General features: G+C 39.2%; 1 protein-coding gene across 2 annotated transcripts; it reads left to right on the top strand.

The window, feature by feature from the left end:
* Nucleotides 1-36,220: 36,220 nt before the first annotated feature.
* LOC309794607 (uncharacterized protein) lies at nucleotides 36,221-67,841 on the top strand. 2 transcript variants are annotated; one of them, XM_082606307.1, is made up of 6 exons: nucleotides 36,221-36,322; nucleotides 41,611-41,681; nucleotides 45,106-45,202; nucleotides 47,036-47,137; nucleotides 54,101-54,259; nucleotides 67,576-67,841. In XM_082606307.1, exons 1-6 carry the CDS (start codon nucleotides 36,245-36,247, stop codon nucleotides 67,699-67,701), a joined length of 633 nt encoding a protein of 210 aa, XP_082462433.1. In that variant the 5' UTR covers nucleotides 36,221-36,244; the 3' UTR covers nucleotides 67,702-67,841. The 2 variants fall into 2 exon arrangements, with proteins under 2 accessions (XP_082462433.1, XP_082462434.1); XM_082606308.1 differs by lacking the exon at nucleotides 36,221-36,322 and adding an exon at nucleotides 37,913-37,956.
* The last annotated feature ends 4,248 nt before the right edge of the window (nucleotides 67,842-72,089 follow it).

Here is a 72,089-nt window from a genome sequence, read left to right as displayed (position 1 = left end):
AAACTACAATGAGGTATCACCTCACACCAGTTAGAATGGGCATCATCAGAAAATTTACAAACAACAAATGCTGGAGAGCGTGTGGAGAAAAGGGAAACTTCTTGCACTGTTGGTTGGAATGTAAATTGATACAGCCACTATGGAGACCAGTATGGCAGTTCCTTAAAAAACTAAAAATAGAACTACCATATGACCCAGCAATCCCACTCCTGGGCCTATACCCAGAGAAAACCATAATTCAAAAAGACACATGCACCCCAATGTTCATTGAAGCACTATTTACAATAGCCAGGTCATGGAAGCAACCTAAATGCCCATCGACAGATGAATGGATAAAGAAGATGTACATATATACAATGGAATATTACTCAGCCATAAAAAGGAACGAAATTAGGTCATTTGTGGAGACGTGGATGGATCTAGAGACTGTCATACAGAGTGAAGTAAGTCAGAAAGAGAAAAACAAATATCGTATATTAACGCATATATGCAGAACCTAGAAAAATGGTACAGATGAACTGGTTTGCAGGGCAGAAATTGAGACACAGATGTAGAGAACAGACGTATGGACACCAAGGGGGATAAGCCGTGGAGGGGTGCGGATGGTGGTGTGATGAATTGGGCGATTGGGATTGACATGTATACACTGATGTGTATAAAATTGATGACTAATAAGAACCTGCTGTATAAAAAAATAAATTAAAAAAATTAAAAATTAAAAAATAAAGAAAACCACCCAATATTAGAAAAATGCAATCTCATAACCCGCTGGCAACTGCATACAATCATTTTAGAAATCAATTTAGGAATTCATATCAAAGGCCTTAAAATCTACCATTGTTTTAATTCAGCAGTCATACTTCTGGGAATTGTGTTCAAAATTTTACCTTAAGATCTCATTCACTATATCACTAATGACAGCAATAATTTGGAAACAACCTAAATTTAGGTTTGAGTCAATAAATTATGATACAACCGTACAGTGGAGTAGTACATAGCTATTTAAAAGTACATAGTAATGAGAGAGAGGGAGGGAGGGAGAAATTAGGAGTATGGGATTAACAGATAAAAACTACTATACATAAAATAGGTAAGCAGCAAGGATTTACTGCATAGCACAGGGAATTATATTCAATATCTTGTAATAACCTATAATAGAATATAATCTGAAAAAAATAACTGAATCACTGCCATACACTTGAAACTAACACAATACTGTAAATCAGCTATACTTTAATTTAAAAAATAAATAAATAAAAACAAAAGAACATGGTAGAAGAGTACTTAATGACATGCAATATGTTCATAATATATTAAAGCTATTTTAAAGCAATTGACCAACAGTATGATCCCACTGTTCGCAAAGAAAATATGTATACATAAACGTATAACCCTAGATAAAAGACTAGAAGGATATACAAAAATTAATAATCAACAGTAATAGTAATTACTTCCCTGATGGTTCTCAAGGAATACCCCGCAGCGAAGGTCTGTTCGAGAACAGCAAGCTTTGGCAGAGCGAGAAGTGCTCGGCGGTGGTTCGGCGGGCCCACAGCACCTCCAAGTCAGCCCGGAGCCTCACCGCCCGGCGCAGCGCGGCGCCCAGCTGACAGCAACGCCCCGCCACCCGCTCGTCGTGAACGGAAGAACCCGCTGTGAGAGGAGATGAGAATGACCACGGAGCAGGCCCCGGGAGGGGCCCCGTCACCTGCCAGGCAGGGCTTCTGTCACAGAAGGTCTGAGGCTCGGGCCGCTGGCCCTGCAGCAATGATTACCCGGTGTGCCCTGCCCGTCTCTCGCTCGTTGGTACTCTCTGCCCCTAACACCGTGGGTCACCCGGTGCAGACCAGCTGCTGCCTTCTACTTCACTTTCTGCCAAGTGATGCAGAGTCTCTTCCTTCTGCCCCTATTCGGTTCAGATGATCCCAGACCCAGATCAGGACCAGTGCTCTATGCTGCCCTGGAGGAATAAGGAAAACGATAGGAGTGGCTCAGACAGTACAGCGGTCCTGACAAAGTCAAGGCCAGAGCTGTTCTGTATGTTACTCCTGCATTCGCTTCTGGTTGGCATCATGGCCCCAGGCCTTCCACTTTGTCTGACCAGACTGGTCCTCGTGTCTGCTTGTTGCCCCTGTGAAGGGTTCAGTGAATGCTATTTCCCTCTCCCTTGACTTTACAAGCAGATAATTTGTACTCCTCTCACCTTCCTTAGACATGGGAAAGGATCGCTTTAGTCAGAAAGAAACCGATGTAAACAGTCATCGTATAACTTGTATTTATAACTTACTCCAGGGCAAGGGCAGATATCTGTGGGTCCCATCAGGCCCTGTCATGGAGTGAACTGAATCCTTAAGGATGGCTTGGGCTGACACAGCCTCTTCCCAGTGGACCAGTAGGTCAGACCCACCTCAACCCCTTGGAGTTCAGGTAGAATTGGACCCATCCTGGGATGGCAATGAAGTAAAAGAGCATTTGGTTCACTAACTCTTCCACCATGAGCCTTGGCCATCAGGCCTAGGAAATCAGATCTTGATCGATTGGATCCCTGCACAGTTCATCACAGAGGCCTCCAGTTATCCTGTGACCCAAACATGCCCCACCCCCACCCCCAGCCCCTTATCCTCACACTGAATGCCTCCTCAACAGCAAATTGTGCTGGAAATTAGAGCCGTGTGCCTCTATTTATTCTCTGAATTGTACTGTAGAAACAAATGCTTATGAGGAATAAACAAATCACCAGAACTGCCCCCCAAAAAATAAATAAATAAATAGATATAGGTAGAAGTGTATAAATAAAAACTAGCTGTATAAATTCCATTAAATAGATAAACCACAATTTACTGTACCATTCCCCCCCCTTTTACTTTATTTTATTTATTTATTTTTGGCTGCACTGGGTCTTCGTTGCTGTGTGCGGGCTTTCTCTAGTTGCGGCTAGCGGGGGCTACTCTTCGTTGTGGTGCACGGGCTTCTCATTGCGGTGGCTTCTCCTGTTGTGGAGCACAGGCTCTAGGCACGCAGGCTTCAGTAGTTGTGGTGCATGAGCTCAGTAGTTGTGGCTCACGGGTTCTAGAGCACAGGCTCAGTAGTTGTGGTGCACGGGCTTAGTAGCTCCGTGGCATGTGGGATCTTCCAGGACCAGGGCTTGAACCCGTGTCCTCTTCATTGGCAGGCGGATTCTTAACCACTGCACCACCAGGGAAGCACCCCCCTCACCCTTTTAAGTTGGAATTTCTTTCCAGTTGTTGCCATTATAAATTACATAATGATAACACTTTCCAAGTTTTGTAATTTTTTAACAGAGTCACAGAATCAGGATCCAAGGACTTGTTATCTAATCTTCCCAGCTTCCACAGTTCTGTGGAAGAGTTCCTCTCCTCCTTCTGGCAGAGTGGCCAACAGGATCAGGAAACCACCTTTGTGCCTCAGTCTTAATGCCTGGTCATTGACTTCCCTTACTCTCCAAGCTAAAATTTTCATACTCAGTAGAGGGGAGAGAGAAGGGGGGAGTCCCTTCCCAGGGGGGCCTGTGCTCTTATTTAGTCATTCAACAAACTTTTAAGAGAAACTACTGAATATTGTGCTCTGACAGTGTCTCTTTGACCACAGAATATTAGCACTCTTCTAGAAAGTATATAGTATTTCATGGCACACCTTTTGTGTGTTAACATCAGTCCTCATCCCATCTTTCTGTCCTACCCTTTTTTATGTTTTATGTTGCATCATTTTTTACCTTTTTCAAATTTCTTTAATCACACTATATCGTGGGTGCCTTAAATTCTTCCTGGGACAAAGAAGAGAAAAGGTGAATTAAGAATACTTCTGTATACTTATGACTGCAGTTAACAGAACGCCCAACTTAGAGTGATTTGAACTCTAAAGACACGCATAATCCTCTCAAGTAATAAGTCTGAAGACATACAGTTCAAGAATTGGTCCAGCAGTTCAGTGACCATCCAGGTCACAGGCTCTTTCCATCCTTTTGCTCTGATAGTCTCAATACATTGGATTTTCATCCTCTGGTTGGCTGTCTCACAGTATTAAGATGGCTAAAACAACTCCAAATATCATGTCCTCACACCACAGTGCACAACACCAGAAGAGGAAAAAAATGACCTCATACAAATCTCTCTAACAGGGAGAAATCTTTCCCAACCGCATCCCATCAGACTTCTCTTACATCTCATTGACCAGAACTGGGTCATACCTATACCATTAGCTGCAAACACATTAAGAAAATGAGAATCTGGCATTTTTAGCTTCATTCAGGAAAGGTGGGCTTTTCTAGATGGGAAGAGGTGGTAGAAAATATGAGTAGACAACCAAGTGACAGCTATAGATACAGGATGTATGGATGGGGCTGGTGGTGGGTAGGGGGGTGCATACATGTTTACATATCTGCATAAAGATAAAGCCTTTTTTAAAAAACTTTGAGGCCCTAAGTTTTGCCTTCAAGGCCCACGTGTCACAACATATGGCTCACGACACTCTCACACATTCTGTCTCCCTTGCCAGGCTCACTCTCCTGTCTCCTCACATGCAAGAAGCCTCTAACCAACCTCCTGCAACATACTTTCTAATATTTTCATTTCAGCACTGTCAGTGATGCAATACCTATTCGTTTCTTGTTTGGAATGGTTGGCATTACCCAGACATATGTACATTTCCTCTCTAGGTGATAGACTCTTCTGCTTAATAACAACCAAATTTGTGTGGAAGTCCAAGGAGTCACTATGAATAAGTTACTATATGTAATTCAGCAAAAAAAACTCCAATAAGAACCTTGTATTCAAATAGAATTATAAAATACCTATGTATTCATATATAATACTCCACCATCTATTAAACACTCTCATATTCATTATCTTATTAATCCTTACTGTGACCCGGTAAGATTAATATCATTATTCGCATTTTACAGATGAAAAAACAACTGCTCATTAGAATTAAGTGATCTTGGCCAGTCACAGACACTAAGTGACAGACTAGGACTTTAAGTCACTTCAGGAAACATTATACCAATTACTATTAGGTTCTACAAAGCAGGAAAGAATACAGTGATTTCTCATATTTTACTATTTTACTATATAACTATATTTTTTAAGGATTATGAGACTTTAGGCATGTCACTTAAACTCTCTGTGTCCTTAGTATTTTGGTCTATAAAGTTAGGGCCTTAAATAGATTCAAATTCCCAGGCACCACTGTAACAACAAGAAAAGATGATCTAGTAAATCTCTGAGCCTTACCTAAGTAATATCTGAACAATTATCACAGCCACAATCCCTTTTCTTCCAAGCCTTATCCCCAGCACGATTTTACTCATTCATACATTCATGCAGGAAACATTTATGAAGCAACTGCCATGAGCCAGAAAATTTCAGGAGAAAAGACAAAGCAGCAGAAACAGCATTCTTCCCTAATGCCTGGGTTTTCACTGTCAATAACTTTATACCCCTGCCTAGGATCATCAAAATTTTATGGAAAGATTAAAAGCGGTCAACTTCTGAGGTTTCTTTGTGTTCTGAGAGGCTGTGAATCTATGACTTCAGACATGAGAAATCAAATTAAGAGAGTGATTATAAGAAAAAAGAATCTCTAGGGAGAGAAATAATCAGTGAAAGGAAAAGATGAGACATAACAGCTCGGTCTTTTCCCATTAACATTTCCTCAAATAAAACATAGCATTTGGGTGGGGTCCAGATAGAACCAGCACTTCCAGAGACCCAAACATGGCCCCCCCATGTCAGCGACGTCTCCCCACGGGCCCGTTGTTTCTTGCTCACGAGATTAATTCCAGAGCCTGATGATCAGATCACAGTTTGTATTGCAGTACCTACCTGGGACGCTGGGCGTAGCCCTTCCCTGTGCTTTTGAAATCCCAGATTTCCTAGTGGCAAACATGGGTGGTGATGGATGTTTCTGACTCCAGAGGGCCACTGGAAGATTAATGACTTATGTTTTGCAAAGTGTTTTTAAATCCCTAGATGAGAAGTGTTCATACAGCTGGCTGCTGCATGATTAGCATTTGCTTGCTTTAAATTGGTTACTGCCTCCATATTTCAAGACCCCAAAAAAAGACCCAGATTAAAGACAATGCCCAGGAGTCCACTGATGGCTTTTAGATTGCACTTCCCCAGAGGCTGATGAGCTGACAGAGATAGAACGCTCCCGTTCAGCACCACCTTTAGAGAGACACGTTGCATCTTTACTTTCAGATGTGGGATCAAGAGCATAAAAGTCACATTTGAACCAACATCTGATGTCTCCCTTGAGGCCATGCTGCAGACTGCCACCATACTGTTCTGTTTTGGGAATATTTCCAGGCTAATAGCAAAATGATTTCTTATGGGACTATCAGAGGTGGGGAAGACTGAGTGCAGATTTATCTTGCTATTTAGAAAAAAATTAGTAAATAAGTTTGAGTGATAATCACAGAAAGTCCAAACTGGTTTAATATGTGTGGCTCCTAATGATGTGCAAACTGATTAGAAACTATATTTACAATCTGATTATCCTTAGAAAAACTAGACCAAAGGCCAGTTTGGGAATTGTTTCATTTCAGGACTGAGTTTTTGGGGGGTCAGCAATTTGAGCAACTTAGGTTTTAAAAGATAAAAATAAATTGCATTGATCCGATAAAGAGAAAATAAAATTCCTATATTGGTTTTCCCATGTGAAGCATTTTCCCTGGCCTTTCAAGGTTTTTTGAAGAATATTAAAAGCATCAAAATGAGCAAAAGGTATAATTTGTAATTACATGACCCATACAAGACTCTAAAAGGTTTCCATAATACCACTGGAAAACATTTGGAAGCCAACGTTGAAGTAGTTACAAGTGCAGTTAAAATCTGTATTTGAAAAGTTCTAATGGCTTGTAGAGTCAGTTTTCACAAAAATAGACAGAGTAAACCCTTGTCCTACAGATAAATTACATTTTAGATGAATAGCTAGTAATAATGCATGAAGCAGTCACATGAATATTACCAGACATTATTGACTGTATGTATCAAATGCAGAGGGACATTGGGAAAAACGGGGACTTCATCATGGTTTATTTTGAATTTTCAACTTTCTAATTTGGTTACAGAGGAGAAAATCAAATTTCAAAAAATTAAGTCATTTGCCCAAGTTCATGTAAGTTAGTGCAGGGCAGAAAAAGTATAGTTCAAACACAGTTACTCTGACATCCAAGTCCATGTACCAGATTTCCTCACAAACCCAGTTAACCTGAATTACAGAGCTACAAACACATCTTTATGCATCCTATGTATTTAAATACTCTGTGTTATGTGCACAACCTTCAGAAACAAACACAGAAATCATATAAAATGGTATCCATATATTACACAGTACATATTGAGAGCTCTCATCTGAGAAATTATTTTTGTGTCACTTTCCAGGTGTGATAATCTATCTGCATGAGACAACAGAGATCAAGAATAATATGACTAAACCAATCATGGGCAAAGGATGCTGGATCATCATGACTGGCTTAGATCAGTGATTCTCAAAGCATCAGTATCACCTCAAAACTTGTTAAGAATGCCCCACCCCAGACCTACTGAATCAGATACTGGGGGGTGTAGCTCAGCGATCAGTGTTCTAATAAGCCCCCCAGGTGAAGGTGATCATGCTAAAGTTGGAGAACACTGGCTTAGGCTTTGACAAGTTCTGATTTGACCTTTGAAGCTAGAGCATGATTATACCCCTGAGGTCGCAGGAGGGAAAGTAAACACCTGAACAAATTTGGGGCTCTGACAGCAAGAAAGATGTCTGCCAAAGCCTCTGTGTAAAATGCTTCAGGGGATCAGAGGAGGGTTAGAGGCCTCAAGGGAAGTGACATGTGACTCGGTCGGCAGGATGGGAGGGTTTCATAGGGCCAAAAAGGGCATTTTAAAAAGTGGAAACAAAATGAGCAAAGGAAGTTGCTATAGTTCCCTTAGCCCAGAGCCACTTAACTGATTGGGATTCAGTTGTTGAAGATGAAGTAAAAATTCATTTCCCCAAATGCCAATCTAATACATATGAAAATCCCCAACTCCTTCTTTTTCAATTATAAATATGCCTAAAGGGGAATTGTAATTTTAAAGGACCTCAGTGTGAACAAAGAAACTAATTCCCTTGAGGTTACTTTTCATATTTAGATGAACTTCGTGAGACCTTGTGTTACCCACATCATAGTTCCTCTGTACGCCTGAATTATTATCACTGCTTTTTTCAAATGGCCAGTACAAATTTTAGCAACAATATCTTGGGTCATATTTTTTAAATACTGCTTTGGGGTTTTCTACTATGAACAAGAAATGTGGCAAATAAATAAGTTAAAGACAAGTAATAGACTAGGGGGATATTTCTAACACATAGAATAGGAAAGAAGTTAATATTCATAATACAGTAAAAAAAACTCCTACCAATAAAATAGAAAACACAGTAGAAAAATGAGCAAAGAAAGCAAATATGTCATTCATTCATCCATTCATTCATTCAATAACTATTCACTTTTATTTTTAGTTTCAGTATCTTTCGCATCCTGGCTCCACCCTTTCTAGTTGTGTGACCTTGAGCAGTTTATTTAATTTTTCTATGATTCAGTTTTCCCACCAACCATGGGCAGATGATAATAGTATCTACTTCACAGGGTCTTTGTAAGTATTAAAATATATATGTAAAGTACAAGAAAGCTCAGAAAATGCTGTATGTTGCTAGTATTATGTTATTTATTATAAGACAAGCACTCTACTAGGCACTTGTAATTCTCAAAAGAAGAAAACCAAATGGCAAAAAATTAATAAAAGATGCTTACTATCAACGATATTCACAGGTTTGTGGAGAACTGGCATTCTCATACTTTGTCAGTGTAAACTGCAGACAAATATTGTGAAGCAGGTGGATAGTATCAACTTTAAATGCAATACCCTTTGATGTCAGAATTCCACCACTAGGAATTTACCTGAGGGTACCCACAAAAATATGAAAATGTTCACCACAACATTCTTGTAATGGAATAAAAAGTGGAAGTATTCTGAATATCTGTATATGGAGACTGATTTAAAGAAATAGGATACATTCAAATAATGAAAAATCCATTAAAAAGAAATAAGATAGAGGGCTTCCCTGGTGGCACAGTGGTTAATAATCCACCTGCCAATGCAGGGGACACGGGTTTGATCCCTGGTCCGGGAAGATACCATATGCCGTGGGGCAACTAAGCCCCAGAGCTACAACTACTGAAGCCCCGTGCCTAGAGTCCATGCATGCTCTGCAACAAGAGAAGCCACTGAAATGAGAAGCCTCTGCACTGCAACGAAGAGTAGCCCCTGCTCGCTGCAACTAGAGGAAGCCTGTGCAGCAACAAAGACCCAACGCGGCCATAAATAAATAAATAAATAAATTTATAAAAAAAGAAAAGGATAAGATAGATGTGTATGTACTGATAGAAAGGCATCTTCAAGATATACTAAGTTTTTCAAGAGTGTAATACGATTTTTTAATGAACATCTTAAAAGGATTTTAAGATGAAAATTGCATAAGCATGAAAATTTTGTGGAAGAGTAACTTGGTCACCTTGGGATGAAGAACTAAAGATCAGGGTGACTGATGCTAACCAAACTTATTGTGGCAATCATTTCACAATAGATACATATATCAAATCGTTTTGTTGCATACCTTGAATATGTCAATTATATCTAAATAAAACTGGGGGGAAGGTAGAGATCAGGGAAGGGAGAAAGAGTTTTCATTTTTTCTTTCTACACTGTTGGAATAGATATTATCCTTTTTCATGAGATTGTGGATTGTCTTTTTTTTCTTCATTTTTCAGTACTTTTTTAAAACCTAACTTTTTTTTTTTAAAGAGCAAGTATTTATTATCTCAGTTTCTGAGGGTTAGAAATGCAAGAATAGCTTATTGAGGTGGTTCTAGCTCAGGGTCTCTCATGAGATTGCAGTCAAGATGTGGGCTTGGGCTAAAAGATCTGATCGCAAGGTCACTGACATGTCTCTTGGCCAGAGGCCTTAATTCTTCCCTCTATGGACCTCTTCATTGTTCTGCTCACAGTATGGCAGCTGGCTTCCCCAAAGCAGGTGATTTAAGAGAGAGAACAAGAGAACAAGCAGGAGGTTGCAGTCCCCTTTTTTTTTAATCAGTTTCTTTTTTTAAAAATATTTATTTATTTATTTGGTTGCGCCGGGTTTTAGTTGTGGCACACAGGATCTTTGTTGCCGCGTGTGGGATCTTTATTTTATTTTATTTTTTTAAATGTGTCAAACCAACACACTGTATACCTTAAACTTATACAATGTTATATTAATATGTCAATTATATTTCAATTTGAAATTTTTTTTTAATTTTTTACCTTGGCTGTGTTGGGTCTTTGTTGTTGCGCACTGGCTTCCTCTATTTGGGGCGAGCAGGGGCTACTCTTCGCTGCAGTGCATGGGTTTCTCATTTCAGTGGCTTCTCTGGTTGTGGAACACGGGCTCTAGGTGAGCGGGCTTCCGTAGTTGCAGCATGCAGGCTCAGTAGTTGTGGCTCATGGGCTTAGTTGCTCCGCGGCATGTGGGATCTTCCCGAAGTAGGGATGGAACCCATGTCCCCTGCATTGGCAGGCGGATTCTTAACCACTGCACCACCAGGGAAGTCTGAGTGTGGGATCTTTAGCTGCAGCATGTGGGATACAGTCCCTTTTATGGCATGGCCTCTGAAATCACACACTATCACTCTGCTTTATTCTAATTCATTAGAAGTAAACCAATCCAAATTCATGGGGAGGGAGCTGAAGCTCCCCTTCTTAAAAAGAGGAGTACTCATGAATTTGTAGACATTTCAAAGTCACAACAGAATGGGGAATAATTCAGAGGCAAATTTAGGTGGAGAGTGAAACAGGAATCAGCATATTGAAGTAGATATATGGAAAGAACACTGGCCTTGAACCAGGAGAACTGGGGTTTATTTCTGACATACAGCCAGCACATAATAAATGTTTTTTAAATGAATGCATGAATAACAACTTTTCTGAGATTGTTTTCAAGTCTTTGCTCACGGGCATAAGAGCAATCGCCACATTGCAGGTCTCTCCTGAGGGTTGAGTGGGAAAATGGGTATCAGAGCTCTTTGTAAAAGGGACACTTGTAGGGCTTCCCTGGTGGCGCAGTGGTTGGGAGTCCGCCTGCCGATGAAGGGGACATGGGTTCGTGCCCCGGCCCGGGAGGATCCCACGTGCCGCGGAGCAGCTGGGCCTGTGAGCCATGCCCGCTGAGCCTGCGCGTCCAGAGCCTGTGCTCCGTAACGGGAGAGGCCACAACAGTGAGAGGCCCGCGTACCGCAAAAAAAAAAGAGGAACACTTGTAGCCAATCATGCCTGGAGAGGACCATGGCTTGGGACAAGGGGAGGGGCCTCCAGCATACCAGAGTCCTTGCCCATGCCAGGTACCTCTTCTACCTGTCTGGGTCCTGGGGCAATACTCTGATTCCAGCTCTCCATCTCAGCTCTCTATCTCAGCCCCAGTCCAGACTCCTTGCAACATCTTACCTCCAGTCTGTGTTAACAACCTGACACATTTTATTTTATGAAACACCACCAAGCTCCTCCATATTCCATACCTCAATAAATAGCAACTCCATTCCTCCCATTGTTCAGACCAAAAACTTAGAGCCATTCTCAACATCTCTGTCTCTCTCACTCCTCACATCCAATTCATAAGCAAATCCTTCTAACTATATCCAGAATCCAGCTGCTTCTCACCGCTTCTATCACTACTACCCCCCACCAAACACGTCTCCTAATACACCAACACGATTTCTTTATATGATTGCAAAAACTTTTCCCAGCAAGCCATTTGCCTGGATCTAACATCCAACTCTGGATACAATTTCTTGCCCTGCCCCCAGCATCATTTTGCAACATTTTCCACGGGTTATATAATACAATATTATACAATGACTAGGCATGATGCATGCCTAGTGGCACTATATTGCAGTCAAGTCATGATGGCCAGTCTGTGAGCATCATTTGTCTCCTGCAACACAAGGCACATGCCTGACCAAGGTTTACCATGACATGTGACATCTAGAACTACTAAGCTATTCATGACAGGGAGGGGAGACACTGCCAAACACTGAGAAAAATAAAGCATACATGGTCCTCTATGATATTGCTGTAACATTGAATTAACCAGTCCTTGAAATGCCAGGCTTGTCATGTTAGATAGTAAAGCCCTTAGTGCTTAAACTACCCTAAAATGATTTTAGAAACCCAGTAGAGGAATAGGATAGAGGATGCTACCAAAAATCTGAGATCAGGTAGACATTAGCATTAAATTTAAAGTTCCTAACTACAAAAAAAAAAAAAAGAAAAAGAAAAAGCACACTATTTTTAAAAAATTTTTATTGGAGTACAGTTGATTTACAATGCTATGTTAGTTTCTGCTGTACAGCAAAGTGAATCAGTTATACGTATACATATATGCACTCTTTTTTAGATTCTTTTGCCATATAGGTCATTACAGAGTATTGAGAAGAGTTCCCTGTGCTATACAATAGGTCTTTATTTGTTAACTATTTTATATATAGTGTGTATATGTCAATCCCAATCTCCCAATTTATCCCTCTGCTCTGTTTCCCCTGGTAACCGCAAGTTTGTTTTTTACATCTGTGACTCTATTTCTGTTTTGTAAATAAGTTCATTTGTACCATTTTTTTAGATTCCACTTATAAGTGATATCATATGATATTTGTCTTTCTCTGTCTGACTTACTTCACTTAGTATGATCATCTCCAGGTCCATCCATGTTGCTGCAAATGGCATTATTTTGTTCTTTTTTATGGCTGAATAATATTCTATTGTATATATGTACCACATCTTCTTTATCCATTCCTCTGTTGATGGACATTTAGGTTGCTTCAATACCTTGGCTATTGTAAACAGTGCTGCAATGAACACTGGGGTGCATGTATCCTTTCAGATTATGGTTTTCTCTGGATTTATGCCCAGGAGTGGAATTGTTGGATCATACGGTATTTCTATTTTAGTTTTTTAAGGAACCTCCATACTGTTCTCCATAGTGGCTGTACCAATTTACATTCCCACCAACAGTGTAGGAAGGTTCCCTTTTCTCTACACTTTCTCCAGCATTTATTGTTTGTAGACTTTTTGATGATGTCCATTCTGACTGGTGTGAGGTGATACCTCACTGTAGTTTTAATTTGCATTTCTCTGATAATTAGTGACGTTGAGCATCTTTTCATGTGCTTTTTGGACATCTGTATGTTTTCTTTGGAGCAATGTCTATTTAGATCTTCTGCCCATTTTCTGATTGGGTTGTTTTGGTTTTGTTTTGTTTGTTTGTTTGTTTTGACATAGAGCTGCATTAACTGTTTGTATATTTTGGAGATTAATCCCTTGTCGGTCGCTTAATTTGCAAATATTGTCTCCCATTCTGTGGGTTGTCTTTTCATTTTGTTTATGGTTTCCTTTGCTTCTTTCCTTTGAAGACGCTTTTAAGCTTAATTAGGTCCCATTTGTTTATTTTTGGTTTTTTTTCATTACTCTAGGAGGTAAAGCACACTCTTTAGAAAATGAAAATTTTTCCTGATACTAATTGTATGAGAAATTTATCCTGAGAAGATAAAGGACACAGAATAACATAATGGAGGCAATATGTCTATGGCAAGATTGCTAATGCCTCCCAAAACTCCATGTGCTCCTCACCATTTCCCAGCTCCCATGAAGCCTACTGGTATCATGTCACTAATTCCTAACAACAGAATGTGAGTTAAAGTGATGTGTCACTTATTTTTATATAAATTTATTTATTTATTTTATTTCTTTTTGGCTGCATTGGGTCTTCATTGCTGTGCGTGGGCTTTCTCTAGTTGCGGCGAGTGGGGGCTACTCTTCACTGTGGTGTGCAGGCTTCTCATTGTGGTGGCTTCTCTTGTTGCAGAGCACGGGATCTAGGCACACAGGCTTCAGTAGTTGTAGTACGCAGGCTCAGTGGCATACAGGTTTAGTTGCTCCATGGCATGTGGGATCTTCCCGGACCAGGGCTCGAACCCGTGTCCCCTGCATTGGCAGGCAGATTCTTAACCACTGTGCCATCAGGAAGGCCCCCTGATGTGTCACTTCTAATCCAAGAAGGATGTACCTTATCCATACCCTCTCTCTCTCTTGTCCATGCAGCTGGAAACAAAGTACTATAAGACAGCAGAATTGCAAGATAAAAGCAACTTGAATCCCTGAGTCGCCACTTGGAGGAGAGTCAAGCAGGGGAGCCACCCAATCTACATCAGACTATGACAAAAAAGAGGAATAAACCTTTGTTGCTTTAAGCCACTGAGATTTTCAGTTTTTTCTGTTCCACTGAGATTTTCAGCTAATTAGCCTAGCCTGACTGCTACATCTCTGATCAGTGATTTTACACTCTACTTCATTAAGATTCTGGAATCAAGAATGTCATTTAAAATAGGTAGGGAGGGCTTCCCTGGTGGCGCAGTGGTTAAGAATCAGCCTGCCAATGCAGGGGATGCGGGTTCAAGCCCTGGTCCGGGAAGATCCCACATGCCGTGGAGCAACTAAGCCCATGCACCACAACTACTGAAACCTGCGCACCTAGAGCCCGTGCTCCACAACAAGAGAAAACACTGCAGTGAGAAGCCCATGCACTGCAACGAAGAGGAGCCCCCACTCGCCACAACTAGAGAAAGCCTGTATGCAGCAACAAAGACCCAATGCAGCCAAAAATAAATAAATAAATAAATTTTATTTTAAAAAATAAAATAAAATAGATAGGGAATTCCCTGGTGGTCCAGTGGTTAGGACTCTGTGCTTCCACCACAGGGGGCACAGGTTCAGTCCCTGGTCCGGGAACTAAGATCCCGCAAGCTATGCGGCCCAGCCAAAAAATAAACTCATTAAATAATTAATTAAATAGATAGACGGTTGAGGTTTAATTCTTCTAAGTTGATCACATTCTTCCCTTTACCTAACTATCCTCAGCCCATCTCCCAAACACACACAGAAATACACACTACTATTTGGTATCTTTTCTTGAGTCCACTAGGCCTCCTACCTCTCTAACAGAGGCTCCTTTCTCAGGGAAGTCTTGTTCACGTCCATTCTATTTTATCCATTCTCTGCAGCATTTAGGAAGCTGAAAACAGAGAAGGAAGATGAGGATAAGTTTAAAACACGAATTTAAATGATGATAAGAAAGAGCACAGTGCTACGCAGTAAAAAAAAAAAAAAAAAGAAAGAGCACATCACCAGAAGGTTTTATCCATATTGGGAGAGTCCTCTTCCTCAGCATTAAAAAAATCATATCATATCAAACATACCACTTCAAAAGCTCTAAGAATTCAATAATCTATTGCCATATAAAAAGTACGCCAAACCAAAAATACTTGAGATCTTCAAACAAACACTTTCTTGACTAAAAACTCCTAGACACATACATTATTTCAACTGTATAGAAATAAATTTTGAAAGAGTAAAACACTGAGGGGAAAAAAGGGTAGATGTGCAATGAAATGCTGTTGGATTTCACCATTTCAGGTGCCAATCTGTACACTTTTTCTACCTCTGTCTTCCTGGGTATAATGCATGCACTGAGCTGAACTTGAGCTGCTCCAGCCCTCAACCTGGAGATGCTTAACACTGAGTCATCCTTCCTGGTAGACTGCCTAGGGAGGGAGTCACTGGGACCTCCAATTCTAACCTGAGCCCCCTTTACTGCCACTCAGACTCAGGATACTATCTCCCAAAATGACCGTTAATTTCCTTTGTGGAACCTGAATCTCTTTCCCCCTTAAGGTCCTATTATTAAGTTTCTGCTTGTGGGTTTATAGAAATTATTCTTTGGTCCCTATTGCAACTTATTGTTCCTAAAATTATTATTAGTCCTGTACCCACCTCCCCCCAAAAAAACCCTACTCCCTAAGGTTGGGACCTACAACCAAGGATGTTAATAATACTGAGTATTTGCTAGTCAGTTTTCCTACAGAATCTTTAAATCCCCACAACTACACTTGAAGGTAGGTACTATTATTAGCCCCACTCTGAAGAGGTTCAGTCACTTGCCCAGAGTTTCCAGGCTAGGAAGTGGCAAAGTCACTGCTGTCTGACACTATTTAAGAAATTCAGTGTACCGTGGTATAATGGATTTCAGTAAATTAAGGAACTATCCACAGACTAGCCAGGGAGAGTGATTATTGGGCTGAAGGCCACGTGACATTCCTATACTGTCTAGGGACTCCCAGGCCTAGGTGGATGGGACAGCACCTGCTCAAGAGAGACCTGAGTGTGTGCATGTGTTTGTGATGGTGACAGGTGGGGAAGGGAATCAGCCCAGTCAGGAAGGTATTACCCAAGTCTGTCCATAAATGGGCAGCTCAGAAACCAAAGCTGAGCTCAGGTTAATTTTTCCATCAGTAAATCAGAAAACGCAAATGTAAATTTTATAACTCTTGGTGTTAGCCAAAAATTTAGGCAAGCTAATCCAAACACTGAGGGCCTGCACATACATAGGGAACCCTAGTTATGTGATGTCTGCACTGCTAGGTCTGGGCTGAGGGAAGAGGGTCAAAGGGCTCCTTAAAAAAGTTTCACCAGTTGCTGACCACCTTCTCAGTGCTGAACCGATCCAGCCTCTTTTCCACCCTCCACACTCTCCCTCAGGAGTCAGAGTTAACAATGCAATCTTTGGACTGTTCCTTATTGTTTTAAATCTACACTGTGTTATATTCACAGTAAGGGGAAAAGACAAGCTTCCAGCTCTTTGTATAGATTTTTTTTTAAAAGTGAAACTGAACTATTTGGTCCAAGATAAACATACTCACACTCACACTCATTTATTTAAGCCATATGTGAACTTATAAGTGAAATTTAACATCAGGTTTCAAACCATTCATTGAATAAGAGCACCCTCATCAGGCCACACCTAATGTACTGAGTTATATTAATGGTGCTAAACTGCCGCTCAGATTCCAAGATGGGAAAGTTGTGCAAGAATAAGCAAAGTTTGCAGAAGCATATGCTAGCCATCCTATAATTGCCCCCCAAAGTCATCTTGCCCAAATTATCATTTAACAAAGGCAATTTCTGGGCAATGTTTAATGTGTAGGTGGGGAAAAGAACACTAAAGTCAAAATGTTTTAGTTCAAGCTCTACAATTAACTACATGACCTTGAGAAAGTCAATGAACCTCTCTTGGCCCCCATCTCTAAGGTGGGTATAATCCTTACTAAGTCTGTGCCACTAGGCTCAAATAAGATACATCTCAAAGTACTTGTTAAATATAAAGCAATTATAAATGTCAAGTATTATCAGTATTATCTCTATTGAAATGATATAGCATGAGGCATCACTTCATTTTGGGAAGATCAAGAAGGTAATACTTGACTTAAATAACAAAAGACATGTGTTATTTCTGTGTGATAGTTATCCACTTTTTTAAAAAGTGAGCGTAATCTTTAATTACAAAAAAAAGAAGAAAAAAAAGAAAGAAAAAACAAAGCACTAGCTTTGCACGGGATCTTTACTACACAGAAAGATGTGCACTTCAGACTCACATCTTAGATGATTTACTTTTTAGCTCCTTTTAGCGGTTTTGAATCATTTAAAATAGAGGTCAACAGCAACAAATATTCATTAAGTACCCGAGGTAGGGCACTGTGCTAGGAGTTCAGAGCCCAGAGAAAGGCACCAAATTTGTATTTCAATCTCAGATGCTAGGAGGCAGCTCAAGAGGTCATCTAATGAGCCCAGTAAGTTTCTCCTATAGCTCCTGCATCAGAGAAAGATCTCAGGATAAAAATCTGGCAAGTATACTTACCTCTAAAAGTGTGGTTCTAGGTAGGACCATCACATCTGTATTGTTTTGAAAGTTTTAAATAATAAATACATTTTGCTTTGTCATGGAAGGAATCAAACAAAAATGATTTGTAGAAGTTAGTAAACTTTTTTAAAGACTGAAGCCAAAAAACATGGTCCTTAGTTTCAAAGGACATTCTAGAGATAATGATGCCAAACCTAAGGCAGGATGCCAGACTCCTTTGCTTGCATCTCACCTATAAGAGTTTTGAAGGCTATTTATCTTGCATAGTGTTTTAAGTGAAACATCTAAATTTTTTTCATCATAAATAGAAATACTATCAACAGATATAGTTCTTGGTATGCTGTAAATATTGTATACAATTGAATCTAAATATCATAGCAATTTGACACCCATTATCACACATGAATAAACAAGCTCCTCTTTAAAGTTGAAAATGCCACACCATTCATCTTTCTCCTTTAACTCTGACTGAACCAAGGTTCAGTACAAGAAACAGAAACTGCTCAAGGCATTTTAAGCAGAAAGGAATTTAATACAGAGAATTAGGCTCATACAGAATCACCATAACGGGGACTTCCCTGGTGGTCCAGTGGTTAAGACTCCACGCTCCCAATGCAGGGGGCCCAGGTTGGATCCCTGGTCAGGGAACTAGATCCCGCAAGCTGCAACTAAGAGCCGGCACAGCCAAATAAATAAATAAATAAAACTGTAAAAAAAAAAATAAAACCCACCATAACGAGCTCTTAAATAAGCTTCCAAAAGTCCAGCCTAGGCAAATCTACAGAGATAGAAAGTAAATATGTAGTTTCCTAGGAATGGGGTGGGGGGCTGGGAATAGGGAATGACAACTAATAGGGTAAGTAATTTTATTGGAACACAGCCCTGTCCACTCCTGTACTGTGTATGGTTGCTCTTCCACTACAAGGGGGAGTTGAATACTTGTGACGGAGACCATATGACTATTTACTATCTGGCCCTTTAAGAAAAAGTGGGCCAATCCCTGCTTTTATTCAAAGATGCAATGTTGAACGGTCAGAAATAAACATGTAACTTTTCACCTTCTCTTTCTTGAAATGAAGCTTATAAATAAGCACCCAGGGCACTGAATGAGACCCTGGTGAAAGCAAATCCTCACCAGGCTGTTTATCACTAATAAGAATTACAAAAATACAGAGTGGTCCACCTTGCAGATTGAAATTTCCCAGCACACATTTTACAAACTTTATTCTAAATCTAAGATAAACAATAGTTTTGTTTTTAATGATAATATTTATAGTACACCAGAAATTGCAGTCTTTGCAACTATTTAAGTTTATGATGAAAAATTTTAGATGTCACCTTAAAAATGTATGTGGAGTATATGGCAGTTTTGGTTTGTTTTTTGTTTGTTTACTTGTTTTCAAAATTCCTAGGGAGGGCATAGTACAAGCAAAAATGTTTAAAGATCACTGGACTAAAGATGAAAAGTCATCTTTGATTTTAGCAAGAGCCCTAGATGGATGTATAACATCCCCCTCCCTAATTAGAATTATCAGAATTACCTTAAAAGTTAGCTATCTTGGGACTTCCCTGGCAGTTCCGTAGTTAAGACTCTGAGCTTCCAATGCAGGCGATGCAGTTTCAATCCCTGGTCAGGGAACTAAGATCCCACATGCCACATGGTGCGACTAAGAAAAAAAGTTAGCTATCTTTTTTTTTAACTATTAAGATACATAGTGTCTCTGTTCATTCAGTATATCACATTATAGAGGTTTCCAGAAGAAAAGATCTATATATAAGTTAGTCTGAGTATGGATACATAAGCGAAGGGAAAATAACATTGATAGAGCATCCACTGTTTGCCAGATTCTCTACATAAAGTATCTTATTAATTCTACATAATTACACTTCGAGCTATATATTATTGTGTTAATCCTCTTTTTCAGCTAAAAAGCAAAACTGATACCAAGTGAGTTTAGAAAATGTACTTTAGACCCATACAGCTAGTATGCAGCAGAGCTAGGACACAAACCCAAGACTGTTTGACATGAAAGCCCATGTACTTTCTACTCCCTGCACCACTTGGTTCAGCTTTCTTACACCTCGGGTCTGTATCTGCATGTGTCTGAGTCTATGACATGCAAATATTCTGGAACCTACAGTGATAATACTAGTTCCTAACAGTCCCTGTCACTTAGTTCCCCTGAAATCATCAGCTGACAGTAGTCAAATTATGTAACAACCAATGGGGCATCAGCACCAGCCACTCTAAACCGATGCCCCCATGAAGATGGGTACAGGGTTACCTGGGTTTACCAACTGAATCTCAACCCTGACTGCACCTAAAACCAAACCATTTTTCAGATAAAGAAGCTAAAGACTAAGAGATTAATGTCCTGCCAAATGTCGTACCATCAGTTACCGGCTGGACCAGAATAGAACACCAGTCTCCAGAATCTCCTATATTTTAGTGATTGATTGACAAGTGTGTGAATGACGGACATAACTCTGTTTTCTTTCTTTTACAATCTAAAAGAACTCAGGATGGCTTCATGTATACAATCTCCAGTGCCGGAGCATGGGTATTACAGGATGGTTTCAAATAAGCAACTAAAGGTTCAGGATAAATCTGTGAATATCTGTTAAATGATTCCAGTCCTGATACCTGCCCTACTTCTCGTCCTTTTGTACCTCATCATCCGCTGCTTGCATTTTACCAATGGAGAATGGTGCAACTCACAGTGCATGCAAAAAACCTAAGGATTTTGTTAAATTGCAGCCTAATTCAGTAGATCTGGGGTGAGGGCCAAGATTCTGCATTTTTAACAAGCTCCCAAGCGATGCCAGTGTTGCCAGTGTTGATAAAAGCATGGAAACCATGCTTTAAGGAAGAAGGACTTAGACCACATTGTATGAGGACTGTTACTTTACACAAGGATTTTCTAAATAATAATAATAATAATAATAAAGATTGAATGATGTTTAGGATTACCCAAATTGACAGTCTCTAAAATCTATATTTTTGAGCACTGAACTCTAACCAGTAAGCAAGTTGCTTCATCTGATGTGTTGGGAAGTGGAATTATCACACCTCCTTGGCAAAAAACAAAACAAAACAAAAAAACTATTATATGAACATACCTATCCTGGATTACATTATCTTTTATACTTTAATAAAAGTAATGATGCTGCCTAGAAGAATACCTACTAAAAGTGTATGCTCCATTCTTCGCATGGCTAGAAATTCATGAGATTCTATTTCTCTTTTACTTGGCTCATCACTCTTCGCACTGTTTTCTAAAAACAACTCTACCACCAAGTGGACAATACAAAAATCGGTTTATATGATACAATATTCAGGCTTTTTCCAAATCCATCCTCCAACTTCACAGGTTAGTGAAGGGTTATTAATTCTGGGATAATAAGTAGAACTCACTACTTTAAGATGGACAATCTCAAAATAAGCCATATTAATGAATCATTTTCCAGTACCATTTAAACGATGACATCTGAACAGAACCGACACTGCTGATCAGAGAATGTGTAACAACAGGTTAAATATTTTCCTCCATGGACACCAATGATTAGAATACATGATTAAAGCAGTTTTCTAACATCTGAACTCATACTAAGTAGTAATTCACAACCACAGATCTTGAACAATGAAAGCAGCATGGTTTTCACTGCTTTTATCTTGCATTTTTATAATTCTATGCCTACTTCAAAAGCAGGGAAACGGAAACAAGCAACATTACAGAGAAGTATAATACAGTGAAGAGCACCAGGGCCCTTCCACTGTGGGGAGTGTGTTGTGCCCCTCCCCTTCACTCTGGCTCAGGCATGTAATTAATTTTGGCCAACAGGATATTAGTAGATGTAACACAAGCAGAGACTGTGTTACAGAGCTTGCTTGATTGAGTTTATTTGTTCTTGCTCCTCTGCTATCACCATGAGAACATGCCTTCTGTATTTTTTTGTTTATAGAATTTGTATTTAGGATTTTTATTTCTATAAATTTCCCTCTAACGACTGTTTTAGCTCCATCCTATATTTTGGCATGTTGTGTTTTCATTTTCATTCATGTCAAAGTATGAGGGAATATCTCTGGTGATTTCTTCTTTGACCCATTGGTTATTTTAGGAGTATGTTATTTAATTTTCACATATTTTGAGTTTTGCAAAATTTCTTCTGTAATTGGTTTCTAATATTATTGCATTGTGATTAGAGAGTATATTTTGTAATTATTTCAATACTTTTAAATTTACTGAGGCTTATTTTGCTCACACTACCTATACTGTTTGTTGTTGCTACCACTTGTTATAGTTGTTGCTATTTGTTTAGTGACTTTCCTGAACTAATTCTGTAAAGTCTACATTCTTTGTCATGTTAGTGTCTGTACTTGGTTAACTCATTAGTGAGCTAATGATTAGACAGAAATTTCCTTAAACCCCTGGAACCAATCAGTCTCCCAGATTTTGCTATGAGTGGCTTTGTGTGGATACTGGAGCATGCCTTTAAAACTCAGTTTATAACTCCACCTTAGCCTTCACTTCCTGCTTGCATAGAACCTCGTGGTCAATTAGGAACGAGAGCTTAGGGCCTTCTCAGGTCTTTTCTAAGCATGCTCACAGCTCTTCCATGTACATGGCCTTCTAAATTACCAAGAATATTTCAGAGCTTTTCAAAGCCCCTATGAACAGTGCGTTCACCATAATGTTAGTCTACCATTTCCCCCAACTGTTATCCATCTTAGGCACCTGCAAAGTTAAAATCTTTGCCTTTAATTGTTCTTGACAATGGCCCCTGTGGGAGGAGAAGATTTTTAGCATTGAGTGAGCCCTGAGCTAGCCTCGTAAGTGAAGTCTCCCAGGGAACCACCAGACAAACCAGATAATAACAATTCTATAAGAATGAGGCTTTGAATAAATCCCATATACATTTTTCCCTCTCTGGTGGCTGTCAAGCTGCCCAGAAATGTGGGCTGTTAGTTTTTAAGGCTATTATGTAGCTGGAAAGTGGGTGAGGGGTGGACTATGGCAAGTTAAAATGCCACAGAGCTCACTGTTCATTCCAAGATTCAGCCATTTTTCTTGGATAAACAATTCCTGGGTTACTACAAGCCTTTGGTTAATTTCTAGAGTTCTAAAAAAGTTGATTCTGAATATTTTTGACAGTTTTTTCATTGCTCTTAAGGAGGGGAAAATCTTTGGAGGTCCTTTTTCTGCCATTTTTGCTGACATTCTCCCATAACCATTTTTAAGCCAAAAATGATCCAAACCACAGACAAATACAAAAGCACTAGTAGCCAGACCCCAGCATCAAGGGAATGAAGAGTTAGGAGTTGTGAAGTAATGAAGAGTCTATGTCTTCTGTGAAATTGTCCCATAAGGCCCATGCAGAATACCTACTAATTTCCAACATCTCTTCATCCCCCTTTAATTAAACCTGCTCTTCTTTACACCAGCACTAAGATAAATGAGAGTAAGCTAATTCAATCTTATTAATTCCCTGTTTTGTTTAATCACTAAAGATTGTTTTCTACTCTTTCTATTTCAAATACACTTTGACTCAGTTACAATATTTCTGCAGAGGAATGTGCTCTACATTCCAAACAATCACTTTATAAACTTTTTTAAACCCAACAGATTTGTTAACAAAAAATTAGCTATCTGCAATTAATGGCTGAAACCAATATTGTAAAAACTAAGTGGTGTAGGCTGGTAGATAACTGGAGCCCTCTGAAGGAAGTAACACTTAAGCTGGATTTTGAAGGATGGAAAAGGAATTAGGAGAATGTGGGGAAAGATTATATGTCCAAGAGCTTCCAGCCCAGGATCAGCATAATATGATGTCAGATCAGTGAGCAGACTATAGTGGTAAATAATGTGGGAAGGAGAAGAAGGTTTAAACTTAGGGAGATACTGGGGTTTAAGAAGACAACAGAAAACCTTAAACAACAAGCAGAGAATTTTGGACTCCACTTGTAGGACAACAGTTCACAACCATTTTCTCTCTTCCAATGCACTTGAGAGAGGCAATTGCTCCCAGTGCCAGCAATGGCACACAAGTCAAGAGATCCTCAAATATGAGGATGAGGTAGTGAGGATGATATCAGAATATCTGAGGAGGAAGGGTGGTAAGGGACATGAGAAATTTCAAAAAACCCACTTAAAATTCTGATATTCCTTCCTTCAGCACTCCACTCATCCGTGCACACCTCCCTCAATAGGAATGGGGGGCTTCCCTGGTGGCGCAGTGGTTGAGAGTCCGCCTGCCAATGCAGGAGACACGGGTTCGTGCCCCGGTCCAGGAAGATCCCACATGCCACGGAGCGGCTGGGCCCGTGAGCCATGGCCACTGAGCCTGCGCGTCCGGAGCCTGTGCTCCGAAACGAGAGAGGCCACAACAGTGAGAGGCCCTCGTACCACAAGGAAAAAAAAAAAAAGGAATGGGAAGCCACAAGAGTCTTTTGAAGAAAACACTGTGCTTTTTAAAGTGCTTCATGGCTACTTGTTAAAGTATTTCATGGAATAACTGCCTAATTTCCTAAACACTAGACGAGTCTATTTCTGCACTTTCCAAGGGTAATTCATAGAATAATCATCCCATAGATATCGTTTGTTAAAAAGGTTCAGTCCACATAAGTTTGGGAAATCTCACATCACGTCCCTTTCTGTCACAAACCATATTAATTAGCCTACCAAAGGATCTAAGAACTCCCACAGTAGAGGAACCGGTTCAGTTTTTTTAACCCAGAGTTTCCACACACTTATTTGATCACAGATTTTATTCCCACATAACACCTATGAATATCCTAGCATTCCACAGAAAAAGTTGAGAAACGCTGGCCTATGTTAGTTTGTATGTGGTTGGAGCATGTCACAGGTGGCTCTGTACCTGCCACAGACCTTCTTATGCGAGACAATAAAGCATTTTGTCCCCACTCCCCATAACCTTTCCTGTCTGCTCTCATTTGCCTCTTCAGTTCCTCATGCAGAGAAGAACCCAACTCCAGCCCTCATTTCTACCCTGTAAGTACCTCCAAATGGCTTTATTCAGTGGGGATGGTGAAGTGAGGCTTCTGAGTTCGTCAGTGTTTTTCTGGGACCCTCACCAATGTCCATCCCCCGAATCTGAGCTAAGTAACCAACCTGACTAAAAGAGAAACCAGCCTGGAGAACCTGACGGCACTTGTGGGTCTGCCTGTGTAATTAACTAGAAGAAACGGAAGGGTTGTGATAAGCTGCTGAGCAAGGGCCAAAGAAAAGAGGAGAACAGACCTGTCTGGCCCTGAATGAGTTACAAAAGCAGATGAGAATGAAAACGAGGAACGGCCTTCTTCCTAGCTCTCATTTCCTTCTTCTGCAAATGCCCTGAGCGGCCTTTTTTTAATTCTTCCCCAGCACAGCTAGAGTCAGCTTTCTCCTTCAAAGCTGTGCTCTGTGCGCCCTCTGCTGGCCCTGACCAGCAGTTAGATTTAAAACCAACTGGCCCATAAAAGTTATATTTGGGTGGCCTACAGATATCTTTGCCATCTGCATATCCTCTCTTAAACTTGGATACACTTCCTAGCAAAGATGAGAGTTCAACTTCTTTTGTATCAGCAACAACAAAAAGTTGGGGGGGATGATAAAAAGGGAACTATAAAATAAATTATTATACTTCATCCTATGAAATGCAGCCCACCTATATTGTGTCCACAATTGTGCGAGGCACTGAAGATTTAAAAATTAATAATACTCGGCCTCTACTCTCAGGAAACTTACAAGTTAGAGAGAGGAGACCAACATACAGCACATTTCTCAAAAGGAAGAATTTTAGAAAATTTCTGTAACATGTGCCTTGAATGATGATTCCAGTATGTTCACTGAATCTATAAAGAATCAATTCGGGAGAGGAGGAACCAAGATGGCAGAGTAGAAGGACGTGCTCTCACTCCCTCTTGCGAGAGCACCAGAATCACAACTAACTGCTGGACAATCATCGACAGGAAGACACTGGAACTCACCAAAAAAGATACCCCACATCCAAAGACAAAGGAGAAGCCACAATGAGACGGTAGGAGGGGCACAATCACAGTAAAATCAAATCCTATAACTGGTGGGTGGGTGACTCACAGACTGGAGAACACTTATACCACAGAAGACCACCCACTGGAGTGAAGGTTCTGAGACCCACATCAGGCTTCCGAACCTGGGGGTCCGGCAATGGGAAGAGGAATTCCTAGAGAATCAGACTTTGAAGCCTAGTGGGAATTGATTGCAGGACTTCGACAGGACTGGGGAAGCAGAGACTCCACTCTTGGAGGGCACACACAAAGTAGTGTGTGCATCGGAACCCAGGGGAAGGAGCAGTGACCCCAGGGGAGACTGAACCAGACCAACCTGCTAGTGTTGGAGGGTCTCCTGCAGAGGTGGGGGGTGGCTCTGTTTCACTGTAGGAACAAGGACACTGGCAGCAGAAGTTCTGGGAAGTACTCCTTGGCATGAGCCCTCCCAGAGTCCATCATTAGCCCCACCAAAGAGCCCAGGTAGGCTCCAGTGTTGGGTCGCCTCAGGGCAAACAACCAACAGGGAGGGAACCCAGCCCCACCCATCAACAGTCAAGTGGATTAAAGTTTTACTGAGCTCTGCCCACCAGAGCAACACCCAGCTCTACCCACCACCAGTCCCTCCCATCAAGACTCTTAAACAGCCTCATCCACCAGAGGGAAGACAGCAGAAGCAAGAAGAACTACAGTCCTGCAGCCTGTAGAATAAAAACCACATTCACAGAAAGATAGATAAGATGAAAAGGCAGAGGGCTATGTACCAGATGAAGGAACAAGATAAAACCCCAGAAAAACAACTAAATGAAGTGGAGATAGGCAACCTTCCAGAAAAGGATTTCAGAATAATGATAGTGAAGATGATCCAGGACATCGGAAAAAGAATGGAGGCAAAGATCGAGAAGATGCAAGAAATGTTTAACAAAGACCTAGAAGAATTAAAGAACAAACAGAGATGAACAATACAATAACTGAAATGAAAACTACACTAGAAGGAATCAATAGCAGCATAACTGAGGCAGAAGAATGGATACGTGACCTGGAAGACAGAATGGTGGAATTCACGGCTGTGGAGCAGACTAAAGAAAAAAAAATGAAAAGAAATGAAGACAGCCTAAGAGACCTCTGGGACAACATTAAATGCAACAACATTCGCATTATAGGGGTCCCAGAAGGAGAAGAGAGAGAGAAAGGACCAGAGAAAATATTTAAAGAGATTATAGGATTATAGTCGAAAACTTCCCTAACATGGGAAAGAAAATAGCCACCCAAGTCCAGGAAGCACAGCGAGTCCCATACAGGATAAACCCAAGGAGAAACATGCTGAGACACATAGTAATCAAATTGGCAAAAATTAAAGACAAAGAAAAATTATTGAAAGCAGCAAGGGAAAAACGACAAATAACATACAAGGGAACTCCCATAAGGTTAACAGCTGATTTCTCAGCAGAAAATCTACAAGCCAGAAGGGAGTGGCATGATATACTTAAAGTGATGAAAGGGAAGAACCTACAACCAAGATTACTCTACCTGGCAAGGATCTCATTCAGATTCGATGGAGAAATCAAAAGCTTTACAGACAAGCAAAAGCTAAGAGAATTCAGCACCACCAAACCAGCTCTACAACAAATGCTAAAGGAACTTCTCTAAGTGGGAAACATAAGAGAAGAAAAGGACCTACAAAGAGTTAGGTTGATCTGTTTAGGATTACACAGTTTGTGTTAGAACCAGAAGTGTAGTTTACTGCTTTAAATTTAAATGCTTTTTCTATTCAGTCCTTCTGTTTTGCCAAAACTGGCACATTCTTCACTATGTCAATATAGCTTAACTTCCCATTTAAAAACCAGCATATATATCTATATATAAATATAGATATATGGATATAGATATCATTCCTTGTCCAAATATATATTTAAAACCTTTTCATCTTAAAAGAATGAAACACCTACAAAATTGTGGTTTCATTACAGATGCATGAAATGCAGGATATTAAAATTCTTTTAGGGCCTCCCTGGTGGCGCAGTGGTTGAGAGTCCGTCTGCTGCTGCAGGGGACACAGGTTCGTGCCCCAGTCCAGGAGGATCCCACAAGCCGTGAAGCAGCTGGGCCCGTGAGCCATGGCCGCTGACCCTGTGCATCTGGAGCCTGTGCTCCGCAGGGGGAGAGGCCGCAGTAGTGAGAGGCCTGCGTACCGCAAAAAAAAAAAAAAAAAAAAAAAAAAATTCTTTTAATTTAGGATAATTTTTAACCACCCTCATTTTTTCTCTTCTTTCTCTATAATTGTTTATTTCCCTTACTATGTATATTTAAGCATTGCTTTTGAATAACCCTAAGAGATTTTGGGAAACTAAGGCTGTAACTTTCAATTTTATCAGTTTGAGCCCTTCCAATCCCAAAGGTCATTTTAAGCCTATTTACTGTTTAATATAAAATTACTTGGCTTTCTCAATGCAAAGTGATTGTTGGGTTTAATTATAATATATAAGCAATTTAGGCCATTTCATCGTGGAAATATATCTTAAGAACAAAAAGCCATGATGAGGCTTCCCTGGTGGCGCAGTTATTGAGAGTCCGCCTGCCGATGCAGGGGACACGGGTTCATGCCCCAGTCCGGGAAGATCCCACATGCCACGGAGCGGCTAGGCCCGTGAGCCATGGCCGCTGAGCCTGTGCATCTGGAGCCTGTGCTCCACAATGGGAGAGGCCACAACAGTGAGAGGCCCGTGTACCACGAAAAAAAAAAAAGCCACGATGTATTCGTGGAGTAAGAGTCTAGAGTTACAGTTGTTGTTGCAGTCTGCAATCACTATGTTTAGAATAACCTCTGTGTGCAAAAAAAAAAAATCTTTAAGTCACAGGTCCTGAGTTGGGGGGGTGTATAGTGGTGGTAGGATGAAATGGAAATAGTCCATATGGTTTCTGCTCTCATAGAACTCTCTAAGTGATTTCACAGTTGGTCTAGTGCTCTTTAGTATCTTTCCTTAATAAGTAAATGTCTATAAATAAAATGGATAATTGTATTTAAAAAAAAGATATACAATGGAGAAAAGACAGTCTCTTCAGTAAGTGGTGCTGGGGAAACTGGACAGCTACATGTAAAAGACTGAAATTAGAACACTCCCTAACACCATACACAAAAATAAACTCAAAATGGATTCGAGACCTAAATTTAAGACCAGACACTATAAAACTCTTAGAGGAAAACATAGGAAGAACCCTCTTTGACATAAATCACAGCAAGATCTTTTGTGATCCACCTCCTAGAGTAATGGAAATAAAAACAAAAGTAAACAAATGGGACCTAATGAAACTTAAAAGCTTTTGCACAGCAAAAGAAACCATAAACAAGACAAAAAGACAACTCTCAGAATGGGAGAAAATATTTGCAAACGAATCAATGGACAAAGGATTAATCTCCAAAATATATAAACAGCTCATGCAGCTCAATATTAAAGAAACAAAAAACCCAATCCAAAAATGGGCAGAAGACCTAAATAGACATTTCTCCAAAGAAGACATACAGATGGCCAAAAGGCACATGAATAGCTGCTCAACATCACTAATTATTAAAGAAATTGAAATCAAAACTACAATGAGGTATCACATCACACCAGTTAGAATGGGCATCATCAGAAAATCTACAAACAACAAATGCTGGAGAGGGTGTGGAGAAAAGGGAACCCTCTTGCACTGTTGGTGGGAATGTAAATTGATACAGCCACTATGGAGAACAGTATGGAGGTTCCTTAAAAAACTAAAAATAGATTTACCATATGATCCAGCAATACCACTACTGGGCATATACCCAGAGAAAACCATAATTCAAAAAGACACATGCACCCCAATGTTCCTTGCAGCACTATTTACAATGGCCAGGTAATGGAAGCAACCTAAATGCCCATCAACAGACGAATGGATAAAGAAGATGTGGCACATATATACAATGGAATATTACTCAGCCATAAAAAGGAACGAAACTGAGTCATTTGTTGAGACATGGATGGATCTAGAGACTGTCATACAGAGTAAAGTAAGTCAGAAAGAGAAAAACAAACACCGTATATTAACGCATGTATGTGGAACCTAGAAAAATGGTACAGATGAGCCAGTTTGCAGAGCAGAAGTTGAGACACAGATGTAGAAAACAGACGTATGGACACCAAGGGGGGAAAACTGCGGTGGGGTGGGGATGGTGGTGTGATGAATTGGGCGATTGGGATTGACATGTATACACTGATGTGTATAAAAATTGATGACTAATAAGAACCTGCAGTATAGAAAAACAAACAAACAAACAAACAAAACAACAAATACTAAACTTTCTTTGGGTTATTTGTATGGAAATATGTTAATATAAATGTTTCAGACATTACATGAAATTTATAAAAATCTTATATGTTCTGGTATACTGTTATAGGTCATAATGCTAGTTGTTATTTTAAAATGTATATCTCAGAAATAACTAAATTTCCTTGTCAATTGCATTATTATGACCTTTCATCAAATCTTTAACCGTGGTCATTTTTAAGTCTTTTATCATTTACAGACAGTTCTGGGTGTACTCTGAAGCTTCTGCAAATATGTTCCTATAAAAGGGTTTCATCTTCAAGGAATTGATGGAAAAGACTCAACAAGTACAGGTTTCTGGTAACTGACTATACTGCTGAACTGAATGAATAAGCATGTTCAGAACTCTAATGGAAAACTGATGAACTCATAAAAGTGCTAACAAAAGATCAAGACAAAAAAAATTAATTACATGGGACTGAGTGAACTGATGAGGATGATTATAATTTTTGTGACTTTCTGTTTGAACAACAACAAAAAAAATCCCCTCCAAAAAATTTTTTTAAATAAATAAATAAATAAGAATCAATTCAATATACCAGACCCTGCCTTCTTAAATGTAACTCTTATTGGATAGATTTGGTTACATGACAATATGGACTCATAATGATCATAACAACCATCCATCATGGAACACCTGCTGGCGGCCAGTCACGAAATGCTTTATATGTTAGCTCATTTTGTGAATTAGGTTCAGAGATGAGCCTAAGGAAGAAACTGAGGTTCAGAGATGCCAAGATTACACAACCAGAACGTGGCAAAGTCAGCATTCAAGTCCAGGTCTCCTTGACTCCAAGGTCCCTTCAATCTCTCCCCACTGTCTCGATCATGATCCAGTTTTCACAAATAACACTGCTACCTGAGGTTCCCCTCCACTTGGTCATTGAGTATAATGGAAAAGCCTAATATGACGGTCAACAATAGTATCCTACATCATGTTCATATTGAGCAAAGCATTATGGAGGGCCCTGGCCTTAAGGAGTCTACAATATAATGGAGCAGGAGCTACATGCAAATAAATTAAATGCAGCCAACAGATTTTCCACACGCCAGAAACAGCTAGTTTGAAAACATAATGGAAAACAAGTTCCACCAACAAGAGCACCCAAAGTACCCCAGAATAAACATTTAAAAATTTGTCAAGCCTTTATGAAGAAACTTACAGAGCATTTATAGGAAGATATAATATAGAACAAATAGAAAGTCAACCGATGTTCCTGGCTGAAAAGACTCAATATTGCAAATATATTAATTCTCTCCAATTTGTTAAATTTAAAAAATAAATTTGCTTTATTGAATCCATTATTGAATCACTGTGATATCAGCACAGAAATAGACCTATACATCAACTCTAAAATCTAATTAACAATGTACATGTGGGAGTTTAGTCTGTGGTAAAAGTGGCATTTCAACCTAATGGACCCTGGTGGTCCAGTGGTAAAGACTCCAAGTTCCCAAAGCAGGGGACCCAGGTTAGATCCCTCGTCAGCGAACTAGATCCTGCATGCATGCCACAACTAAAGATCTCGCGTGCTGCAGCTAAGACCTGGTGCCTCCAAACAAACTTTAAAAAGACAAAACAAACAAACAAAAAAAACTAGTGGGGAAAGTAGTCAGTAAGTGGTACAAAACAGCTGGCTGTACATTTGGGAAAACAAATTCCTACCTTTCAAGAGACAAAAAAACGAATTCCAGGTGGATTAAAGATTTAAACAGTAAAACAAGCAAAAGAAACAGAAGAAAAAATAACGCAATATTTTTATATGGAGATAGAAAAGGAAGCCTTGCACCACATGCCACTAAGGTCCAAGATCATAATAAAAAAATACTGACATGTTTGACGAGGTAAGAAACAAAAATGTCTGGAAAAGAATAGACACCAAAAAGAAAAAGAAAATGGTAAGCTTCAGAAGAAAATATTTGAGATATATATAATAGTCAAAGAACAATGTATTATTAATTTGAAAAACAAAACAGGGCTTCCCTGGTGGCGCACTGGTTAAGAATCCACCTGCCAATGCAGGGGACACGGGTTCAAGCCCTGGTCCGAGAAGATCCCACATGCCGCAGAGCAACTAAGCCCATGCACCACAACTATGGAGCCTGCGCTCTAGAGCCTGCGAGCCACAACTACTGCGCCCACAAGCCACAACTACTGAAGCCCGTGCGCCTAGAGCCCGTGCTCTGCAACAAGAGAAGCCACCGCAATGAGAAGCCCACGCACTGCAGTGAAGAGTAGCCCCTACTCACCGCAACTAGAGAAAGCCCACGAGCAGCAACAAAGACCCAATGCAGCCAAAAATAAATAAATTAAATAAATAAATAAACCGAAACAAAACAGGGACTTCCCTGGCAGTCCAGTGGTTAAAGACTCCTTGCTTCCACTGCAGGGGGCACAGGTTTGATCCCTGGCCGGGAACTAAGATCCTGCATACAGTGACTCACGGTCAAAAAAATAAATAAACAGAGTTCAGAAAATATGTTATTCATTAATGTTAAATATAAAAGGCATAAAAAAGAAAAGACAAATATAAATTAGATTACTGCAGTGGTTATTTTCATGGGATGGTAAGGAGACTTTTACTGCTGTATTGTCTGAATTTCAACAGTGATCACTGTTCACTACAAGTGAACACTACAAGAAAAAAAACTATAAAAATATTTCCATTTTTGAAAAACAACAATAAGTAAAAGAATAGTCCTTTACAGGAGAACTTAATACTCTACAAGAAGCAACGTGAATTAGTGAGTGCTTAAAAGTCCCCAGCTTGTGGAATATTCGGAAACTCTCCAGTGACCTAAGAAATTGGATGATTCAAAATTAGTGACTTTTCCTTCTGAGATGCTAGTCTCTAAAAAGCAATGACAGTAGATTTGCTGGCCCATGAAAGTAGTCATGAGGTCTAAAAGCTTGTTTTAAAAGAAATGGACAAAAGTGAAATGTCTCCCTTCTCCTTCCCAGGGGTCCATCTTCTCTTTCTGCTCCACCTTCAAGATTTTGCCAAACTATCAAGGGAAAGACAGAAATACCTGTGCTGTTTTATATTACCTGCTGTGGGTTTTATTCTCAATTATTCCTTTTGCATAAAAATAGAAAACAGGGCTTCCCTGGTGACGCAGTGGTTGAGAGTCCGCCTGCCGATGCAAGGGACACGGGTTCGTGCCCCGGTCCGGGAAGATCCCACGTGCCGCGGAGCGACTGGGCCTGTGAGCCATGGCCACTGAGCCTGCGCGTCCGGAGCCTGTGCTCCGCCGCAACAAGAGAGGCCACGGCAGTGAGAGGCCCGCGTACTACAAAAAAAAAGAAAACAAAGAAAATGGAGGAGGAGGTGGAGGAGGAACAGAGGATGTAGGGCAGGGAGAGAAGGGAAAGATTCTCAGCTCTAAACCTTTGAAAATAGATTTTGGAAACTCCCTGAAGAGAGAGTCCATGGAAAGAAAAGGTTTGCGACAGCAGAAGCCAACAGTAATGCTACAAATTGCGAAGAATGCCTGAAGGGTGGGCAGCTCCCCACCCGGGCCTGCTGGAGTCTCCCCAGGCTGGAGGAGGGCAGAGGGTCCATAGGAAGCCATGCAGCCACAGAGCCCCGGCTGGGAGATGAGGGGTGATGGATTGTGGGATGAGAAGACTCTCAGCCAACTGGGGATCCAAGGGCTTGCTTCCCAGGTGAGGTAAAGTCTGAGAGCTGCTCCCCCGTGACAACAGACTGACAGCATGACAGGAGGGGTGGCAGCATGCTGTGTTGGCCAGAGTCCTGAGACAGCCTCTTGAACCTCCCAAAGCCTCAGAATGCCATGAGGGAGCGTCAGAAAGTTTCCTTTGCCCCTAAGAGGGCCACAGAAGTGGTTGAGAGAGAGCCAGAGTGCATGAGGGAGCCTGCAGGTTCCAAGGAGAGCATGTGAACTGATGACCACAGACAGAAAACAAACATTAGCAGCAGATGCCACCTTAGAGAGACGAAGATCATGACTCAGGAGATCTCCCCTCCACCAAGTTCCTCACACACGTAGATGGCCTCCCCATGTAGAAAGAAGGGAAGGGGGAAATTCTGAGTTTACTGAGGACACCTCGCACTGACTAGATTAAGCTCAGGTATCGGGTAACATGAGGCTCACGAGAAAGGTCGAGTTGTGTTATAAATTATGTTTTACGTTGCTGTAGGCCGGAATTTGTGGGCTGTGCAAAGTTGACCCACCACACTAGCTTCACAGGATTGTTTTAATATAACAAGGTGAGCCCAAGAGGGGGACAGTCCCATATACACCTCTCCAATTATCTGATGCTTGCTGTTGTTACTACAGCTCATGACTTCATTGCCCAGTGGCTTTCAGCTCCACTATTTACTAAACAGAAGGAGCAACACAATGTGGCCAAGTTTATTAAGCTTATTTTTACAGCAAGCAAGAATATACCAGGGCATTACCTCAGAATTAACATATTTCATTTTCCCACATATAAGTAATGTGACCAGTGCTTGTAATTCAGTCAACCCACCTGTAACACAAGATATTATCTCTAAGTTGATAAGACACATTGGTTCAAGATTTCCTTTATATAAAATGATTCAACAAGGCATTTTTCTCAGGTGCTACAGTCCAGACCAGTTTTGCTGCTTGCTTGTCAAATACAATTTGATTGTACTGGGTTAAAATAAACTCAGTCAACTATCTGTCTTCACCTCCTGTCAGGCACCCCAGAAGGACATCGACTGTTTTTCCTTTAAAGTTACACCATTGGAAGCAAGAAAGTAATTGTCATTAATGTATTTATCATACTAAAGATTGCAACTACATATCTATGGTATGCTAAGTATTTTGCATAATTACTTAATTTAAACTTGAGAACTATCCCTATTTTATAAATTAGCAAACCGAGTCTCAGAGAGTTAAGTTACGATAAAGGCACAGAGTAAATGGCAGTTTTTGGATCCAAGTGTGTCTGACTTCTTCCAACTCTACCACAATGTCTTGCTAATGAAAATATCTAAGCTTATGCCCAGGGAGATCAGCTTGGTGCTTTGTGACCACCTAGAGGGGTGGGATAGGGAGGGTGGGAGGGAGAGGCAAGAGGGAGGAGATATGGGGATATATGTATATGTATAGCTGATTCACTTTGTTGTACAGCAGAAACTAACACACCATTGTAAAGCAATTATACTCCAATAAAGATGTTAAAAAAAAAAAGAAAAGAAAATATCTAAGCTTATCTGAAGCACTTTTTAAAATTCTTGTCAAGAAACTCGAGGTCTAGGATAACAAGTCATTCTACCACTCCTACCCTTCTCATCTCCTACCCACTCCACGACACACCCTTCCTCTATCACACACTCACATCCATTCCCTGAACCCGCCTGCCTTCTTCCAAGCCTTCACAGAGCTGTTCCCTCTGCTTAGACTGTCCTACCTTTCCTCCCCAATTAAGAGAATTCCAACCCACCCTCTCCGTCAGACAGTGACTTTGAAAGCTTTGCTCCCTCTCCCAGGGAGAATTAGTAGCCTCCACTCCAGCTTGTGCGATTAGTTTATCTTTCAATCATAGTGCACACCTGTCACTTGAGATTGGCACTTGTCTACATGTGTCTCTGTGACCACTACTAGAACATGAACTCCTAAAAGTCATGGTCTGGAACCTATCTTTTTGCATACCTGTGAGTCCAAGCACTTAGGGAGCGCACAGTGGGAGTTCAGCAAGTACTTGCTGAATTCATGAATGAATCTCATTTTAAATCAAGGTCTATTATTTTACATGTCCTAGATTGAGAATGAATCCTACGTAGGTAAACACTGTGAAGTAACTGGCTCCTAAATGATTTTAAGGATGACGACGAAGAAAGGCTTCACTTAACCAAAGCCAGTTTTTCCAGAGACTTTGCCCGGTCTCATCACAGTTTCAGCCCAGGCAAGGAAGGGCCCCGCCTCCCTGCCTGCCAATCAATCGCTCCTCGCGCCTGCGCAGACACCGCCCCTCCCGGAGCCACGCCCCAGTCAGCACTCCGAGACTGTTGTGGGCGGTTAGGCCCGGCGGAGTCGCCCACTATGACGATCGCCTACAGCTGCATTGCAAATGGCCGAGCGGTCCTAGCGGAGCTGGCCCTAACCGGCGGCTCTTATCAGGTACTCCTGGGTCGTCACCTCGGCCTTCGCAGGTTCCACTTTTCGAGGGTGGCGCCCACTGGACCCGCCCCTCAGGACGGAGCGCCGAGGGGCTGCCCGGAGCGGGCTGTTGAGGCGTGAGGAGGCCCCGCTCCCGCGTACGGCCTAGCCTGCGAGATGGTGAATCCCTGGCGTGAGCCACTCGCGCTCCCGGCCGGCCGAGCCGCAAGTGCGCCGCCCAGGGGTTAGGGTTGGTGCTGCACGCGACATACTTGTGATTTGCAGTCACGTTTAATTCCGGAGACCCTTAAAGATTTTCTCTCCCCCGCGGGGAAATGGCCTGGAGTTCAACACACATTTATCGAACGTGTTTTAGTTGCAAAATCCCGGGGTAAAGGTGTAGGCGATGCAACAAGGAAGAAAAGACGGCGCCTGGAGTTGTCCCTTGATGAGCACATTGCCCTTTTATACCCAAGGGCTGCATTCGTTCTCCTCCAATGTAAAAAGTATTTCAATGGCGAGAGATGGAGATTGTTCCTGTAGCACTCAAGATGGGTGACTGCTTACCAACCACAGAGGAGGTGCTTGGCTTAAAAGTATTACAAGAGTGAGCACTAGCCTGCCACAGGAAAGGGGAATGGGGACTCCATGCAGAGGGAACAGAATGGCGTGTTTAGGGGAACCGCAAGAACCTCAGTGTGGCTAGAGCACAGGATCGCAGTATATAGGAGCTAAAGCGGAGGTCAGAAAAGTGGACAGAGAATAGTTGATGGAAGGTCCTATATTCAGCTTGTTCTCTTATCCGAGGGAAACCAGGGAGCGGTTAAAGATTTATAAATGGAGGAATCGCAAGATCTGATCCATTTACTGGAATTTTGGTCTGGTTACAATACAGAAGGGGGATTGGAGGGAAGAGAACCAGTTTGGATGGTGGTGTTATAGTTTATCTAGGAGATCTAAAGTCCTGAGCTAAGGCAATGACAGTGAAGAAGGAGAGGAGTGGGCAGATCCTAAAGAGACTTTGCAAACTAACCCTCAGGAGTTAATGACTGGCTGGATATGTAGGATAGGGGACAGGGCCATGCCTAGGATGATTCTCAGTTTTCTTTTTTTTTTTTTTTTTAATCTTTTGTCCCCAGCTTTATTGAGATATAATTGGCATATAACATTTTGTAAGTTTAAGGTGTACAATGTGAAGATTTGTCAAATTTTTTTCTTAGGTGGCATTAAACAAGATAGAAACTACAGATGGAGGGGCAGGATTCTGGGGGAAGAAGTCAGAGGAAATGCAAGGGCGGAAAGTACAATTTGGGACAGGTTGAATTTTGTTGCCGGTTGGAAATAGCCAATCTATTTGTGTGTTTATTCCTCCATCTTATTCCCAAAAGATTTAAGTCATTATAAGTTCCAATAGGTAGCAGTCAGAGGGTCAGGGCTAACAGTTAAAGATGGTAGAAGTGGGTAAGATTGCCCAAGTGAGAAGAAAGGAGTACCAAAAGGCAGAACACTGTTAAGAATAGAATAGAGAGGCTGGTCACCAAATGAGAGCAGTGGTATTCTGAAAGCTGAGAGAAGAAAATTACAAGAATGTCTCATGACCCAAAGAAGTTGACCAAGATCCAAGAGGTGTTCATTGGACTGACAATTAGGAAATGGTAAGTGGTCCTACTGATAGTGGTAGAGGTAGAGGCAGAAGAAGCCAGGTTGCTTTAGGCCAAGTGAATGGGAGACCAGGAAGTAGAGAGAGTGAAGTTAGACTGTTCTTTCAAGAATTTAGAAAGGGACTGAGAGAGGGTGAAAGCTAGAAGAAGTATGGTCCAGGAAAGGGCCTCATTTTTTAATACAGGGAAAACCTTCACCTGAATATAGGCTAATGGAGAGGAGAAGAGGTTGAAGATATAAGGGGCAGTGATTATTGGTTAGAGCAAGACCTGAAGGAGCACAAAGGGATGGATCCAATGTGGCAGTAGAGATGTGAGCCTTGGTTTAGAGGAATGCTGTCTTTCTCTTGGGGGAAGGAGGGGGTGTGGATATAGACATGGAATTTAGTCTCCTTCTGAGGCTCTCCTCTGTGCCAGTCCCTTGAATGCCATGTTCTTCAGGGTTCTAACTTTAGTCCTCTTTTAACTTGACACATTCGTTCACAGAAATGGACACCTTTATTTTGATCACTGCCAAATCTGCTTGCAAGGTAATCTCTTTCCATGAGTAGATTGCCTAATAGAAGAAGTTCAAGCATATCATGTCCAGCACTAAATTAATTCTTTCCTAGTGGATTCCTCCTCGTGTATTTCTAATCTTGCCACATAGCTCTACTAAGCCATTCAAGCTGGAAACTGGGAGTCATCTTTCATTTTTCCCTCTTCTGCACCCTCAAATGTGTTCTTTGCCACCAAGTTTTATCAGTTCCATCTCCTGAGTATATCTTGAATCCATCTCCTTGTTTCTGAACCACATCTTCATCAAGGCCCTTATTACTTCTCACCAGCGTTATTGAAGATGCCTCCTAACTCATCTCCCAGACCTCAGCCTTGTCCCTCTCAAAACCAGCCTCCGCACTGCTGCTCAGAGGCTTGTTCCTAAAAGCAAATATGATCATCCTGTCACTCCCCTGCTTAAATTTTGCGATACGCGGGCCTCTCACTGTTGTGGCCTCTCCCGTTGTGGAGCACAGGCTCCGGACATGGAGGCTCAGCGGCCATGGCTCACGGGCCCAGCCACTCCGCGGCATGTGGGATCTTCGCAGACCAGGGCTCGAACCCGTGTCCCCTGCATCGGCAGGCGGACTCTCAACCACTGCACCACCAGGGAAGCCCTGATTACTTGCACTGTAAAGTTCATAGTCCTTAGCCTGGCATTCACAGCCCTCCCTGGTAGGGCTTTTCCATGATTACCTCCTTCTCTTTCCCAGCTGTCCCTGTGCTCCAGCCATCCTGAACTTCATGCTGCTCTCCAGTCTCACCAAGGTCTCCCTTCCAATCTCCTATTCCCTCTCCCCGGAACCCACTTGTCTCCATTTTTTAGCAGTGTCACCTCTTCTGTGCTCTGAGATGTTTCTCAATTCCTCCTTGAAGCCTTCTCTATGCCCAGGCTAATTTACATCCCTTTACCAAACTACTTGCCAGGTTGAACTGGAATCTTCTTTTACTTATCTGTCTCTGCCATCGGACTCCTTCAGGACAGGGACTGTTTTCATCTCTGTCCTTACAGTGGACAATGCCTGGACATAGTATGTTCTCAATAACTACTTCATTAATTACGAAGGGAGAGAGTCAGAAAGTTGAAGGAGTTTATAAGCCCATTGGCCTCTCTTTATGAAGCATGCAGGGAGGTAAGAAAGTGGAAGATGGTGGAGCAGTATGCAGTTGGGTGACAGGATTAAAGGTCTGGAATGACTGCTGTGTGGAAGGCTGACCAGGGAGAAGGAGCTTTAAGGCACAGTTCTATCCTATCTTCCTTTGGTGCTAAATATTAATGTCACAAATATTTTATACTCATTAGAAAACATTAGTACCTACCAAAGCTTAATCATGAAATCAGATGGAACTGGACAGGACTGTAGAGATCATCTTACCCAATCCTTTCATTCTTCACACAAGGAAACAGACCCAGACAAGTCATTTTCTTAGGTTGTGCAGCACTTCAGCTCCAGAAATGGCACTACAGTCCAGTGTGTCGATTATTTTACTGCCTCATGTTGCTATTTGCTTTGTTTCACATTTTTCTATGATTTCATAGTTTATATACTCTCAAAGAGACACTTTGGGAAGGCTAGGGGAATATGTTCCAGTGATGAGAATAGAGTAACTGAAAGATTATGTATTCTCTTAATTCCCTTAATGTTTCTTAGGAAATCCTTTCCTAGAGAATATTGCCTGGATTTTTCTGGTAATACCAAGAATTTCAAGTTTTACTCTCTACCGTTAATAACAAGCTTTTCTCTCCCAAAAAATTTTTATTTCAAGTGTCATTTTTTGAAAATGAAAAGTTAATCAGGAGTGTGGCTATTTAAGTCTTCTTAGGTAACTTTCAGTTTCCTTTCACACTTCTAAAGTCAATTAATGGGATTCCATATAATTAACTGTATTTAAGGTATTCTGGATAATCATAATACCTTGCAAATTTTCTCCCAAAGAATGAGCCTTATAAGAAACAAGTAGGGGGGCTTCCCTGGTGGCGCAGTGGTTGAGAGTCCACCTGCCGATGCAGGGGACACGGGTTCATGCCCCGGTCCGGGAAGATCCCACATGCCGCAGAGCGGCTGGGCCTGTGAGCCATGGCCGCTGAGCCTGCGCGTCTGGAGCCTGTTCTCCGCAACAGGAGAGGCCACAACAGTGAGAGGCCCGCTTACCGCAAAAAAAAAAAAAAAAAAAGAAACAAGTAGGGACTTCCCTGGTGGTGCAGTGGTTAAGACTCCTCCTGCCAATGCAGGGGACACGGGTTCAATCCCTGGTCCGGGAAGATCCCACATGCCACGGAGCAACTAAGCCCATGCACCACAACTGCTGAGGCTGTGCTCTAGAGCCTGCAAGCCACAACTACTGAGCCCGTGTGCCTGGAGCCCGCGCACTGCAACTACTGAAGCCTGTGCGCTGCAGGGCCCGCGTGCTGCAACTACTAAGCCTGCATGCTGCAACTACTGAAGCCTGCACGCCTAGAGCCCATGCTCTGCAACAAGAGAAGCCACCGCAACAAGAAGCCCATGCACCACAACGAAGAGTAACCTCCCACTCGCCTCAACTAGAGAAAGCCCACGCGCAGCAACGAAGACCCAACGCAGCCAAACAAAAAAAAAAGAAAAGTAGAAGGGATCTTAGCAATTATTTGTTTAATAGAAAGATGTAAGTGAATTATAATGAGTAAAATTTTTATCTTAATCTAAAAAAAAGATAGAAGACTGCATAGGTTATTCAGAGACTAAAAGCTGAATACTTTTAATCCATTAACATTTTATGTATAGCTTCTTCGAAGTCACTGAAAAGATATTTGATTAGATAGTCAAATATCTTCCCAGTCATATTAATAATGTGCTGTGAAAAGGACTAATTAGTGCAACTTTTATTTGCACACTTATATGTATATACACAAAGTATATGTATATTTATGTAATTTTAATATTTTCCTTCATATTCATATGAACATTTCATGATAACTTGCCTCTTACCATGCATTATGAATAACCACCCATTAGTTCTCCTAGTAAACAGTTGTTCCTTAATAAACTAAACAAAACATTGGTAAATTAAGCAGATGAGTAATGAAAGACACTACAATCTTCTACAAAGTAAATGCTGACAATTTATTTTTAGGAAGCAGCGGCAACAGTGCTTAAACTAGTGCTTCTTAGAGCTGAACCAAAGACCATAATTCAAATGGGAAGGTAAGGAATATTCTAATAAAAGTCTATTTTTTAATCATTACCAGCTGATAATTACAGTGATAATGACATGGGGGAAAATGTTTCTTATACAGACTCTTGACTGAACCCTCAGAAAGGAGAACTTCTATATGTAAAATTATAAAATCATGAATGAGAATGATGAACATTAAATTCAAGATAGTGGTTACCTCTGCAGAAGAGAAAGGAGGAGAAATTGAGGAAGGGTATACAGGGGACATTAATTGTATCTGTAACATTTTGACTGAATGGTAGGTCTACAAGTGTTCTTGTTATCTTATTCTCCATACCTTTTTAGTTATCCCCAAAATATTTCATTAATAAAAAAGGAAACTTCCACTTGAAAATATCTTTAATAACATCACTCTACTTGGGACATCACATGGTATGGCTTAAACCATGTAATGTCCCAAGTAAACATTTGCTAGTAAAACAGGTGGGGAATAAGAGATCTATTATTTTTAGACTCATCATTGTTGTTTTAAGAGGAGGTTTGTTTTAACCTTTATATTGTAAAATAAAACAAAATACAAAAGCCACATCAAGCAAATGTATAGTTTTATGAAGTTTCTCAAAGGACCTCCCCCAACCAACTGCAACAACCATCTAAGCCAAAAAATAGAATGCTGCCATGTATCCCCAAAACTCCCTACCACGTATCCTGCCCCATTCACAGTTTCCTCCCTCCCCACCAAATCAACCACCATTCCAAATTCTGTAGCAGTCACTTATCCTGTTTCTTCATTGCCTCAGCACCTAAATGAGCATCCTCAGGCACAAGAGCCCAATCCTGCCCATTTTTTAATTTGGTGTCTTTTAAGTCTCTTTAATCCATATATTCCCCCTCCACCACTTTTCTTTCCTTACAATTTATTGTTGAAGAACCTATAGAGTTTCCCCCAGTCTGGTTTTGCTGATAGCATATTCAAAATGCAGTTCACCATGGTCCAAGTGGCTGGATCCAGTGGCCTAATCCCTTTGGCAAGACTGCAGGTGTTTTTTCATCAGACGGTATATAATACCTGCTTATATCTCCTTTTGGCATGCTAGTAGCCATTGATATTCATTGCCTACACCCTAGAGCCATTAATTTATTGGGGGTTGCCTAATGGTGATATTCTAGTTTTGTTTTCATTTGTTAGCTGGAATGATTTCACAAACAGATTCTTTCCTCCTCTACTCTTGGCTTACCTATATTGAACATTCTAATTTGAATCTTTTGAAGACCTCTTCCCTGAACTTCAGACTTGTATATCCAACTGCTCATTCCACATATCTGTTGAATGTCTGATGGGCATCTCAGACTTCTGTCCAAAGCCACGCCTCCTCCTGCAGTCTTCCACATACTACCTTTCCAGTTCCTCAGGCCTAAAACCTTCAGGATCCTTGACTTTGGTCTCTTTTACTTCCAAACCCAGCCCATCAGCAAATCCTGTTGTCTTTACCTTCCAAACATATTCAGAATCTGACCACCTCCGCCACCATCCCTTGCTTGGGTGACTTGATATAAAGTTAAGTTCTTTTTTTTTATTATTTTGTTTTTGATTTTTAAGGATTGCACTCTTTAAAGTTTGATTTAATAACATTTTACAATTATGTAAAACATTTATATGGCTCCAAAGTCAAATCTACAAAATGAGTTTCCTTCACAAAGCCTAATTTTCATTGCTTTCTTCACACTACTCTCTCTCCCTCTATGTAGGTAACAATTTCAAATAAGTTCTTACCTTTTCTTTTTTTTCTATAAGAGACACATACGTATATTTGTACTTCCCTTATGTTAGGAAATGAGACTGATACATAAATTGCAGTACATCATACACACTTTTCTCCATCTTGCACTTGTCAGTTAACAATATATCCTAGTTGTCAGGTATTCAAGAGTTTTAATATTTAAGGATGTTTTCTGAGTGTTACCAGTAACACACTAAGCATAAATTTAAAATCACATCCAGTATCAATTTAGATCACATATATAACTTTTGGAGAGATGACAGAATTAGCAACTCTTTTCCTGTGAAGACTCCTCCCTATTTAAAAATAAAAATATTTTCCTAGTGGATATTATGCATGTCAATTAATATCATCATTAAAAATATTTGTAGAGGGCTTCCCTGGTGGCGCAGTGGTTGAGAGTCCGCCTGCCAATGCAGGGGGCAGGGGTTCGTGCCCCGGTCCGGGAGGATCCCGCGTGCCGTGGAGCGGCTGGGCCCGTGGGCCATGGCCGCTGGGCCTGCGCCTCTGGAGCCTGTGCTCCTCAGCGGGAGAGGCCACAGCGGTGAGAGGCCCGCGTACCGCAAAAAAAAAAAATATATATATATATGTAGCATATTGTATTCATGATATGATATATTCATGACATATCTTAAATTTTCTGCCCCTGGGATTATCTTTTCTACCTATTTTTGAGATTCCTCATTCTCATATCTATCCAGTTTAGCATTTGAACAGGTCTGTTGCCTGTTGACCATTTGGATATAGGGTGCTCAAAAATGACTAGATTAAAGCCTAGGCACCAAGCAACTATTTTGGTTGCCATATTCCTAAATTTTCTGGATTGTTGGGTAGTAAAGATGGAGGCACTTTCCAAGAGTCTTCTAGCCTCCTAATAAGTGAGTCTGAGAAGGCACAAAAGTTCTAGAAGTTGGAGTGGTCAGGAAAAGCTACACTTCAGATTACTATAGGGGAGTTTAATTCCCCCTCCCGGACTCATCCTGTTCTCTAGAATATTTGGTCTTGGGAATTCACAGATTTCAAATTCTAATCTATCATAATAGAAAGCCAAGAAGTGCCAAAATTAAATGTCTACCTAAAAATATAAGGATAGTAAAAATCAGTGAACATAGCATTTTCTCTTTGATCAGAATCTAGATTCAGTCTTGGAATGAGAGTAACTTCCATCAAAGGCATGTGAAATATATATGATTAGATAATTAGAATTTTCTCTATTGTAATTTATTTTTATTGATGCAATTTTAAATACATATTCACATTTTAGAGAGTTTTTATTTAACATAGTTTAATTTTTCAAAGGTATGAAAGATTTCTAATCTGATTATAAAAAGTTATCTACATAATTTTGTTTTTTGGGGTTTTTTTTTTTTGCGGTACGCAGGCCTCTCACTGCTGTGGCCTCTCCTGTAGCAGAGCACAGGCTCCGGACGCGCCGGCTCAGCGGCTGTGGCTCACGGGCCTAGGTGCTCCACGGCATGTGGGATCTTCCCGGACCGGGGCACGAACCCGTGTCCCCTGCATCGGCAGGCGGACTCTCATCCACTGTGCCACCAGGGAAGCCCTCTACATAGTTTTTATACTATTAATGAGAGCTTGAAAACGAAATTAAATCCCCTTATCAGTACTTAATTTCTTTAATATTATCATGTAACTGAATGTATTCTTTTCAAAGCTTTGTCTACCATACTCTCTTTATTGACGGAATCACTTACCTATGTGCCTCAGACAATGCCTTAGATACTGTAACACCATCTGCATTTCTTAAAAATGTAAGTAATTTCTTTTACCGCTTTGATTTTTTCAGTTATTGAAATTATGAGGTCTGTTTTATAGTTTATTGGTAATAATGTCCCTAACCAAAAGCAGATCTGTCTATATAGCAGAGCCATTAGTGACCTTCAGAGATTTCTTACCTTCATCCCTCATCTGTCTTCTGCTTCTACAGTTCCCCTAACTCTAAAGCAAGATCTACAAAGATGATTAACCCAGATCATCTTTGGAATCTCTCATATTTATTTTGTTCTTTAAAAATAAGAAAAATTAAGCTTTACTAATATTTAATATACCTTCTCAATAGCATATGTATTTAATTTTCAAATAATTATAGATAAGACACTTCTGGCAGAAAATATGAATCAATTATGAGTTAAATGAAAAAAAAATTTTTAATCAAGATATACTACTTTTAGAGAACGTTTTACCTGAAAGTTGCCAACAAATATGAAATATGATAAATAGAGTACTTATGCGTATGTAGTTATATAGATACATGAGATTTTATAAATTTCTTAAAGGCTAATTACCCTTCTCAATAGATATCATCTACTGCTGACTATCACCCAGTGTCTAACTTCCAACTAGAATAAGACTGTGAAAGGCAGTCTCAGAGACAGACTAGGGCTAAACCATTTATTCTGGTAATTTTATGATCCAAATAGTATGTTTTTTTCTTATTTTAAAAAGTAAATGGGGCTTCCCTGGTGGAGCAGTGGTTGAGAGTCCGCCTGCCGATGCAGGGGACACGGGTTTGTGCCCTGGTCCGGGAAGATCCCACATGCCGGGGAGCGGCTGGGCCCGTGAGCCATGGCCGCTGAGCCTGCGCATCCGAAGCCTGTGCTCTGCAACGGGAGAGGCCACAATAGTGAGAGGCCCGCGTATCGCAAAAAAAAAAAAAAAAAAAAAAAAAGTAAATAATACTAATCTTCAATTTTATTCACAAATATATAATTTAGGAAAAATATTTTAACAAAAAATATTAATGGAAAAATCGGTCAGCTGTACTATAGTTATTAATAGTTATTCTCCAGTCACATTATGCATATATTTCATTTGTTTAGTGTACCAACTTGTTTTAACACAACTCAAACTGTAACCACATATAGAATCAAGGATTATAAGGCCTAATATTGTAATTCACTCTACATTTATGCCTAGACAATTGTTAGCATCTACATGATAAACACAGTTAGCCATTTAACTGACTATACTCTAATTTTTTTTTTCCCTCTCTGCCATTATGGAAAAACATGCAACTTTTCCAACTTTCCAAAACCAAATGACACAAAATTACTAACTGCATGATTTTTACCACTGCTTTTCGGGTGATACAACATTAAGTACAAACAGTTGTCAGAATTCCTTCTTAAAGCTTTGAAATATCATATAACAACCCTATAGGGTTTGGAAGATAGTCTTATGACATTTAGTTGGGATTGTTTTGTTATCATTGAATGGATTTTGAGGGTAAGAGCAGGAGGGGAAAATGAAAAGCACTTACTTAGAGAATATCAGTGACTCCTTATCCTTCCTTGTCTGCCAGAGGTGAACATCTGCGAGTCCCCTCAAGTCTTCAGAAATACCAATACCAAAGAATCAAGGTAGCACCTGCAATCTCACGATACGAGATATGAGATATGAGCACACTTTTCATTAAATACTGCATCTTTAAAATAGAAAAGATACCCTGCCACCAAAAATCTAGAACCGTTCTGGTTTCTTTTATTGCAAGTTTCTGCCAGACTTTGCTTCAAATAAACACTTGCTATGTAATTCTCCAGTTGAAATTATCTATATAATTTAAATATTTCCATTAATTTCCCCAGGTTAGTGAGACTTTTCTGAGAGATCCTTTGATGTCACAAGAACATTTTTCTCCGTCAAATGCAGTTGCTACAGATTTTCAACAAGTATTAGGAAAGTATATGGTATGTAACCTCCAAGTGTGATCCTAAACATTGTCAGTATTACATCTGACAAATCAGTTAGGAATTATGAGTTAAGAGCTGTTAAGATGAATGAGAACTAAGAACTTCTATCTCTATATAATGATAAGGAATGATATCCATGAAATATTGATAAGTGAATAAAGCAAGACAGAGAAAATATATATGGTATACTGTTATTTACTTACCATCCTTATGCAACCATTTAAGAAAGAGGGAATAAATACAAATATGTTTGCTTATACCAAAAACAAAGGGGGGATGGGGGGACAAAGGAAGGATAAACCAAAAACATTTCAGTGGTTGCCTGTGTATGGATGGGGACAGGAATAGAAACTAGACCTCTCTGAATGAAACTTGTCTTGCAAATTCGACTTGGAACCATGTAAATATTTTACACAATTTTAAAAATTATAATAATCATAATCATTGTGTAAATATTTTACACAAATATTAAATATTTTAAAAGTAGTCCCTCAGCAGAAATTAACATTGTAAATCAACTATACTTCAATAAATTTTTTTAAAAAGAGTAGTGCCTATTAAGTGAAATAAGACAGTCACAAGAGGACAAATACTGTGTGATTCCACTTACATGAGGTACATAGAGTGGTCAGATTTATAGAGACAGAAAGTAGAAAGGTGGTTGCCAGAGCCTGGGAGGAAGGGAGAAGGAGAAGTTATTGTTTAATGGGTACAGAGTTTCAGTTTGGGAAAATAAAAAGGTTCTGGAGATAGATGGTGGTGATATATTTAATGTGAACATATTTAATGCCACTGAACTATACAGCTAAAAATGGTTAAAATTGTACATTTTATGATATGTATGTTTTACCATAATAAAGTTTTTTTCTTTTATTGAAGTACAGTTGCTGTACAATATAAGTTACAGGTGTACAATGTAGTGATTCACAATTTTTAAAGGTTATACTCCATTTATAGTTATTATAAAATATTGGCTATATTCCCTATGTTTTACAATATATCCTTGTAGCTTATTTTTTTCCTAATTGTTTGTACCTCTTAATCCACTACACCTACCTCAACCCCCTCCCCTTTCCTGACCCCACTGGTAACCACTAGTTTGTTCTCTATATCTGTCAGTCTGCTTCTTTTTTGTTATATGCCTTAGTTTGTTGTATTTATTAAATTCCACATATAAGTGATATCATACAGGATTTGTCTTTCTCTGTCTGACTTATTTCACTTAGCATAATGCCCTCCAAGTTCATCCATGCTGCAGCAAATGGCAATATTTCATTGTTTTTTACAGCTGAGTAGTATTCCATTGTATATATGTATACCACATCTTCTTTTTGTTTTGTTTCTTTGTTTTTACCACATCTTTTTTTTTTTTTTTTTTTTTTTTTTTTTTGCAGTACTCGGGCCTCTCACTGTTGTGGCCTCTCCCGTTGCGGAGCACAGTCTCCAGATGCACAGGCTCAGCGGCCATGGCTCATGGGCCCAGCCACTCCGTGGCACGTGGGATCTTCCCGGACCGGGGCACGAACCCGTGTCCCCTGCATCATCAGGCGGACTCTCAACCACTGTGCCACCAGGGAAGCCCTACCACATCTTCTTAATCCATTCATCTGTTGATGGACACTTAGGTGGCTTCCATATCTTGGCTATAGTAAATAATGCTGATATGAACATTGAGGTGCATGTATCTTTTCAAATTAGTGTTTTGGGTTTTTTTTCGGATATATATACCGGGGAGTAGAATTGCTGGGTCATATGGTAGTTCTGTTTTTAGTTTTTTGAGAAAGCTCCGTACTGTTTTCCACAGTGGTTGTACCAATTTACATTCCCATCATCAGTGTATAAGGGACAAACCAAATATTTGATGATACTAAGGAATTCTTTTAGATGTGATCATGATGTGGTTTTGTTTTTTAAGAAAAACAAGGCCATATCTTTTAGAGATACAGACTGAAGCATTTACAGATTAAAATAATAGACTGTCTAGGATTTGCTTTAAAATAATACATTTGGGGAAGGAGTAATCAGTAGTAGTACAGATGAAATAAGATTGGCCATGTGCTGATAACTGCTGAAAGTAGGTGATGGGTACACTAAACAATTCACTCTGCTTCTGTATATGTTTGAACCTTTCCATAATAAAATATTTTAAGTACACCTGCATTAGTTTTCTATTTATGATAACGAATTTGTACGGTGGGCTTCCCTGGTGGTGCAGTGGTTGAGAATCTTCCTGCCAATGCAGGGGACACGGGTTCAAGCCCTGGTCTGGGAAGATCCCACATGCCGTGGAGCAACTAGGCCCGTGAGCCACAACTACTGAGCCTGCGCAACTAGAGAAAGCCCTCGCACAGAAACGAAGACCTAACACAGCCATAAATAAATAAATAAATAAATAAATAAATAAATAAATAAATTGTATGGTATCAAATTACCACAAATCAGCAGCCTAAAACAACACACATTTATTATCTCACAGTTTTTATGAGTTAGGAATCAAGGCATGGTTTAACTGGGTTTTCTGCTTAGGGTCTCACAAGGCTGCAGTGAGTGTCAACCAGACTATGTTCTTATCTGGAAGCTCTGAGGAAGAATCTGCTTCCAGACTCATTCACATTGTTGCAGAATTTATTTCCTAAGAGCTGTGCAAGGGATGCAACTTTTTGCTGGCTGTTGGCTGGAGGACACCCTCGGTCCTAAAGACTGATAGCAGTTCTTTGCCATGAGGGCGTCCTCAGCACAGTTGCTTGCTTCTTCAAGGCCAGCAGAGGAATCTCTCACTCCAGTCTGCTAAATATTATATAATATGATGTAATCACAGGAGTGACATCCATCACCTTTGCTTCCATTCGTTAGGGGCAGATCACACTGAAGGGGAGGGAATTTTATAAAGATGTGACTCAGTGGGGGTCCCCACAGGGTGAGTCCACCACAATGCCTGAAGAAATAACTAAGGATAGATATATTAAATTTGTATATTCTCTTATGGAGAATTCTGCAATATTCAACACAGCTAAAATATATAATTAACATAGCTCCCTGAAAACCCTGAGAAAATATGCACATTTTAAGCAGTTAACACATCTGACATCAAAGAAATTTGTTTAACATGTATAAACTAACCTGGTGAGCTTCAAATCTGTAGAAAATTTTATAAAAGGTGTTGACTTTTTTATACTATAATTAGCAAAATGCACACAGCAAAAAAAAAGTAGTTTTGAGAGAGTTTTAAGTATATTTATATATATAAATGTACCAAATGCCATTGAATGGACTATGAATACATTATCTTAACAAAACTTAGATGAGTCTCTTAATCTTAAAAGATGAAGCATTTTTTAAAAGGAGAGAAAAAGAAAAGGAATAAAAAAAATCAAAGATTCACCATTTATCTTAACTTGATTATGTATTTTTTTAATTAATTTTTATTGTAGTGTAGTTGCTTTACAGTGTTGTGCTAGTTTCTGCTGTACAGCAAAGTGAATCAGTTATACATATACATATATCCACTTTTTTTTTGGATTTCCTTCCCATTTAGGTCACCACGGAGCACTGACTAGAGTTCCCTGTGCTATATCTTAACTTGATTATGTCTTAATAAAACAATTTTAACCCATGAGCCATAGAGGCATCCACTAAACATTTCTTAACACAAGCCACCAAAACCTTATTTCCAAATAAGGTCACATTCACAAGTATCCAGAATTAGGACTTAAAAGAATGTTTTTGGGGGGACACAGTTCAACTAGGAATTCCCTCTTTTCTGCATTCCAACTAGTGAGCTCCTCACAGAACATCAATTGTAAGTTGCATGGTCCAGTGACCAAGATCAGAGTCTGTTTAAGGTGGTTTTGATCACTTGCCAAAGAGCAGGGGATTTTAATATCATTTTTATATTTAAAAATAATGCTCATTAATAAAGTGAAATAATACAAAAGTATATAAAGTGAAATATAAATATCTCCTACAATCCCAATCAAACCCCCCTGAGGTGAACACTCTTAACAGTTTGGTGTGTAAGCTTCCAGAATTTATTTATATATATATATATATATATATATATATATATATATATATATATATATATATATATAAATTCACAAAACTGGGATCATTAGTACAATAGGTAAAGGCTTAATCTCTAGAGCTTCTTAGTCTGAATCCTTGTTTTGCCTCTAGCTGTGTAACATTGGGCAATATTTCTCAATCTGAGTTTTCTTATTTAGAAAATAAAAGATGAAGAGAGTAGTACTTTATATAATGGTTTGGGAATTAAATGAACTAATACGTGTGAAGTGCTTAAAACAGTGGCTGCCACATACTAAGTGCTTGATAAGTTATTATTTAATACTCTTCTGCAGCTGCAGCTTAATTTTTAAATATAACACTATATCTTAGAGATCATTTTTTATTGAAGTAGTTGATTTACAATGCCATGTTAGTTTCAGGTGTACAGCACAGTGATTCAGTTATATGTATAATTCTCTTTCAGATTCTTTTCCCTTACAGGTTATTACAAAGTATTGAGTACTTTGAGTATCATTGAATATAGTTGACTGTAGTTCCCTGTGCTATACAGTAGGTCTTTGTTGATTATCTATTTTATAAGTAGTAGTGTATATATGTTAATCCCAAACTCTTAATTTATCCCTCCCCACACTGTCCCCCCTTGGTAACCATAAGTTTGTTTTCTATGTCTGTGAGTCTCTTTCTGTTTTGAAAATGTGTTTATTTGTGTCTTTTTTTTTCAGATTGCACATATAAGCAATATCATATGATATTTGTCTTTGTCTGGCTTCACTTAGTATGATAATCTCTAGATCTATCCATGTTGCTGCAAATGGCATTATTTCATTCTTTTTTAAGGCTGAGTAATATTCCTTTGTATATATATATACCACATCTTCTTTATCCATTCCTCTGTTGATGGACTTTTAGGTTGCTTCCATGTCTTGGCTATTGTAAATAGTGCTGCAGTAAACATTGGGGTGCATGTATCTTTTCAAATTACAGTTTTCTCCAGATGTAGAGGTCATTTTTAATATGGATAGAGTGGAAGACAAAAATAGCAACAAAGAACAAGAGCAATGAATAGAAAATGGTGACAAATATGGTAGATATTAATCCAGCTATATCAATAATCACTTTAAAAGTTAATGGCCTAGGACTTCCCTGGTGGTGCACTGGTTAAGAATCTGCCTGCCAATGCAGGGGACTTGGGTTCAAGCCCTGGTCCAGGAGGATCCCACATGCCATGGAGCAATTAAGGCCATGTGCCACAACTACTGAGCCTGTGCTCTAGAGCCCACAAGCCACAACTACTGAGCCCACACACTGCAGCTACTGAAGTCCGCGCACCTAGAGCCCCTGCTCCACAACAAAGAGAAGCCACCACAATGAGAAGCCCACGCACCACAACAAAGAGTAGCCCCTGCTCGCCGCAACTAGAGGAAGCCCGCATGCAGCAATGAAGACCCAACTCAGCCAAAAATAAATAAATTAATTAATTAATTAAAATTAAATTAAAAAGTTAATGGTCTAAATACACCAATTAAAAGAGATTGTCAAACTGGATCAAGAAGCTGTCATGAGAATGAGAAGACAAGCTCCAGACTGGGAGAAAATACTTGCAAAAGGAAAATCTGATAAAGGACTGTAACCCAAAATATACAAAGTACTCTTAAAACTGAACGATCAGAAAACAACCCAATTTTTAAAATGGGCCAAATATTTGAATAGATACGTCACCAAAGAAGATATACAGATGGCAAATTAGCATATGGAAAGGCTCAACATCATATATCATTAGGGAATTGAAAATTATAGCAACAATGAAATACCCCTAACACACCTATTAGAATGGCCAAAGTTCAAAACACTGACAATACCAAATGCTGGCAAGGATGTGGAGCAATAGGAACTCTGATTCACTGCTGATGGGAATGCAAAATTGTATAGTCACTTTGGAAGACAATTTGGCAGTTACTTACAAAACTAACATACTCTTACCATATGATCCAGCAATAGTGCTCCTCGGTATTTACCCAAAGGACTTGAAAATTATATCCACACAAAAACCTGTATATGGATATTATAGCAGCTTTATCCATAATTGCAAAGACATGGCAGCAATCAAGATGTCTTTCCATAGGTGAATGGATAAATAAACTACAGTACATCCAAACAATGGACTATTATTCAGCACTAAGAAGAAATGAGCTATTAAACCATGAACAGACATGGAGGAAACTTAAATGCATATTGCTAAGTGAAAGAAGCCAATCTGAAAACACTGCATACTGTATGACTAACTATACGGTATTCTGGAAAAGACAAAACTATGGAGACAGTAAAAAGACCAGTTTTTGCGAGGGCTTAGGGAAAAAGGAAGTATGAGTAGGTGGAGCACAGAGGATTATAAGGGCAGTGAAACTGTTCTGTATGATACTGTAAAGATGAAAACATGTCATTAGACATTTGTCAAAATCCACTGAATGTACAATATTAACAGTGAACCCTAATGGAAACTATGGACTTTGGATGATAATGATGCATCAACATAGGGTCATCCATTGTGACAAATGGACCACTCAAGCACAGGATGTTGATAGTGAGGGTGGCCGTGCATGTATGGGGGGTAAGGAGCATGCAGGAACTCTGTAATTTCCACTCAATTTTACCATGAACCTAAAACTGCTCTTTTAAAAAGTCTATTCAAATAAATACACAATTTAAATTCTTTAAAAATCCACTGCTGATTGAATACATTGATATATTCCCTCTCCTGCCACCCCCCATTTTTTCTTCACGATTAAGGTAAGACAATTTGAGGCTTAGTTGATTCCTTATGCTGAAGTACAAGTGAGATGTGCCTTTGACACCTTTGTTCTAATTTGTACAATATATTACAATAGATTTCATTTACAGAAAATAAAATGTATATTATATTTCACTTCTATATAGATGAAATACAATAAAAATCAAGAGGACAGCTCGATATCCACACTGAAGAGTCATGTAACTGATGTAAAAAATGTGATGACCCAAAATATTGATAAAATTTTGGAAAGAGAAGAAAGATTGAATATCTTCACTGATAGGACAGATGATCTGCAAACAACTGTGAGTGTTACACGGCTGTCTTAATACTCAAACAGTGCTCTAAGTCATAGGATCATTGCCCTTGAGACAAACTGCCAAAAGCAAAAACATACTGGGACACTTGGTGAGATAATCTTATGTCACCAAACTATGGCTTTATCAAAAATTATTGAAGTGCAACTAAAATATTAAAAGAATAATTATAAAACAATCCAGAGCTTCCCTGGTGCCGCAGCGGTTGAGAGTCCACCTGCCGATGCAGGGGATACGGGTTCATGCCCCGGTCCGGGAGGATCCCACATGCCGCGGAGCGGCTGGGCCCGTGAGCCATGGCCGCTGAGCCTGCGCGTCCAGAGCCTGTGCTCCGCAACGGGAGAGGCCACAACAGTGAGAAGCCCGCGTACCGCATAAATAAATAAATAAATAAATAAATGAATGAATGAATGAATGAATGAATGAATGAATGAATGAATAAAATAAAATAAAACAATCCAAACTTTAAAGCCCATTAAAGTAGAAAGTGGTTATTTGTGTAACAGAAGGGTTTCTTACATTAAGAAACACACAGGTTAGTCAACAAATAAATTGCAAGGGAAAAAGGAGAGGGAAACTTACCAATAAAAGGACTTAGAAGGTATATCAATTGCAATGTGTGGTCCTTATTTGGATTTTGATTCAAACAAACTATAAAAATGAAAATTTACAACTTCATGAGACAAATAGATATTTGAACTCTAGCTGGATATTAGATGAGGTTAAGGAATATAATTAATTTTCAGCTGTGATAATGGCATTGTGGTTATGTTTTTAAAAGAGTCATTACTTATTAGAGATACATACTAAAATATTTACGAATGAAATTTTGTAACATCTGAGATTTGCTTCAAAATAGTTTGAGTGGGGGAGTAGAATGGTGTATAAATTAAAATTGGCCATAAATTGACATAAATTGACAATGGTTAAATCTGGATGCTGAGTATACAGGGGTTCATTATACCATCCTGTCAACTTTTGTATGTGTCTGAAATTCTCTATTAGAAAATAGTTTTAAAACAATCACCAAGTGTTCAATAGTTCCTTTTGAGCATTTTTTTTTTTTTTTTGGCCTCATCTCACGACTTGTGGGATCTTAGTTCCCCAACCAGGGATCGAACCTGTGCCTCCTGCAGTGGAAGCTCGGAGTCCTAACCACTGGACTGCCAGGGAATTCCCCTGCTTTGAGCATTTTAAATTTTATTTTTACAGATCTTTTCTAGAAACACAGCCACCATATAAAGCAAAGAATACACACTACTTTTTACTCATCAAGTTCTATTGATTCAACCTCCTAAATCTTTTTTGTTCTAAGCTTCATTTTTTTCACCTTTCAAAACAATTTACCAAGGTATTATTCACATATATTCACCCAGTTTAAGTGTGGAGTTTGACAAATTGTGGTAGTTATGTACAATTGTGTGACCACAATCAAGTTGTGGACTAGCTCTTCCATCCTAAAATCTGCCCTCCTTTGTAGTTGACTCTTCCCCAACCCTGACCCCAACCAACCACTAATCTGCTTTCTGTCACTATAGTGTTGTCTTTTCTACAACGTCATATGAATAGAATCATACAATAGTCTTTTGTGTTTGACTTTTTTTACTTAATATAATGTATTTTATATTCATGTTGTTGTGTTAATATGTTATTCCTTATCATTGCTAAATAGTATTCCACAGATAGCTAAATCTCTTTTAAACACACCTTCTGCCCACCCCAGTGCCACTCGCTGTCTCACTCCAAGATCAATTATCTCTTGTCTGACTATGGTAATTCCCAGATTTAATTGTTCTCCTTATTTTTGGTTCTACTCTGCTCCAGTCATCTTCCACACCGATACTAGAGTATTCTTTTAAAATGCAAGTATGAACGTTATCTATAGCCTTTTTAAAACCCTCTAGTGGTGCCCCTTTGTCCAAGCAGGGTAGAGTCCAACCTCCCTAACTTAATGAGCTTTCTTCTGACTATATTGCCAGTCATATCACCCAGAGGTCATGTCTTGTAGTTTATAAATCTCAAAAAATATCAGACTATTTGTAGTTCTCCAAAATACCTGTTGCATTATTTCACACCTTTATGCATACTGTTCCCTCTTTTTCCTTCCCCTGGAAAACTTCTACTCATCCATCAAAACCCAACTCAAGAATCATCTCCTCATCCATTGCCCAGGCTGAGTTTATGCCTCTCTCATCTATGCCATCCCTGCACCTTGTATTTATTGATCAATTAAACAAATATCTTTTGAAGATCTACTGTCTACCAGGCTCTATAATAGGCACTAAGAATAATAAGGATGAATATGATAGCCACAACCCCAGCAAACAAGCACTGAATGTTAGTTAAATTAAACACTACTTACTTAAACAAAGCAATCCTCTACATTGTTTCTATAGCAGGAAAAAGATGTCACATCAGTTTATATAATCTACAAAGAAGAACTAATAAAGTAAATCATTGTATAGCACTGCAGTTGTTGTCTTTATGAGAGTTATAACACAAGAGTTCAGATAAAACTGTCCAAGCCATTTAGATTCATTCATTGTTCATTAATAAACATGCTTTTGTTGATCTTTTGTTGCGATCTTTTGTTGCAGCGTGCAGGCTCTTTGTTGTGGTGCACAGGCCTTTCTCTAGTTGTGGCGTGCGGGCTCCAGAGCGAGCAGGCTCAGTAACTGTGGCACGGGCTTAGTTGCCCTGCAGCATGTGGGATCTTAGTTCCCAGACCAGGGATTGAACCAGCGTCCTGTGCATTACAAGACGGATTCTTAACCACTGGACCACCAGGGAAGTCCCTATGAAAAAAGTTTTGAGAATAATATATCTAATACCCTTGTAATCATCAGCCAGCTTTATCTGGACTTAATATTTTGCCACATTTGGTTTGGGCCTTTGTTTCTTAAAGAAATAAAATTATACATATAATTAAAGTCCCCTGTGTACCTTTCCCAAACCCATTCCACTCCCTCACCAGAACCGCTATCGTGAATTTGATTTGAATCATTTGTATGCATGTTTTGATTCCTCTGCTATATATGTATCTGTAGTATTGGTTTGCATTTTTAAACTTTGTATTTATGACATTATAATGAACCTATCCTTCTGCAACCTGAGTTTTTAGTTCAACATTATGTTTTTGAAATGTATTCATTTTGATACACTTAGCTCTAATTTATCAATTTAGCTTCTGACAGCATATCATTACTATTTTAAGAAATACAGAAATACTTATCCTTTCCCCTTTTAATAAATATTAATGTAGATTCCAACTTTTTTATTGTGAACAACACTGCACTGAACACCCTTGTACATGTCTTTTAGTACACATTTACAAAATGTTTCTAAGACAATGGTCTATAGAGTTTTTTGATCATGCATACTTATTCATAAAATATTCTTGAGAATGCATTTAAATATATATAAATTATATATATTCCTCTATAGTAATGTTATATATTAAAACATACTAATAGAAATTAAAAGAATGAGACAAAAATGAAATAAAATATTAAATAATTTTTCTTAAGAAAATTAAAACTATGTCTCTCTAAGAAAAATTTTAATAATGTATTTTAATGATAGTGTGATTAAAAGTCAGATTTGATTACAAATGACTATTTTTTAAGTCTCTAAATATGGCAGGTAGAGTGTTCAAACTAGAAGCAGAGATATATCCTCTTTGTCATTTTCTTGTTGTTTATCTTTGCCTTGTTAGTATAATTAAGCCACATGTCTACTTTAGCTTAGTTAAAACTAAATAATATTACCCATGTATTACCCATAATTCACTTACCCATATAAATTGTAGGTATTGCAATACACTACAAGAGAGTGGACAAAGGGGTCTGCAGTGGCCAACTCTGCATCACTGTGGAATTTCCCCTCTACCCTCAAAATATCTTAACTTTCATGATTTACCATTTTACATCATACCTAGGGAAGATGTCAGTGCCTATCCATGTTAAATTTTAAATATTTTCATTTTTTTACACAACACAACAGTGTAAATCAACTACACTTCATGTAGGCAAATGTATCAGTCTTGCCCTTTATGCTTTCTGTGTCTTAAGAACGCCTTCCTTTCCCCAGGTTATAAAGATACTCTTATATTGTCTCCTAAAAGTTTTTATTTCTGCTTCTTCAACATGAATCTTTAAAACATCTGGAATTTTATTTTTGCATAAAATATGAGGTAGGAATCAAATTTTATTAGTTTCTGTATAAATAACCAGTTGCCCAAGCGACCATTTATTAAATAGCTCAGGCTTTCCCATTTGGTTTGTAATGCCAACCTTGCCACATATAATGTTTTCATATGTAAACAATTTTCATTCTTTTAATTTGTATGTATTATATTCTTCTGATCTATTTCTATTCCCTTGGGCCAGTACTACACCATTTTAGTTACTGTGGTTTTATGAGAAGTCTTAATATCTTATAGGGCAAGTTCGTCTACTTTCTCTTTTTTGGAAATTATGTTGGCAAGGCTTACTTCTCTTTTGGGGAATTTTAGATTCTACATCTCAAGTTACACTCACACACACACAAAAATTGTTGGGATATTAGTTGGAATTACATTAATATGGGGAGAACTGACACCTTTAAAATACTGTTTTCCCTTCTCTGAACATGCTATGTCTCTTCATTTTTCTAAGTCTCTTTCAAAATCTTTCAGTAGAGTTTTATAATTTTTCCCCTAAGGGTCTTGTACAACTTTTCTGAGATTTATTTCTTGGTATCTGTTTTTGTTTCTATTGTATATGATATTTTTTAAACTACATTTTCAAAAAATTTTTGGTTAATAGGAACGCAGTCAATTTTTGCATAATGATTTTGTATCCCAACTCTTGCTGAACTCTTTTATGGTAATATTGTTTGTCTGTGGATTTATTTGCATTTTCTACATAGAAATTCCATCATATATGAAAAATGACTGGATTTTTTTTATCCTTTCCAATATGTATTTTCTTTGCTTTCTTGCTCATGCCTCCCTCTCAAGTTAAAGGCAACTACCTTGAGGCCATTAAGCTTGGTTGGATAGGAAGCTTATACACTTAATCTGATCTCTAATGCAGGGCACAATCTTTTTGTAATTAAGGTAAAATTCACATAACAAAAAATTAACATTTTAAAGTATACAATTCAGTGGCAATTGGTACATTCACGATGTTGTGTACCCACCACCTCCATCTAGTTCCAAAACATTTTATCACCCCCAAAATAAACTTCATGCCCATTAAGCAATTACTCCCCAGCCCCTAACAACCAATAATCTACTTTCTGTCTCTGGATTTACCAATTCTGAGTATTTCATATAAATGGAATTATACAATCTGTTGTCTTTTGTGTCTAGCTTCTTTCACTTAGCATGATGTTTTCGAGGGTCATCTAAGCATGTATCAGTACTTCATTCCTTTTTGGCTGAATAATATTCCATTGTATGGATTGACCACAACTTGTTTATCCATTCTTCAACTGATGGACATTTGTGTTGTTTCTGCCTTTTGGCTACTGTGAATAATGCTGCTATGAACATTTGTGTACAAGTTTTTGTTTGAATAGTTGTTTTCAATTCTCTTATGTATGTACATAGGAATGGAATTGCTGGATTATATGGTAATTCTATTTTAACTTTTTGAGGAATTTCCAAACTATTTTCCACAGTGGTTGAACCATTTTACCTTCCCACCAGTAATGTAAGAGGGTTCCAATTTCTCCACATCCTCTTCAACACTTGTTATTTTTCCTTTTTTTTTTTTTTTTTATTATAGCCATCCTACCGGGTGTGAAGTGGTATCTTACTTTGATTTGCATTTCAAGTCATTTGCCCATTTTTAATAGGTTTCAGGGGGTTTTGTAATTGAGGAAAGGTAGAATCTTAATGGGCATCTGTCATTAAAAGGTCTTTTCAATCTAATGTCTTATTATTTGGGCCCAAGAACCATCAGCTTATCCAATCTTCCAATGTTCCACATTTCTGCAGTGTCTCTATTCCTTTTCATTTCTTCTTGCAAACCAGCCAGTTGTTGCCTTGCTAAATGTAGCCAGTAAAAAGAACTCACGCTACTACCTTTCTATTTTCCAACCTTTTCTTCTAAAAGGACAGACTCAGTAGTATTTTGTCTGCCTTCCAAATTATCACAGGCAATAGTTTTAGCAAATATTTTACCCTGCAGAGCATTGGTCTTTATCTTTCCAGACTCTAATATCAGTTTCTTCTGTGCCTACCACCTGATGGCTAAGCCAGTGCTAGAGTTTTAGAGTTCTGTATTGATAATAACAACATCTCATCCTACTACAATTTCACTATTAGAGAAACATTAGCTATACCAACATACCTCAAGTTTTCAGTGTTTTAACTCAACAGAGGTTAATTTCTCGGTTGTATAACAGTATAAGTCAGGCTTTCAGTGAGCAGACTTCCACAGGGTAATCCAGAAACCCAAGTTTTTTACATTTTGTGACTGTCATTGCCTTTGGCCCCTCAGAATCTTTCAATTTCAGGTGGTAGCTAGTTAAACAGGGAGTGGAAGAAGCACATTTGCTTTGAGCCAGTTCAACCCAAAATTGACACCCATCATTTCTACTCACAATCTATTGGTAGGAATTAAGTCTTACAGCTTTGCATAGGTACATGGGGTAGAGAGAGGACACAGCAAGGGGTGGGGTGAAGGGCCTGAGAAATGTGGTCTGTAATTGGACAGTCTCTTGCCAGCAACAACTCTACATTATGGAAGGGGAACTCAAAGTCTTCAGTGGATAGCTGGCTGTCTTTATCACATCTGGAAGTTTATCACTAAAGGAAATTCTAAAGGAACTATATAGATAGTGGTAAAGGTGTAGGTAACACTAAATGAATATTGACTGCAATGTAGGTGATGAGAAGTGGTTGGATTCTGGATATATTTTGAAGGTGGAGAGAATTAGAGTTGCTGACAGATTGGCCATGAGGTGAGAGAGTCAAGGAAGACTCCAAAGCTTTGAGCCTAGTTAACAGGAAGGGTGGAAACTGAGTAGTTTCATTGCTTTCCTCACGTGAGCCCAAGGGTTAGCCCGCTGTGAGCACTAAATCCTAAGCCCTGCCTGCATGGCAGAGGCCAACATCATCACCTTCCCAAATCCAGAGGAGCTGCACCATCAGTGCAACTTCGCACTGCTTTCCTAGGTTCCTGCACTTGGCCTTACTCTTACTTTCTTCCAATATCAGTTATGCATTTAAGTTTGCTTCTTGGGCCTCCCTGGTGGCGCAGTGGTTGAGAGTCCGCCTGCCGATGCAGGGGACATGGGTTCGTGCCCCGGTCCGGGAAGATCCCACATGCCGCAGAGCGGCTGGGCCCGGGAGCCATGGCCGCTGAGCCTGCGCGTCCGGAGCCTGTGCTCCGCAACGGGAGAGGCCACGACAGTGAGAGGCCCGCGTACCGCAAAAAAAAAAAAAAGTTTGCTTCTTATATTTTATCTAGCGTTTCTGAGTAGTAATAGTGGCAGGGTTATAGGGTTACATAATCCACTATATCACTGGATCTATTACTTTTTTATTAGATTATGTTTCTTTCTTATCAGAAAAGAGGCAACACCTAAATCCCAGAAAGTTATAGCAAAAAAATTAAGAGACTTTTTTTTCACTTTACTGCCTTTCCTTCCAAACAAATCCCACTTTTATGTATACATTGTATTTTCATGATTACATGGGAAAAAATGACTTCCTCTTTGAAGCCAGTTGAGTAGAAGCAGCTCAATAAAAGATTAAATTTGGGACTTTCCTGGCGGTTCAGTGGTTAAGACTCTCCACTTCCACTGCAGGGGCTGCCGGTTTGATTCCTGGTCAGGAAACTAAGATCCCACATGCCATGCGCAGTGCAGCCAAAATATATATATATATATATAGGGGAAAAAAATAAAGATGAAATTTGACTGAAATATTTTACAATTGTTCTCAGATTATTTTCACACAGATATCACATAATCATTCTCACTAAACCCTCTATTTTTGCCTAGCTAAATTAATTTTCTCTCTCTCTTGATCTTTTTGTAAAAGACCTAGCTATTCTTAAAAAGCAGATTTGGCTTTTTAACAAAAAGTAGGCCAATAAGCTTTCTGTCAGTCTGCCTACAGATAAATATGGGTCATGGATTTTAACTTGCAGATTAAACATACATTTATTTTGGTATCCTCTCAAAACGCCAATAAAATGATAGGTAAAACAACAATTAGAGATTTTAATGTATAAACCACTAGGATTTTTTAGAAAAAGAACAAGAGAAAAGAAATTTCAAAATTTTGGAAGCTAGGAAAATGGGTTCTGAGTACTTAATAGCCTCATTAGAGCAGTAAAAGCTCGAAAAACAAGCTTATAGCAGAAGATATTAAGATGCCAAATGATCCAGGCCACAGAACCTTGGAAAGGATCAGAAATTGGACACACATCGTACTTCTAAAAGGAGATACACGGTACTTCTAAAAGCTGTATCGGTGTAGAAAGAAGAGATTGGGTATAAAGTCTTTAAAAGGAACATTTTACCTGTAGAGCCCCTTCCCGACTTTTTACAGCCACAGTTTCCTCTCCTTACCCCTGACAAAGGATAATAAATTGTATTATCTAAAGACAACAGACCGAAGAGATTCTAAACTCATTTACCAGGTGCAGTTAAGGACAGAGTGATCATCATATTAAAATTAGGTGGACTAAGTAAAAATCTGCATCCTGAATAGGGTGACCATTCCCCAACCTCTCTCCCAGTCAGCTTCACCCAGGCAGGAGATTAGAGGATTCCTAAGAAAACTCACGAGGCCGAAGAAAAAAGACCTACAGATACTGACCTACAGATATTGAGGCATTCCCCCAGTGAAGCAGTCAGGTTCATACCAGGTTATCCTATAGTGAAGCCCACCAAATGATAGCCCTCACTTACTCATATGGAGTTTCCAATCATCATTTTAGATCATGAGATATTTGAGAAAAATCTCTATAATAAAAAAAAATCAAAGTAAACAGAAAAAAGGAACTCAGACAAAACAGATAATGCAGAAGCAAAAGAAAGCTACATTTTAAAAAAAATCTCTCTGGGAGGAAGGATAAATTAAAAGTTTGGGATTAACATAAACACACTACTATGTATAAGATAGATAACCAATAAGGACCTACTGTATAGCACAGGGAATTTTGTAATAACCTATAAGGGAAAAGAATCTGGAAAGGAATATATATATATATACACACACACACATATACATATGTATGTATATCTGAATCACTGTGTTGTACACCTGAAACCAACACAATAATGTAAATTATACTTCACTTAAAAAAAGCAAACAGGGCTTCCCTGGTGATGCAGTGGTTAAGAACCTGCCTGCCAATGCAGGGGACACGGGTTTGAGCCTCATTAGAGCAGTAAAAGCTGCTGGTCCGGGAAGATCCCACATGCCGTGGAGCAACTAAGCCCATGCACCACAACTACTGAGCCTGAGCTCTAGAGCCTGCAAGCCACAACTACTGAGCCAGTGTGCCTAGAGCCGTGCTCCACAACAAGGGAAGCCACCACAACAAAGAGTAGCCCCCACCCACCACAACTAGAAAAAGCCCGCGGACAGCAACAAAGACCCAACACAGCCAAAAATAAATAAATAAATTTATTTTAAAAAAAGACCTCTCTAATGTCTTGGGAGAAATAATAGAAGATAATATTGTACAACCCTGAGACAAGAATGGAAAGCTATATAAAAGCTTATTCATAGAAGAAAAAGATCTTTTGGAAGTTAAAACAACAGTAAAATTTTTAAATTAAATAGAATGATTGTAATATAAAGTTGAGATATTCTCTCAGAGAGCAAAGCAAAAAGAGAGAGAAAAGACAGAGAATCAGTCTAAGAGATCCAACATATGAATAACAGGATTTTCAGAAAAAGAAAATGAAGGAATCAGAGGGGAGAAAATCAGATTAATACAAGAAAAAATCCTAGAACTAAATAACATGAATTTACAGATTCAATGAACAAAAGAGGATCATAGCAGGGCATGTAATCTTGAAATTATAGAACGTTAAAAAGGAAGAGAAGATTCTGAAGGTTTTTAGAGAGAAAAAAAACAAAGACTTGGCAATTAGAATAACAGATTTTGCAAAAGCAATATATGGATGCTAAACAAAAATGAAGGAATGCTTTTAAAATTCTGAAGGAAAATGATTTCCACACTAGACTTCTATACCCAAATTACCAAGGGTAGAATAAAGACATTTCTAGGCATGTAAATTCTCAGAAACATATCTCCCACTCACCCTTTCTAAGAAGTTTTCAGCAGAAATTTTTCACCAACAGAAGGAAATCAAGAAAGGGAACGAAATGAGACTGAAAAACCAAAAGGCCCAGCACAAGAGATGGGCATTCCCAGGATACTGGTGCAGAAAGATCTGAAGATTAAAGCTATAGGTATAGCAAACCTAGACCCCAATCAAACCACATTGGAGTAGATCAAAAGGCTCTGTGAGGAACTTCAAGATAAAGCAGAAGGATCCAACAGAGGAGCCATCAAAGGAAGGATATTTTCTAGCTCCTTTGGAAAGTTTGGGAATGAATTACTGGTTGGTAGATTAAAAACTAATAAATGAAAACATTTTAACTACCTACTTATTGTTAGCTCTAGAGAAACCAAAAAGCTATACATTAAAGTCAATGTAGTCAAATATGCTCCATGTCTCAGGGAATAGTTACAAAACTTTAATTAAAAAGAATAGGAAAGGGCTTCCCTGGTGGCGCAGTGGTTGAGAGTCCGCCTGCCGATGCAGGGGACACGGCTTCGTGCCCCGGTCTGGGAAGATCCCACATGCCGTGGAGCAGCTAGGCCCATGAGCCATGGCCGCTGAGCCTGCGCGTCTGGAGCCTGTGCTCCGCAACGGGAGAGGCCACAACAGTGAGAGGCCCACATACCGCAAAAAAAAAAAAAAAAAAAAAAAAAAATAGGAAAGAAAGGAAAGGTGTGTGTTTGGGGAAGGGGCGTTTGGAGGTATGGTAGGAGTTATATCCCCTTTTCTATAGTTGGAAACAGGAAAAATCAAGAAAAAATATATATATATGGTTTCTAGCAATACAGGGGAAAACAAACAGCAGGAAAAAATAAACAGCTAAATGAGGTGCATTCAACAAGTATTTACTGAGCACCCACTATATGTCAGACACTGTTCTAGGTCAGGGTTTCTCAACCGTGGCACACTCTGGACTGTCTTATGCATTGTAGGATATTCAATAGCATTCCTGGCTTCTATCCATTAGATGCCCAGTAGCACCCCTGCAGTCATGATAGTCAAAAAGGTCTCCTGGGCTTCCCTGGTGACACAGTGGTTGGGAGTCCGCCTGCCGATGCAGGGGACGCGGGTTCGTGCCCCGGTCCGGGAAGATCCCACATGCCGCGGAGTGGCTGGGCCCATGAGCCATGGCTGCTGAGCCTGTGCGTCCGGAGCCTGTGCTCCGCAACGGGAGAGGCCACGGCAGTGAGAGGCCCGAGTACCACAAAAAAGAAAAAACAAAAGTCTCCTGATACAGCCAAAAGTTCTCTGCAGGGCAAAATTATCCCCAGGAGAGAACCACTGTTCCAGGAAATAGAGATACAGCAATTAACAAAACACACAAAAAAGAGCTGAAAGTGATTACCTCTGAAAAATAGGATCAGGTTGAGGAGGAGCAGAGCAGGAAAATGCAGTTTTTACTCATAAGCCTTACAGAATTCTGACTTTTCAAACTATATATACACACTACATTAATAAAAGAGAATAAATAATCTAAGAGAAAGATATAAAGTCCATTTATACCTTAATTCACTGTTTCTACACGAGGCAGTATAGTCATGCAATTCTAGATTTGAATTCCAGCTCCACCACTTACTCTAAATCTGAGGCAAGCAACTTAAACCATTCTGAGCCTCATTTTCTTCAACACTATAAAACAGGAATATTCACCTAAGGTTATTTTAAGTATTGCATATTATTATGCAAAAATACATATAATGCATGTCCTATAGTACCTGCACTTTAAGCATTCAATAAATTATAACATCTTGGAAAGTATATGTAGTCACTAGCTTCCATATGCCAGATCCTTGAGACTAACCACCAGCATCTTGGATATATAAACCTGGGGCTCCCATAACTTGTCATACACTAGAGTCATGAGGTCATCTGAGTGGCATACCAGGACTCATGCCATTTATAGCATGCACTGTAATCATGTACATACCTTGATTTTGTTCTTGGAAAATCACCATATATACTGAGAGTAAAAAAGCAGATCTGATGCACGAAGAAAGTTAACTGAAATGTTAGTTTTACTCATCCAGGTGGCAGATAGCAGAAATCCATGTAAGCATCAAGCAATTTATTTGTATCACGCTATATGAAAAGCAGTTACATATATTTTAAAAATAAAAAGGAGTAGACCAAATGAAAACAATAAAGCTTACTTCAGGGGGTGGGGGGGAAGGATTTTGCAACTTCGTGTGACAGTGTTTCATTTCTCTCCACTGCTCCTTGGATTCTTTCAATAATCTTAATAAAATTTAATAAAAGTGAGCTATTTTGTTTGTTAATTAGGTTAAGATATGAAACTTTTTGTATCGTACTTAACGAAGTCCATCTCATTATTCATCAAAATATTAATAATGGCATAATTTATTCTTATATCCAGTCTCGATATACTATATTCACTACCTCAGTTAATCCTCACAATCTGGGCTACTATGTGGCAGATACTATTATCCTCATTTAATAGATTTAGTCATTCATTTTTTCAACAAATACTATTATAATTGAACACCTGCTCTATGTTGTTCGCTGTTGGAAATATAGCAGTAAATGAAACAGACAAAAAATCCCTGCCTTCATAGAACTTACATTCTCAACAAACAACAAATAAGTAAAATGTACATATTGTTAGATAAGTACTTTGGAGAAAAATAATGTATTGAAGAGGAATAGGGCTTCTGGAATGGAGATGGGATAGCAATTTTAAATAGGGTTCTAGGGGATAGTGGAATTTAAGTAGAATCATGATGTAAAGATGAGGAAACTGAAGGTCAGAGAGTAACTTATTCAAGGTCACAAAATTAATAAAGCCAATAAAAGTATAGCTGAACACAATAAAGAATCTTGGTGCATCATTTTATAACAGCTGCTCAGACTTATTGAGACTTTTTGTGATTGGTCAAACCCAAATTAAATCTGTTCTTCTAAATTGTTCTAATAAGTATTGTAGTGTGTGTGCACATTAATCCAGAAATGGAAAGAAAACATTAAGTTTGTGTTTATTTTCATTTCAGGCCAAAGAATCCCAAAAAACAAGAAAGATTCTTGGGAGGATATGGTGGAAACACTTCAAAAAGATTATAGTCATCACCGTGGCCATTCTCCTTTCAATCATCATCATTCTTTTAAGTAAAATGTAATACCAACTTGACCCTTCTCCCTATCCCCAGCAGGTACCAATAAATTGTTATATGTAATTATAGAGTTCTACAACCAATAATTACAAAAGCCTTCTCTAGTGGTAGGAATGGAGGAAAAGGGGGTTGGAAGTATTTCCTTGTCCCTTTAGTGTTCCTTTACTCTAGTCTTTGTACCTCTCCCATTTCTGTAATCCCATTTGTTTTTTTACCACTGCTCCACTACTCTTCTCTTTGTTAATATTACAAGCACATACCCTGAAATCAGACTGCCAAGCTTCAACTCTCCACTCTGCCACATACCATATAGATGACTTTGGACAAGTTGGTTAACCTTTGACCCTGTTTCCTCATCTTTAAAATGGAGCTAATAATAATAATATCACATCGAGTTGTTGTCTACCACATAGAAAATGCTATTTAAGTGTTAACAATCACTTAATAGGAAAGATAACTGCATTTATGGCATTGATTAAATCCCCATCTCACTCCTTACTCAGCAATGACCTTAAAATTCCCTTAGAAATAAGAATCCTTACATGAGTACAGTCCAGATACACATTCACCTCTTCTACATATTCTTTCATTTGAAATGAAAATTCAAACCATTGTGTTTTATACTAGGCATTTCTTTGGGTAAAGATTAAAAAATTAGGAAGCTTTATCATTTCTCTAATAAATAACAGGTCATGTCTTCTATTTTACCACGCTAACAGCTTTTTTCTTTCTTTTTAACTGATACACTTCATCCAATAACCTTGAATCACTAAGATTTCTAAAACCCAAAACGTTCAACTTCACTTCACGGTTGGTTACAGGTTTCATGAATTCTATTTCCTAATGGGGATGTTGAGGTCTAAAGTAGGTTTTAAAAATCATAAAAATCAGTGATCCATGGGGAAGAATAAAAAGATTAGAACAGGGGTTCCTGACTACTAGAGAACTCATTTTAATTCTGATAATGATCAAATATCAGCATTTTAAATAGGTCCCAATTCCTCCAGCACAGTATCACCTTTCCATTCACAAAATATTTTTTAAAGCATTTTAAATGTTAGAAACTTTTGGAGTTTCTGTAATTTATACCCAGGAAAAGAAATATAGTCTGACATATGTACTAAGTGCTTTGGGGGAGAGGTGTCTCATTAAATTTGACAATGACATGAAGAGGTAAAAACTATTGTTAGTATAATGTAAAGCACATAAAACTGGCTGGCACGTAAGTGCTATGTTAACGTTAGTTCATATTATTATCTTTATTTTGCATATGAGAAAATAGCAAAGTTAAATGGCATGTTCAAGATCACACAGCTAGAAAGCTGAGATTTTACTGATTCAAGTACTGACTGAGGTATATAGCCACGAAACCCACATGTTTAACTCAGAGTATATTATCTGACCGCTTAAATTAATTGTGGGCCAGACAACACACATCAGTACTATTTTGCTTTGGACCAGGTTAGTAGGTTGTTTGGCGGGGGGGGGGGGGGGGGTAGAGATAGGAATCTTAAGGAATATTGTGAGGAGATATTGTCATGCATTTTCCTGCCATTATTTTTGTAGCCCTATAAAATTTGCCTCCAATTATTTCTGTAATTTATAATTATGTACAAAACAATGTTTGTATCCTGATTGCCAGTGAATACTAGCATATTTATTGCTAGAAGACATCAAATTTAACACCTAATCTAGCCACCACACCACCCCCAATTTTACATTTTAGGATGCCAAGACCGAGAAGCCTAAAAAATAAATAAAATGCATTTGCAACCTCCCTCCACTTGCAGCGTGTTTAAAGCACAGTCTATCACCCTGGTTCCAGGCAGCACGTCCCATGTAATCTGTAATCTGTTTTCCTAGGCAGTCTTAAATAGAGTTTAAGAGTTTTCCAGATGACTTCTATTTTTATGAACTGTTGAAAGCTGCTAGGAAGAAGCAAGCAAAGCACACATTTAGTAAAGTGTTTCCCTATTTGTGCAACATCTAGCAGAATGTACCTGAGTAGAAAGAAACAATTAAGACAATCTTAGATTTTTCATTTATGCATTCAAATATTGTTGAGTTCCTCCTCTGCACCAAAACAGTCCTAAATCATCAAGATTTATTCTAAGTTACCACACTGATAGAGATAACAGATGTTTGAGAAATTAACATCTGTATATAGAAGTATAAGAAATGGTTCTGATCCTAAGGGAAGCTTACATTCCAGTTGAGGCAAGACCAACAAAGATCATAAACATGTTAAAATAACATCTAAGCGATGCATTGTGTGGCAGGGAAAAAATACAAGATAGATAATGATCAACACTGGCTCCAGTCACTGAGGAAGATTTGCACGCTTGTAAGTGGGATGGGAATTGGACCTTATTAGAAATCAAATTCATCTCAATAGGTAAAGGCAGTCCAGTTAATATTAAGTTACTGAGCACTGATATGCCAGTAGCTGTTGAAGTACTTTATTTAATCCTCACAACAACCCTGAGGTGGGTACTATTATTTCCATTTTACAGATAAGAAAACTGAAGCACAAGTTAGGTCACTTGCCAGAGTCCACTGGGCTAACATAGTAAGAGGAAAAAAGATGAACAAATGAAGACACTGCTTGCTGTGTGGGTCGAGAAAGTGGACTAGACCTTGGGAGTTCAGTCGTGCATTCATTCATTCACTCAGATGGACTGCAGCAGAGCTCAGCCTTCGGTTCTCTTCATTTTCCACACTCTCCAGGGTGCTTTTATTCACTCCCATGGCATTGCCTTCTCCAGCAATAACCTTCCTTCTGAATTCCATTTTCTCTACTGGAGACATCCACTTGGAAAACGTGCAAACACCTCAAATATTAAATCCTAAAACTCGTATATATTTTTCTTCCTTTCCCCACAAAACTGCTTACTGGACCTTATCTCCTGTGTCTATAAAGGGGATCACAGCTATTCTGTGATCTAGACCTTAGTCTACTGTGACTCCTCCCTTCTGCTTATCTCCTTTTCCCAAATTACTCACCAAAATCACGGAGCTTCCACATGAAATCTCCTGAAGGCTCACAGCAGGGAAACCCAGAAGAGTGACAGAAGCAAGCAAAAGTAGGGAGTCCCTGCAGGTGCCCAGGCAAGCTTCAAAAAGGGTACTCATCCCCATCATGGTGGACAGCTATGTGTCTACTCCCCTCAAGCTTTTTGTATTCGGACTGCCTAGCACATACAGGCAGACATTAATATTTGGTACTTTTTCATATTCATGATTTCCATAGCTCTTAAACATGATCACAGCAATAAATATGAAGCTTTGGTTTTCAACGCTCAGCATCAGAATCACCTGGGGATCCTAATAAGGCGGTGTAGGCTGTCTGGGCTCCAAATCTGAAGATTCTGCTTAAGGTTGGGATGGCGCCTCAAAGTGTATGTGTTTAACCCCATTCAGTGTATGAAGCTGAGAACGACTAACATCAAAGTACTTTTCACATACCTATCATTTAATGTCCATCCCTAAAGAACATCTAATTTTACAGTTGGAAAAACTGATGCTTGTTGGAGAAGTTCAATTTTATTTGCCCAACATCACAGGGCAAATGACAGAGTGGGACCTCTGAACCATTCACTTGAAGTATCTATTCCATTCAACATATTAAACAAGAATTTTTAAAATATCTACAAAATAGAATGTCCCATACATTCTAATAAGTCTGAAAGAATTATTTTAACTTGTTTTGAAAATTCGTTATCTCATTAGTCTTCGCAGAAGCTAGAACAAAATGCGTTATTTAATTCCGGTCTGACTTTTAGACAAATTACAAGCTGGTTACAGGAAAACAGGTCATTTGAGGGGAAGCCCCTGGTCAGCACCACACCATGACCCACCATGATGGGACCCTCTCTCTTGGCAAGCCAGCACTGAGTGACCCACATTCCTTAGAGTTCTCAAAGGAACGTAGGAAATGTAATAATGAAATGATAGTTAGGTTTTTTCTGTATTTACGTTGAGTATGGGTACCTTGGTTAACATTATTGCTATTGTACACATCCAATTCTATTTGCCTTTTGAAAAATTTGTCTGCATAGAGAGTAAATGCATTCCCAGCCCTTTTAGTGGTTTCATTACAATTTGACAGCAAGCCCAGTAGAGGCTAAAGACTGAACATCCCCATATAAAATATTCCTACTCTTGGTATCCTTTCTCATGAACATTCTGGAGAAAATTGGAAATTGCTCTTTTTTCTTCCATCAAAATCTCAACCTGTAATACTGTTTAACCAATTATGCATCACTAACTTTAAAAAGAATCCCGTCATTTAACATTGTCATTTTAAACACGACAGTAGTTGCCTTACCTTCCCAAATAAGAAAACAAGACCTACGTATTTCAAGAAAGTCATCCAAGAGGGGAAACCTTAAAAA

The sequence above is a fragment of the Mesoplodon mirus genome (genome assembly GCF_964341445.2).
Source record: "Mesoplodon mirus genome assembly, chromosome: 2".
Lineage (NCBI taxonomy): Eukaryota > Metazoa > Chordata > Mammalia > Artiodactyla > Ziphiidae > Mesoplodon > Mesoplodon mirus.
Note: the sequence above shows the minus strand (reverse complement) of the source record. Positions and strands in the feature narration are given on the sequence as shown.

Excerpts from the sequence above, each read along its gene's own strand:
- LOC309794607 (XM_082606307.1), top strand. The coding sequence starts at position 36,245 with ATGACGATCGCCTACAGCTGCATTGCAAATGGCCGAGCGGTCCTAGCG. Across the intron at positions 45,203-47,035 it reads CATCTGCATTTCTTAAAAAT|GTTAGTGAGACTTTTCTGAG; the intron begins GTAAGTAATTTC and ends TAATTTCCCCAG. Across the intron at positions 47,138-54,100 it reads AAGTATTAGGAAAGTATATG|ATGAAATACAATAAAAATCA; the intron begins GTATGTAACCTC and ends ACTTCTATATAG.